General features: G+C 37.4%; 1 protein-coding gene across 1 annotated transcript; it reads right to left on the reverse strand.

Annotated features, from left to right (window-relative positions):
• Nucleotides 1-20664: 20664 nt before the first annotated feature.
• Nucleotides 20665-32345, reverse strand: LOC147380437 (putative sugar phosphate/phosphate translocator At3g11320). The gene is made up of 4 exons (XM_086431710.1): nt 31810-32345; nt 31122-31214; nt 30764-30992; nt 20665-21245 (listed from the first exon to the last, which is right to left on the reverse strand). The coding sequence occupies exons 1-4, from the start codon at nt 32259-32261 to the stop codon at nt 21096-21098; spliced, it is 924 nt and encodes a 307-aa protein (XP_086287836.1). The 5' UTR covers nt 32262-32345; the 3' UTR covers nt 20665-21095.
• Nucleotides 32346-72089: the final 39744 nt, after the last annotated feature.

Here is a 72089-nt window from a genome sequence, read left to right on the forward strand (position 1 = left end):
GATGAATGAGGTGAGTTTGTTAATCTTTGGTTCTTCACTTCTTCCTTCGTCTTTGGCTCCTTGCCTACCTCGATGTTAGTGTGTAATTGCTAGAAAGATGAAGTTAGTGAAACTTGATCAACTCAGATGAAGTAGCATGATGTGCATGGTTTCGACTTCACCCGAAGATTCTTCTTCCTTTGTTAAGCCTTCTTGAAGTCTACTTATTTGCTTGGGCTTAATTAAGAAGTTGTTGATCCGAAGGACCAATGAAGCCTAGAGCTTCTAATTTATAGAAACTACACTCAACGACTTCCTGTCGGTGGGACCTGCATCCCGTCGATGGCACCGACCAAACTTAACGGTCGAAAATGTTACTGTTGGACACTATCGGTAGCTCTGTCGATGGAACTTCCAATAGTCATCGGTGGGACCGATGAGCATTCTGTCAATGGAACCGGCAGAACTATACTTCTGCCACCGATAACTATTTTCTCATTTTGTTCTGTCGGTGGATGTCGGTGGGACCGATAAGTTGTCCATCGATGGGATCGATGACCATTCTGTCGGAGGGACCGATATGGTTAAGCTTCTTCCACCGATACCTTGAGTTCCACTCTATTCTGTTGGTGGCTGACGGTGGATCCTCTACTCCTATCGACAACCTCTTTTTCCTTGAAATCGAACTAGTTTTTTTAGATGAACTTTGACCACTCAAGAGATGCTTCGATAATGACTTGTTTTAATGATCCATGGGTGATGATGTCCCTTGTCCTTGATTGGTTTTGGTACATTACGGATTTGTCGTTGGTGTAATGCATGATGATGTCTCTTCATTCATTTTGAACAATATCCTCCAGTAGTTACAACATGACAACATACGACTAACTTGAAATTGACAAAATATGGTACTAACAAACGCACCTTAGGGTATCTAGTCGGACCAACAAAATTCAAAAAGCCAGTTGTTAGAGGCCAAAAGGATCAAGCCTGATAGCAATCCTGATGACCATCGAGACAAAACCAAGCATCCATGTAAAAAATAGTTTAAGTCAAATTTGTTGAAAGATGTTTTAATGAGAAAGTTTCTTTATCAATCATTTTCAATAAAGCTATTTTTCTTTTTAAACATTTATTTCCCTTTAGAATGATCATTGTGTGAATGGATTATTTAATGGATTGGTGTACAAACTTCAATAAAATGACTCATTAAAATGTTATCAATGGGGTAACACTGAAATTGATTAAATTTACCTTTGATGGGGTGTATAGGATTATCATTGCATCCAAACTCAAGCGTCCACCTCCTAATTGGAGTCGTAAGTCTAGTCGGTTAGAAAGAAAGACAGCACAAGACAACAGGTAGAAATAGCTTCCGAGTCTAAGCTTACAGAGATCTATAAGATTTTGGCAGCCTTTGCCAATGATATCAACAGTATAAAAGGTAAAGTGGAAGTTTTAAAACAGATTTCAGAATCAACGGACAATCCCCTTAACGATCTGAAAGGAAAAAGAGTAGATGAAAATGCAACGAGACGGCACATGAAATTTTTGAACTTGACGGAGATGAAGATCATTTCAATGAAAACCCGGTATTAGCCAATAGGATGTCTCAATTGAAGTCAGCTTTGAAAAGTATAAAGGGGATCGATGAAATTACAACAGGCATTGAAACTCTGAATCGTATCCCTAGAATTCATTTGTTAAAGAAGTTTGCAATGCCTGAAATGGATAAGTTCAGTGGGGTAGGTTGTGCAAAAACGCAACTTAAAGTGTATGTTACTAACATGCATACTATGGGGCTCAGTGATAAACAGATGACGTTGTTATTTCAGCGGACTCTATCCGGATCAGCTCTACGATGGTTGATGTCTCAAGACCCAACTACAGTAGGTACATGGGAAAAAATGTCAAAAGTTTTTTAGCATCAGTATAAGTACAGTACCGAGATTGAAACTTCAAGAAAGGATTTGGAGTCAACTAAACAGAAGAACGGGGAGACGTTTACTGATTTCATTGGCCGTTGGAGAGCCAAGGCTGCCCAAATATGGGATAGACCTTCAGAAAAGAAACAAGTGGCAATTATCCTGAAAAACTTTACACAAGGATATGCTCAGTACTTGGTTGCTCAATATCTTCCTGCCTTTGAATTCCTATTACAAGCCGGAAGCCAACTCGAGAATGCGTTTGCCTCTAGGGTTCTTTCTAACCCCTCGGATAACAAGTCCAAGAAACCTTATGTTCCCAAACCCAATATCAACCATGCTTACATAGCCAACACCTCAGTTACCCCAGTTCAACCACCAACCCGGACCAATAATCAAGCTCATCCAAGTCAACCCCAAACTCCGTGCCAATTTACCAATTTAGGGATGACCCTTACCGTAACTTTGCAAAAATTGTTGAAAAAATGACTGCTTACTCCGATTCAACCCCGACCTTTACCAAATCCCCTACCAGTCGGACACAACCCTAACTTGCTCTATAAATTTCATCTAAACCCTGGCCATCACACTGATCGATGTATCACTCTTCGTCATACCATTCAAAATCTTTTTGACAACAAAAAGGTCACAATTCCCAGCCCAACATCGTCAAATGTCACCATTAATCCACTACCCACCTATCAACCTCCACCATGAACATGATTTCCCACACCCCATTACTATTCGATCCCGTCTCTCTCATCCATCCAACCCAAGTCAAACTGCCTAGTTACCCCCTTACAGGGATAACTTTCACTGATGAGGTTTTCATCACAAACTATGAACCATTTGATCTAACATCGGATGATACAGATTGTCTATCCCCACCTCATTACAGTAGCCCCACATTCACTAGTTATCTTTTGGCTCAAATGAACCCAAAAAGTCTTGTCTCCTTGACAGATGAAGATCCATACTTGTTAACTGAAGAAGATGAGTCTTTCTCCCTCTCGTGCAATGAAGTTAGACATATGACTCCATGGAGAAGATTCTTTAAGCCACCAAAACTCCGTGTTGACAATCCTGCAATCTTGGTAAGAAAATAAATAGATCCCATTAAAGAGAATATTGAAGAAGATGACTCCATGATCAAGCAATTGAAGAAATCAAGGGCCAATATCTCAGTTTGGGGTTTCCTCATGGCTTTCACTGCCCATAGGGAAGCTGTTCTCAAAGCGTTGAGTACAGCTCAAGTTTCACTCGATACTTTTCCAGATCAGCTGGCCAATATAGTAGGGGCAACTTATGTAGAGAATATCCTATCCTTCTCGAACTCAGATATCCCAAAAGAAAGAGCAAGCCACACTATGCCGTTGCACATCACAGTTGATTGTAACAGGATGAGGGTACCTCTAGTTTTGATTGATAATGGGAGTGCACTGAATGTTTGCCCTTTAAAGACTGCTACCTGCCTTGGGTTTAAGGCTGAAGATCTCAAGTCCACTAATCAAGGTGTTAGGGCCTATGATAACACCAAAAGGGATGTACTGAGAATTTTGCACCTTCGATTATCCACAGGCATAGTTGAATTTCCTGTGGAATTTTAGGTTATTGATATCCAGTACTCTTTTAATTTACTATTAGGGAGACCATGGCTACACTAGATCAAAGCCATACCTTCCATGCTACACCAGAAAGTTAAATTTATCAAAGATGGACTAGTAATTACCCTTCATGGAGATGCTAAGATTGTGGGGATTGTAAACAGTACCGAAGCCAAGAATGAATCATTACTTGAAATTCAACTAGAACAACAAGAGGTAAAGCTCAGCAGGTTTGAATTTGAAAAGATATGCCTAATCCAATGGGATCACTCAGTGAAAGAATATTTTCCTATTGAGAATACTTCTAACTGCTGCATGGTCGATATGTTCAAAAAAATGAGATTTTTTCCTGATATGGGCCTAGGTCGCAAGCAACAAGGTATTAAAGAGGCACCAATGATTAAAGAAGTCATCGGCACATTCGGACTAGGATATAAGCCTACTAAGGAAGATTGGACCCAATACTGGAAGACAAAGCGGGAAAAGGCAACAGCGCACCATGGATCTGATTAAAATGAAGCCTTATCGTAAAATCCTTAATGGCTATTTCATGAAAGAAGGAGAATATTTTCGTTATTGTGGGTTCCCAGAGCCGTTCATTGATCACATCACAGGCACTCATCTGCCAGGGTTTGAAATCTTCTTTGGCATGGAATGGCCTGAAAAGGAAACAAGCACAAAAGCTAAAGAAAAGGAAGCTGAAGACTAGCAACTCAACCTAGACTCCCTCAATATTGATCAGTTATTTATTGAAGATCACAGTGTCCTAGTGTTGTCAATTAAGAAGGGGATCCCAAATCCTTAGTCTATAATCAAACCCGTTGTTCGGTGTCTCTCGAATTATCACGTAATTAGTCTTGTGCTACACATCAAAACTGGGTCTGTCAGTCCTATTAGTCATGTTCAGTCTGATGTGTCTAATGAGTCCTTTATTTCTGTTGAGTCAAGTAAGTTAGTTGTTTCTACTGAATCAAGCGAGTCTGTTACTTCTAGTGAGTCTATTTTTCCTGCTGAATCAAGTAAGTCTATTAAGTCTGCAATAAGTCCTGTTACCCCATCTCTTTTTTATGAAATTTAAGAAATTTTTTATTACCCTGAGCGTAATAATAATTTAATTAATAATCTGACTTTGGAGAGAGAGTCTTCTAACGAAAAACCTCCCCATGAAATAATCAAATTACTTGAATTAGAAAATGAACGTCGAGCTCAACCTCTAATAGAGGAAGTAGAGGTTATCAACCTCAGAATAAAAGAAAGTCCTCAAGAGATTCGGATTGGGATCACCTTATCTCCTGATGAACGCAAGGGGATAGTAGACTTGCTCAGAAAGTTCAAAGATGTGTTCGCGTGGTCTTACGAGGATATGCTGGGAGTAAGCACAAATATTGCTCAACATCGGATTTCATTATATCCTGATGCTAGGCCAATCAAGCAGAAACTTTGACGCATGAAGCCGGAATGGACTCTAAAGATTAAAGAAGAAGTTACAAAGAAGATTAACGCTGGATTTTTGAAAGTAGTAGAATACCTTGAGTGGATTGCTAATGTCGTCCCAATGCCTAAAAAGGATGGCAAAGTCAGAATATATGTGGACTTTACAGACCTAAATAAAACGAGTTCAAAAGACAATTTTCCTTTACCACACATAGATATTCTAGTAGATAGTACGACAGGGCACGCTTTGTTATCCTTCATGGATGGTTTTTCAAGGTACAATCAGATAAAAATGGATCCTCGGGATATGCAAAAAATGTCATTCATCACACAGTAGGGAACCTTTTGTTACAAGGTTATGCCTTTTGATTTGAAGAATGCTGGAGCCACCTATAAAAGAGAAACCACGACTTTACTGCATAACATGATACATAAGGAAGTTGAAGTCTATGTAGATGATATTATAGTCAAATTTAAAGAACGATTAGGGTACGTTGCTACGTTAGAAAAGTTTCTCACAATGATTCAAAAGTACCAACTCCGACTCAACCCGCAGAAATGTGTATTCGGAGTAACTTCTAGAAAATTATTCGGATTTGTGGTCAGTCAAAGAGAGATCGAAGTAGACCCTGTGAAGATTAAAGCCATCCACAAGAAATGCCACCACCTGAAATTAAAAAGCAGATTCGAGATTTTTTAGGCAGAATCTAGTATATCAACAGATTCATCGCTCAACTCACCAATGTCTGCGAACCTATTTTCAAACTTCTCAAGAAGAATGAACCAATAGTTTGGAATGAACAATGTCAAAAGGCTTTCGATCAAGTCAAGGAATATCTCTTGAACCCATCTATTTTGGTTCCACCTACACCAGTGAACCACTTCTTCTTTATCTATCAGTCACAGAAGAAGCTATGGGATGTATGCTTGCACAGTATGACAAAGGTAATCGCAAAGAAAGGGTTATCTACTATATCAATAAAAGGATGTTAGAGTATGAACGAAAGTATTCGGCCCTCGAAAAAACTTATTTAGCACTAGTATGGGTTACTCAAAGACTCCGACACTATATGTTATCTCATTCAGTTATCTTGTTATCTTGGATAGATCCTTTCAAATATCTCTTCGAGAAACTGGCACTGACAGGGAGAACCGCACGATGGTTGTTGTTGTTATCAGAATTTGACATCACACATGTTATGCAAAAATCTATCAAGAGAAGAGTTGTGGCAAAATACTTGGCAGATCACCCGGTAGTAGAAGGAACACGGCCTTTTGATCAGTTCCCAGATGAGAATATCTTGCATGTTGAAGAAGAACCGCAGAATCAAACATGGCAGTTATACTTTGATGGGACCACTAATCAGAATGGGTATGGAATAGGAGCAGTTCTATTTTCTCCTGAAGGATGCCACATTCCTATCGCTATTAAATTAGCCTTTTTCTAACACCAATAACACAACCGAATATGAGGCATGCATCGCTGGACTTGAAGCTGCTTTGAATCTGGGCATTACAGAAATTGAAGTATTCGGGGATTCAGCTTTGATTATACATCAGTCATTGGAAGAATGAAAGACTAGGGATGAAAAGTTGAAGCCTTATCATGAGTATCTGTTAAATTTAGTGAGTAAGTTTAAAGCTATCCTATTCCAACATCTGTCAAGGAAAGATACTAGATTTGCTGACGCGTTAGCCACTCTCTCTTCTATGATCCATTTGTTCCCTAGCATGGAATTGAGGCCGATTACCATCGAAGTCAAAGACAAACCTGCATATTACCATCAGATCAACATTACTACTTGACTACCTGATGGAAAGTCGTGGTATACATATGTCAAAAGAGTATTGAAAAAATAAGAATTCCTGGAATAAGCATCGAGGAAGGAACGACAAATCCTACTAAGATTGGTATCTCAATTCATCTTGTGCGCAGGAAGTTTATACAAAAGGTCTTAAGTTGGGATTCATTTGTCATGTGTTGATGAAGATCAAGCTAAACAAATAATGGTTGAACTACATTCAGGAGACTGTGGTCCTCACATGAGTGGGAAAATGTTGGCCAGGAAAATTATGAGACAAGGGTATTACTGGCCCACAATGGAAACAGATTGTCATCACATGGTCAAGACCTACCACAAATGCCAAATACATGCAAATCTAATACATGTGCCGCCTTCTCAATTAGTTGGTCTGACTTCACCGAGGCCATTCTCAATTTGGGGAATTGTCATTATTGGTAAAATATCGCCTAAGGCATCAAACAGGAATGAATACATTTTAGTTGCTATCGATTATTTTACTAAGTGGGTCAAAGCTACCTCTTATGTTGTCCTCACTGCATCTCGAGTTGCAAAGTTTATCCAAACGAACATCATCAATCGATACGGGGTACCTTCGGAACTGATTTCTGATAATAGGTCACACTTCAAAGCTGAGGTTATTATACTATGTTCAAAGTTTAAAATTACGCATCACAAATCATCTCTTTACCGTCCTCAAACCAATGGAGCAGTCGAATCAGCTAATAAGAATCTTAAGACCATCATCAGGAAAATGTGTTAATCACATCGAGATTGGTCAGAAAAACTGTCATTTGCACTATGGGCATATGGAACTTCAATTCGATCCTCTACGGGAGCTACTCCTTACTCCTTAATATATGGCATGGAAGCAGTCTTACTAATCGAAATAGAAATTCCATCTCTCAGGGTCTTGTTGGAAAGTCAGTTACCAGAAGCAGATTGGGTTCGTCAACGGTATGAATAATGAAATTTGATCGAAGAAAAATGACTAAGAGCTATGTACCACGTGCAGACTTATCAGAGAAGAGTTGTCCATGCATTTGACAAAAAGAACAACGCCCGTCACTTACAAGTCGGGGATTTAGTACTCAAAGAGAATTGGGCACCTATCTTTGACCCTAGAGGAAAGTTCAAACCAAATTGGGGAGGTCCGTTCATCATCAAGGAAATATTACCAAGAAAAGATGTCAGACTTCAAGATCATAATGGAATTGAATTACCAAACCCAATCAACCTTGACCAAATCAAACGGTACTACATCTAAGGAGGCCATCTTTGGCTGAATCAATTCTCCTATTACCCAGTTCAATATTTCATTTCTCAACCCCTTTGCAGCTTTTTCTAAAGGAAAATACATTTTTCGTTCTCTACCTGATCACCCAACCTAAGGGAGGGAAAAATTCGAACTACGTTTTGGTCTGATCCCAAAATTCTGGGGTATGTAGGCAACTTGAGAAATTACTTCAGGCCCGACCACATCAAAATAAAAAATTTAAATATAAAAAAAAATTGTCAAAGTGAAAAAAAATTCAAAGAAAAATAGAAAAATGCCACACAAGGGGCATTCGGATTTTTGAGCCTTAGAATTCCTTTTCTTTTTATACCCAGTCCTAAGCCTACCTATAAAAGTCCTCCTAAGTACCGTGTGAAAAAGCCAACGAAGGTAGCAAAGTATGACCAGATAGTAACTCTAGAAGTTCAGAAGAAAAAGAAACAAAAAAAAAGAATAAAACTTACTAGGTTGAAAACCCCAAAAGGGCGATTTAGGCAAAAATTAGGCAAGCTCGCAAGGTTGAAAATCAGAAAGGACGGTCTTGGCAACAATCAGAGCAAAGAAAAAAAAGAAAAAAGCTCGTTAGTTTGAAAATCTGAAAGGGCAATCTAGGCAAAAGTTAGAGTAACAAAGAAAAATAAAAAAAAAATCTCCGAGGAGTTTAAAAGCTAAGAGCGATCCGAGCTGAAACATCAGAAGTCCGAATAATCAAGTTCAATACTTAACTTAAACCAGGCACAGACTTAGAAGTCACAAGTATCTTGTCTATGATCGATCTAAAAATTTTTACTTCCCCAAGTGAACCAAGGGAGAGAATGGTGAATTCTATGATGAGTCTCAAAAGAAAATATTTTGTTCTCTTAAGCCTGACTCAAAATCTTCAATAAAATTAATCAAAATTAAAAGTTGGATCTTTATTGTGCTTATGGTAATCAAATATTTCAAATCTTCAGACAAGGGGCACCTTCTTTCTTCTTTGATATGTAGTTTCCCCCTTATACTAGGGGCATTTTTTTTTGCATGATGTGTTCAATTATCTCCAATGCCATGTTTCTTGTCAAACTAGCAGCATTTTACTTTTAAGGTTGAGCAATGTTAATCCTAAAAGATAAAAGGAATCCCAAACTTAAGGTTACCCTCTTGATAATAATTTTTCGAAAACCCTTGAGGTTCAAAAGAAATAAAAATCAGGTTTTAAATTCATAAAACTTTTGGATAAAATCTTAAAGTTCAAACAAAAGCGTTTCTGATATCATATTTTGCTTTAAATATATATATATATATATATAAAATTCAGTACTCTTTCGCCCCGAGTAGGTAAAGTAAAATTCCTAGATCCATTCATTCTTTTCTAGAATTGTCCACTCTTTCTCAAATTATGTTGCCACCAAGGGTTAACTTGGATTTTGCCCAGTTGCCACCAAGGGTTAACTTGGATTTTGATCAGTTGCCGCCAAGGGTTATCTTGGATATTGCTCAGTTGCCGCTAAGGGTTAGCTTGAATTTTGCCCAGTTGCTGCCAAGGGTTAGCTTGGATTTTGCCCAGTTACCGCCAAGGGTTAACTTGGATTTTGCTCAGTTACCGCCAATGGTTAGCTTGGATTTTACTCAGTTGCAGCCAAAAGTTAGCTTGGATTTTGCTCAGTTGCCGCCAAAGGTTAGCTTGGATTTTGCTCAGTTGCCACCAAGAGTTATCTTGGATTTTGCTCAGATGCCGCCGAGGATTTTCTCAGAATTTTGTTCAAATTCCGCCAAGGGCTTTCTCAGAATTATGCTCAGATGCCGCTAAGGGCTTTCTCGGAATTATGCTCAGATACAGCCGAGGGTTTTCTCAGAATTATGCTCAATTTTATGCTTAGTTTTATGTTCAGATTTTACTTAATTTATGCTCAGATCTAGCTCAGACCATCTATGAGATTTATCTCAGATCATCTATGAGATTTATCTCAAATTTCGAGTACACAATTGCACACATTATTCAAGGAGAATTTTCTAAAATTCAAGGATCTGACACAGTTAGTGAGAGGTCGCGCTCAAGGACCTAACAACTTTCTAGTTCTAGGAGAGTTTTATCTTCAAGGATCCGAATATTTTGACGAATTGCTAAATCAGGCTACAAAATGAACTGTCACTAGCTTTGGCATTCGAATTTCGCACTATCTACCAAAATAGATTTGCTATCTATTTTGCTTCAACCCTCTGTCAAAGAGGAGCATCTGTAGACACCCCATTTTTTCACTTGCCTGATTAATCAACTCGTCAATCTGATTGCAACGGTTCCCAATGAAGGATGATTATTTCATTGCTATATTTTGTTGCTAGATAAGTATTAGAAATTCGGATTAAGTATCTCAAACTAACAAAATTGTAGAAATCACACTATGCTAGGAAAATATAACACCAAAAACATAGAAATCATCATTTTTCAGACAAAAAGAAACTTCACGATAAAAATCACTAAAAATGATCAAATAACCAAAATACCCCTAACCTCAAAACATCCCTAGAGCATACATTATGCTTAGGAAAACCCTTTCAAACACATAAAACAACAAATCGAAACCAAATAAATCATTTCGTCAATTTTCGCAGAATTCGATAAAATTATGAAAATGTCCCTCATAAAGTTTACGACCATTTCGCACAAAAAATTTCATAAATGACAAAACCAATATTCCCATTGAATTCCTTACGAAAAATCGATTCCAAAACATCCTGAAACATTAAAAAACGACTTAAAATGCAAAAAATCCTTTTCGAGGGTAAAATGATAATTTTACAATTTTAGTAATTAAAAATTCTGAAATTAATAATTAAAACATTAATTAATGTAAAGTGAAATCCTAATTAAAATTCAAGTCAATCAAGTAAGACTTAAGTCCAAATCCTAAAGTCAAGTCAATCAAGAAAGATTTAAGTCAAAATCCTAAAGTCAAGTTAATCAAGTAAGACTTAAGTCAAAATCCTAAAGTCAAGTCAATCAAGTGAGACTTAAGTCAAAGCCCTAAATTCTAGTCAATCAAGTAATACTTAAGTCAAAACCCTAAATTATAGTCAATCAAGTGAGACTTAAGTCAAAACCCTAATAGAATTCTAATTAAACTCTAAAACTATCTAATAGAATTATAATTAAACTATAAAACTATTTAATGTAATTATAATTAACCACTAACTCTATTTAAAAATTATTCTAATTAAACACTAACTCAATCTTAAATAATTATAATTAAATACTAACTCTGTCTAAAAAATACTTTAAAAAATCTATAAATAAGAATCTCTACAACTTATTTTCGTATCAAAAAATAAACCCTAAGAAAAGTAGGTCAAAAAGCTTCCCTACCCTCCCATAAACCCTAATTTTGAAGCCCCAACTCCTTACCTAACATCCATACCTTAACTTTAGCTCAAAAAACACCTAGAAATTCTTCAAAAACACCTAGAAATCCACAAACAAATCAGAAATATTCAGATATAAAAAGGAGGTACTTCGTCTTGGAGGTCTGAAGCGAATCCGGTAACAAAACGAAGCGAGGAGTACTATAGGAGGAACTGTTCTATCAGATCTGAGGGAACAAAATCGTTGCGTTGCAAAGGTAAATATTTATATTTATTATTATTATTATTATTTAGGTTTTTTTAGCAATGTAATCGTTTTTGGAAATTACTAGAGACTGGCGTTTGCCAGGCGGGGTTGGTGCCTCACACCCTCCAACCCCGTAATGTGATCCCCGGACTCAATATTTTTTAGTAGATTAGTTGTTTGTTTATCTTTTTCGAGTCAGTGTTCGATTCCTAGACCGTAATAACTAGGTGGCGACTCCCAAACCTTAAAGTCAAAAGTAGATCCGTACACCCCCGCGGATCGAGAGCGCTTTCAAATACATTTTTGCATTAACTTCAGAGAAGTTTCGAGGCTATCTGGTCATGAAGAGAGGGATAAAGACTAACCTAGATCAGATCATAGCACTATTAGAAATGCCCTTACCAAGAATGCAGAAGCTAGTTCAGAATTTGGCAGGAAGGATAATACCTCTTAACAGATTCATATCCAAGTCTTTAGATAAATGTTGGCCTCTGTACCAGTTAATGCGGAAGAACTCCAAATTTGAATGGATAGATGAATGTGAACGTGCATTCACAGAACTGAAGAAATACTTGGGACGACTACCTATATTCTCTAAACCAGAACCTAGGGAAGAACTTGGACTGTACTTGGCAATTTCTAAGTACATACTTAGCTCAATCTTGGTCAGAGCAGGAACAACACCGACAAAGAAATGTGGTACTCTAGAATCAAGAAGATGGGACTAACTTTGGCTTACACAGCTTCACAATTGAGGCTATACTTCCAAGCGCACTAAGTACAAGTCATCACAGAATACCCTTTGAAGTTTGTCCATATGAAGACGGAGGGATCAGCCATAATAGAAAAATGGGTTGTATAGTTTAACATATTTGAGCTTGAATACAAGCCTAAGGTTTTGCTAAAAGGTAAAGCAATATTTTATTTCTTGGCAGATTTTCCAGTAGAAGAAAAAGAGGATCTACTAGTTAAAGAGCTGGAAAATGTGAAAAATGGGCAAGGGATGAGATCATCTAAGATGGGATGTCTACGTAGATGGATCATCAAATCTAGAAGGATCTGGAATAGGGGTAGGGCTAATAACTCCTGATGGATCTAAGATAGAAAAGACAACCAGGCTTGGATTCAAAGCATCAAACAACGAAGCAGGGTATGAAGCAATGATGTTCGGCCTTAATTCATTGGCAGGGCTGAGGATAGTAGAAGTTACAGTATACAGTGACTCGCAACTAGTAGTTAACCATGTAAACGAAACATTTAAGGCACGAGATCCTAGAATCTAGCTCTATTTAGAGAAAATTATATCTTCCATGCATCAAGCTGGAGAAGTGAAAGTTGAGCACATACCAACAATAGACAATAGACATGTAGATGCATTAGCCTTCATAGCCTCAATGCTGGCAGGGCAAGATAAGAGAGAACTACCACTTGGCTACCAAGAAAAGCTTGCAATAGACGAACTAGAGCCGGTCAATATAGTAGCAACAGATAGAAATCTAGGGTAGATGAGTCCAATCTTAGTTTTCCTACAATTAGGATTATTGTCTGATGATCCAAAAGAGGCAAGACGTGTGAAGAGTATGGCAGATAGGTACACAATCCTATATGGGAAGTTGTACAGAAAGTTTATAGGGGGACCACTCCTGCGCTTCCTAATGTCAGAAGAAGTAGAGAAAGTGTTGAGCGAGATCCACGAAGGAGATTGCGGGAATTACTTAGGGGCAAGATCCTTGGCTCATAAAGTATTGCGCAATCCATAGCTAAGATGGAAGTTCAGTTGGGGCAGTTAGCTCTCTCCTTGAGTGGAAGAGAGAAAAGTCAATTTTCTAGTCAGACTATCCTAAATCCTACAGGTCAACTTTTGATTCCAAACGGATCGAAATGTCAATACGAAGTAGGAAGCCATTCTGGAGCTTCACAAGACTCAGTCTAGGCTATCTACACCTTGCATTCGAGAAAGAAAGTGGACAATAAGGTCCAACCTATTGATAAGGGAGAAAAAGTCCTAGAGAAAGATAAAGTTCAAAAAGAAGTCATAGAGTCTCCAAAAGATAAGGAGACGTAACTCTGCATGTACATTGTGAAAATTACCACAGCCATGAAGGATTATCCGACAGCCAGTAAAATAACTCAATTCCTTAATCAACCCATAATCGTTCGCACAATGGGGGATTGATCTGGTAGGTCTCTGCCCAGGGCACCAAGTAACCTAACTTTCTTATTAGTGGCAATAGATTATTTCACAAAGTGGGCAGGGGCACTCCCTCTAACCAGAATTCGCCAATAAGAAGTGTAAAAGTTCATATGGGAGAATATAATATGTCGATTTGGTTTGCTACATACAATAGTCTCAAATAATAGGAGGCAATTCGTAGAAGAGCAGATAAAATTTTTTTGTAAAGAACATGGGATAACATAGTTATTCTCCACACCACAGTATTCGCGGGACAATGGGCCAGCTAAAGTCACGAACAAAGTGTTGACAAAAATGCTCAAAAAGTGGTTAGGAGAAGCGAAGAATAGATGGACAGTGGTCCTGCACGGAGTATTATAGGTCTACAAGACAACGGATAAGACTTCTATATGGACCTCTCCATTCACTATGGCCTATGAAATAGAGGTAGTGATACCAACAGAGAACAACTTCCTGACAGTAAGATCAAAAGTAATGCAAACTGACCAGAATAACCAGCAAATAATCGTAGAGTTAGATTTACTGGAACAAAAATAAGAAGCAACACTAATAAGGCTAAAAAGTTATCATCAGAAGTTGTAGAATTACTTCAGTAAAAGAGTCCATCATAGGTAATTCAAATAAGGGAACTTAGTGTAGTGCAAAGTGTTCTAGAATAGTGAAAAACTAGGTCCAAATTGAAAAAGGCCATACAGAGTGGCAAAAGTGGGTCAGAAATGAATATACTACTTAGTAACAATGACCAGTCAAGAGCTGCCAAGATCATGGAATACTTGTAATCTCAAAAGATACTATCAATAAAAGAAAACTCATTTGATTGCTAATAACCTGCGCGCGGAAATAGTCGAATTGGATCCCACTTGGGTCCAGGCTTACGTGGTTTTGTTCTATCTTAATTGACAAGGTATGGATCTAGTCGGTTCCTTACTCTATCAGGAGTAATATAGCACTGAAGATGGATCCCACTTGGATTCAGACCTACATGGGTCTTCTCTACAGTAATTGGCAGGGTAAGAAGTTAATTGGGGTCCTACTCTAGCACGAGTACAATAGCACTAAAGATGGATCCTACCTGAATCCGAGCCTACGTGGGTCTTCTCTGCTATAATTGGAAGGGTATGAAGCTGGTCGAGGCCTTACTTTGTTATGAATACAATAACACTAAAGATGGATCCTACCTGGACTTGGGCTTACGTGGGTCTTCTCTATCGTAATTGGCAGGGTAAAAAACTAGTCGGGGCCCTACTTTGCCATGAGTATATAGCACTAAAATGGACCCTACTTAGGTTTTGGTCTATATAGTTCTGTTCTGCCTTAATTAGTAGGGTATTGAGCTAGTCGGGACCCTGTTCTGGCACGAGTAACATAGTACTGAGTTGGACTCTTTTGAGAATCAGGTCCTTGCAGCTTTTCTCTACCTTAATCAGTGGAGTAAAGAGTTGGACGGCCATGCCCTATCCAGAGTGACGGAGCACAGAGATTGATTCATTGGAGAGACAGATCCTCACAGTCATCCTCGACCAATAGAGGAAAATAAAATAGTTGGACGATTACAGTTTACTCTAGAATAACAAAACATTATAGTGGATCCCTTTTGAGAACAAGGGTATGCATGATATAACTATGCCTTGAAAGCACTAAACGATATCCTGCACTACCTTAATGGTCCTAATACTGAGTTAAAGCTTTATTATAGGACAGTAACTCACAATAACCACCCCAAAACAGAAGTTCATATTACTTAAAATCCTAAGTGATATCTTATTAGGCGCCTAATTTCGAAAAAGTTTCTGATTAAGTAAGCGAAACATAAAGTAGAACCTAGGGGGAAGAGAAAGTAGATATATACTGTGCAAATGCAAATAATGCCAGCAATGCAAGGTGATAAAGTGAAAGAAGTTCAAGCAGTGCAAGAAAGTAGATCAGATTTTTGTTAAAATGCTTAAGTAAAGCAAAGTCTAGAGCACAAACAATGCAAAAAAAGTAAAGGCTGTGTTAAGTTAAGAGCAGAGTAGCAATTGAGTGTATAGCGCAAACAATGCGAAAAGGTAAAATTTATGCTAATGACATAAAAATAAAGTTTCTTTTTTCATTTAGAACAGAAGAAGTACAAGAGAAATCCCAAAAATGGGAGAATACAAAGAAAAGCAGCAAGAACAAAGCGATAATTAAGTACAACAAAAATCAAGAGACAGGTCTTCATTCGACAATAAATGGCTGGTTGGTAGGAGATGAGACCTCAACAGGATTGGGAGGATTAGTTGCCTCATCCTGATCGACGTCGATAATAGGGACAGGAGGCAAATCACTGGTAGGAGTAAGTGAACTGGTCAGTCTAGCTTGATTCAAATCTATGATCCTCCCAACCTCCATAAGCTCACCAAGAACTTGATCTAGGATGGCAACAGGGTTCCCCTCCTCATCCAGTTAGAAGGGTCGAACTTGCCTGTAATCACAAGACTATCTAAGAATCTCCCTAAGGGGAGGACCAACAGGACCATTATAGTCCTCATTGTCTTCTTCATTCTCCTTTTCCTCATATTGAAGTCGAGCAACTTCAAAGCCTTCATGGTAGGCCTTAGTAGAAGCTTCCTTAGCCAGCCGAGGGTATTGGGCTTGTAGTTAACCCCGCAATTTTTTGGTCTCAGCTTCATCTTCATTGGCCTATGCTACCCTAGCTGACTCAAGACCAACTCTAAGAGAGCTTAGCTCAAGCTCTTGGAGGTCTGCCAGCTCTACGTCTTTCCTTTGCACTCTCTCCTTGTAGTTGACCAATTCCAGTTGAAGAGTACCCTAGAAGTCTATCAGCTTTTTATTGTTGGCCTCCAAAACTATGTTTGCCTTGGAAAACTGGGCCAAGTTCGCCTCCATCTCCTCCTTGGCCTCTTGAGAAAATTGGTTAGAAGAGACCAACTTAGCTTAAAGTAAAGTGATTTTTTCCTTATACTCTCTAGTCAGAGTAGTTGTCTAGTTCTCAGTCTCATATCACTTCAAGAAGGCCAATGTACCATAAGAGTTGGCTTGCAAAAGAAATAAAGCTGCAAAGTGAGTAAAGCATGAAAAATAAAGAACAAGGTTGGAAGAGTAGATAATTACCTGGTAAAGGCCATAAATGAACCGACCAAAGCATAGATCAGCATTAGCCCGATCCACAACATCCCAATCCTTAGGGGAAATGGAGTGGGAGAGCAGGGAGGCAGTGACAACATGGTTCCTCACCCTACAACTCATGTTGAAGACATGGTTGAAACAAGGCTGAAAATCATTGTTCTCATTTCCATCCTAAAAGAAGACCCCACGACTCCTTTAAGAGAATGATGTTTCCTCTAGGGGAGTCATGAGGTCATTAAAACCCTATTGCTCAGACTCCCTTGGAGGAGAAGGGCTCCTCAAGCTTTTCCTTACCAACTTACACATCTTGCATGACTAAAGTTCAGGGACAGGGCTATGCTCCCTGATGGTGTCCGAAGGGGGAGTAGCCTTGATAGTAAAGGTGAGGGAGAGGGAACTCCGAGAAATCAATATTCATGACATCAAAGTACTTTAAAGGAGATGGATGAGATGAAAAGATAGGCACAGAGGCAAAAGGAAAAGAAAAATCTCTCGAGATCAGTTCGGCATGATCAAAAGGGGCCCATCATGTAAATGCCCGAGGCAAAGCAGAAGGGGAAGGATAGGTCTGATCTCTTTCAATCACCCCGTTAGTCACCCTGGTTTGGAGACCCACCGCCACTAGCCCTCTATCTTTGGATGCTTTGCATTGCTCTTTCCTAGCCTCAAAACCAGAAAGGGTAGAAGAATCTGCAAAACAAAAAGTAAGAAAAGACAAGGTTAGATTAAATTTTGTACAAGGCTGAAAAGTTAGATGCAACAAGGTACCTAAAAGTTAGACTTACCCTGGAAGGTCTGAGGGACCCTGAATCCCTCACGAGAAGTGCCAGGAAAACTCCTAGTTCCCGAAGACAATCAGGGGTTCCTTGTACCACCCTTTGTCAATACTAGGGAAAGACGGAACCAGTGCAACTGCTGCACTCTCGGAAAACAATGAGTAGTACCCAAGGCGCTGGGGGATAGCTTTCAAGTTGTATTTAGAGAGGAAGTCATTAGGGGTTATATCCATTTTCTCCACTATTTCCACCATGTGATAAAAGTTACCAGACATTTAGCCTAGGACTCGATTTATTTTACTCAACACCTCCCTGAGAAAGGGAAAGAAAGGAAAACTAAGGCCAACCTTGATATGGCCGGCATAAACCATGATATCCCCTTGATGACCTTCGTCAGGGTTCTTTGCAAACCCGTATAGACACAAAAGCAGGGATATAAAGTCCCTTCCGAAGTTGAGTCATGTCGGCAGCCATTCAGAAATTAAGTTTGCAGAAAAGATAATTCAAGAAGAGATGATTACCTCAGCTTGAAAGAGGCAAAAATGGCAGTGAATCAGAAAGAAAAAGAGAAAGAATATTTTGCGAACACAAAGAGACAAGATCGTAAAAAGCAATAGCACAGTAGGAGAAAAAGTTGGCATAAGTCTCTATTTATAAGAGAATGTAAAGGAGTATGTACTCCTAAGTGGATAGCCAGATCCAACCTAACCGTCGCAACCTGGGGCGTAGTGAAGACGTTAGTAGGGCACCTGGACAATCACAAATAAAGGACGATTCGTCTCAGCCGTCGAAAAAGATTTGAAACGACAGTGCATTGAATGCGTCGATTTATTAAGAACCGAAATAATGATAGAGAGTCATGGCAACCAGTCAGAAAAAGATACGTGTCTCAAGAAAATGGTGAGATTTCGCATCTCCTCAAGAGAAGGTAATTTTAGAGAGTAATAACCACACAGTCCTCTATACTATACACGTGTCCAAGCAGGTTAAGTGGTACCATGCGCAAATCAGCATACGAGGCGCTACCCAACAGAACTATAAGTTAAGGTAGTAATCGCATGGTCTGACTAGGAGGACAGCATAGCAATGAACAAGACCTGGTCTGCTAAGTAGGGCAGACCTGATCAAGGAATACCCATAATCTTGATATGCATATGTCAAGCCCAGATATCTCGGAGGAGATCTCCTCAGTATAGTATATTCAATCCAAAAAATCCTCAGGCCATTTAGGATCCTAGGAATCAAGGGATTTTTCGAGATCACCTCCCGCGAGAAGGGTTAACCCTGATTCAGAGGAATGACTTATAAATAGCACAATATGCACAAACTTAGAGATCTTTTGGCCGATTGAGAGTCTAACTAGTTTTATTTAGTATTCCTCTACTACTCTAATTTGAGCGTCGAAGAATTTTTAGCAGGTACCACGTTTTGCTAGCAAGGTGGTGGAAGGAGTGACTTCGGATCCGTGAGGCAGAGTCCATCAACATCATTTACCAGAATCTGACCCCACAATTTCAAATCCAAAATTCTAGGAATTTGGTATCAATAATTTTGATTAGGCAAAGAATCCAAATGATGGACTTTGGAGAAACCAACAAAAATCATGCATTAGCTTCTGCTTAAGGTTCACTTAATTATACCTAACTTTTAGGATTAATATTAAATATATTATTTAATATTATTCTCTTATAATACGATTACATATCTTAGATATACCACATAACTATTTGCCCATTCCATAACTATTATGAAATGACTATAACGTCCTTCATGGTGACCATGATATCATGTAATTTATTATAAAATTCTTGTATAGTATTTAGCCGATTGATCCACCTATAATAATCACGTACTTGGATAAGGAAAAGTAATATATTAAGAGTGATTACTAGGTTTCTTTGGGGTAATTAATTCCAAACTATCCCTTTATAAATCGATATATACCCATGATCAATTTATATTTGAGAACTATAAGCGACAAGGGATATCTATGTTACAATTGAACTCTCAGAATTAAATATTTAATACTAAGATCTCTTTTCACAAATAAATATTAATCAATGTGCTCCTTCCTTATTAATCAATATCTGATATAAAGACCCTTGAGATTTGTTCCACTATCTAACTCAGTCTTTAAGAACTTCATTGAAGCTCTGGAGTGATTAGTAGTAAGCCTAAGAAACTCTTTCTCTTGAGAACTCTTTTAAAAAATATAAGCATATAAAGAATAAACTTTATACTTAACATATTCTCTGTCGATGGATCTTTCGATAAAATATTACCTTCAGGTTTTTTTATATCTAAAGATTACGTTTCCTCGATCGTGTATATTCCCACAAATTAATGGGTATAGATCTCTTGTTGGATATCATCATCACTCAAATAATTCACTAACTACCCAATGTACATCGTTTCGTAAACCTACAAAATTTCAGTCTACTAAATGTAATCAAAGTAATTAGATAGTTATCTAAAAATAAATGAATTCTTTAAGTATAAGGGATCGTTGAACTTACTTGTGATATAAAAGATATCCACTTGATAGTGGATTTCAACATGATTCACTTCTTAAACGCAATCAGTTAGTACAATTAGGCACCCACATGTACAATCAGTTAGTGTACAATTAGGCATCCACATGATTCACTTCTTACACGCAATCTCCATTATGTTGACTAAATATTTAGTCAATACTCATCTAATATTCTGACAGCCAGTAAGATGAAATGTCCAGCTTCATTTATGATTGTGACACTTTCAGGTATAAGGAATTGAATTGCCAAATCTCCCGTATTGACCCTCAATCAATCATTTGACTATTATCTCATACTTCTTTAATCATCTCATGATTAATGAAAATCTGTCATATACCCATTATTTATAATAAAGAGAACAAACACATGATACAATCATTAGAATATCAATCGATAGCTGAGATATTTATTATGAATTAAAAACATTGAGCAAAAAACTCAAATTTGGGCAAATTTTTTTCAAATAATGGTAAAATGCAAAATTTTCACTGAATGAATTCCATTCATACTATTCAACAAATACAACTCAAATTTGAGCAAAAAACGTCAAATAATGGGGAAATTACCAGAGAGCCTATATCATTAACTAACTAAGAGATGACCAAAAAAAGACAGCTCAGTACAGACCCAATTCTCCCCCGCAAGTTTCTATCAGATAGTCCATTTACTGCCAGATAAGAAAGAGAAGAGAGACCAATCAATCGTTCCAATTTCCTGTTGAGTTGGTTGTCATTGTTAATAAGGAAAGGGGAAAACCATCTTCCTGGTTTCCGACAAAAATTTTAGAGGTTGCAATCTATGGCGTAACTGCAAGCATAAGTTGAGTCACTCTAAGAAGGAAAACATGCTAGCACCATATTCCTCGAGAGACATCTCATTTGCTGCTCCGTTTCTTGGCTTCACTGTAGAGTACGACACCAATGACTGTGAGACCGTAACCAAGCATCCCAGTCGCTGATACAGGATTTCTAAAGATTAAAATTGAGACCACCACAGCCACTGCCCCTTTCGCATTCCCCAATACCTAGAAAAATGTTAAAAATATTAATCTTACAAAAGATCCAAAGTCTCCCAAAATTTATATTCGGAACATTGCTGTCATATAAAGGTATATGAAGCCATTATTTCCATATCCAACGTCTTACTTTGACAAGGTTATATATATATATATTATATTTTTTTTTTGAAAGTATAATATATTGATCAAAGGGGGCAAACACAAAAACAAGGAGGCCTAGAAAGCCTCTCGAGAAGCAACAAAGAAAGAAAAATACAGCATGCATCAGTGTCCATATACAAACATCCAACGCCTTACTTTGAGAAGGTTACATATTAACTTATCATCGAGCTTATGCATCAGTGTCCATACACAAACATGTACTGCTGTAAAAGAAACAATGGACTTGCAGTAAACATTCTCGATAACTTCAATGTAATAAGACTACCGTAATTGAAATTTAAGTATCAAATTTATAATGAAATTAAGTACTTGGGTTATCAGCTTATGGTGTTTGTCATCTCTGTTCTTCATCATCAGGAGAGATTTCTTTCTTATCTACCCAGAAAGAGAGGAATGATTTTTTTGAGTTTATCAATGTCAATGCGTGGAAGTTTGTTAGAATTTTTGTTGGCATATGCGAACAGGCCTGCTCATCAAAGCTTTCTATGGATTACTCACACCACAAATTAAATGGTGCTCAGTAAATATTACTAGCTTCATTCTTTGTCCAAGGTACTTCCGGTCCTTCAGAAAAATTAAATCAGTGCACAGCAATTTGTAAAATCTGTAAATAAACAATCCTAGTTTACTGTGTAAATATGCTTGTATTGTTCAGGGATTTCATTACAGTACAAGTTCTGGACCCCCTGAGTAAGTGCATTACACCTTTGTACCATATATTCTATGATATGCCAAGAGTGGGAGAGAGTCCCATGTGAGCAAAGTGTAAGACATGTCTCCATCAAAACAAATGCAGGTGAGTCAAATCCAAAGACTGGTTCATGCCAACTACCCATCCAAAAGTAATTTGTTCTGCTTTGTGAACTTTGGTGAGATCCCATCTGAAAATCCCAATGTTTGATATAACCTTCTCAAGTATGCCCTGTAGCAAATTCCTTTGAGCCCACTGAATTGTGAACGTCTGGAAAATCTCTTGGTGGACTGGCACACCAAAGATCAGCTTCATTGTGATTCCTAACCTTACATTCAGGCACCCCCCAACATATATAAACCCAATGGACAGATATCACCCATGTAAAATGCTCAAATCTAACGGCTATCAATAACAATCAAGAGAGATTTTCGGTGAATAGGTCCAATGGGCGGTAAGCCAATTGTTAATGAGTCAGTGGGCCCCATAAATAAATAAAAAAGCGCTACAAGGCATTTTGTTGAAGTGACACAAACCTTTTGTCATAAAAAAGTGCTACAAGGCATATTCTCTGGTTTACCTCTCTGCACATCATAGACATTATCGTCTCCGCTTCCACCACTCTCATCTCTCTGTTTGTGTTCTTTCCACACAACATGCATGACTTGCAGAATTTTCACCGACAACAAGAGAAGACCTCTACTTTGATCTCATAAGCTATAACCAAGGATTAAAGTCTAAGTTCAAGTGTAGATCAATACCAAAGTCAATGCGACTTTGTGCAGATGGTGAAAAGACCTCTAGTTCAGGATCACAAGATGAAACAAGGATTAAAATTTTAGTTTCAGTTTTTGACACAAGCCATTAGCAAAACCAATGTGACTTACTACAGCATGCCATACTTTATATGGTTTTTTACTATGACCAGTGAGTCCCCTTCAAAAGCTACAGTACCAGTACTCTCTCTACAGTCTTCACTAAATAGGGCCAAGTTTCACTTGACACGACCCAAATTTTAATCCATTGCTTAGATTTGATATGGTTGGCGCCGGCTTCAACTCCAGTCAGTAAATAGAGAAAGAGCCAACCATTTTTTTGCTAGGTTGGATTTTCTAGTGTAGCTATATACCAAGCAATTGCAAACATTTAAGACTAAAGTTTGCGTTCATTAGGTGATTTGCAGCATACCAAGTAGAGCCCTAGCCTTGGATTGACCATAATTCATTGGCTAGATTGTACAACACATTTCCTTCATCAATTCCCCCACCATGCTCAGCAATCGCAGGAAACATCATACAATCACCATCTACAACATTGTGTCAAAAGCCACTCCAAACTCATGATAAGGGCCCCACCATCCCAATCTCGTATTTGCTTGTATACATTTTAAACACAAATATCTACAAGCAACCAATTTCCTTACCAATACTCGAATGAATCAGCGAGTCCAACAGTTCCTTGGGACAACAAGTAACCCCCCAAAACAATAGTATTAATTCCATACAATTTAGATATACATAGTTCCATAGTGCTAGGTCAAGAGTTGTTCGTTTCAATTCTTGGAATTTTATTTTTTGGTGTAAAATCTTTAAAGAGTTCAAAGGTGTATTCTTTGAGGACTTCCTAGTCCGGTGGGAGCAGGTTTGAACTATTTCTGTTTTGTAGCTCCTTGTATCCAGGTTGGTCAACTCGACCTCCCTTTTTCTTATTTAATAAATCTTTTAATGCAGAACGCAAATCAAGTCAACGGTTAAGGGTTTCGAGGAAAAATTTGTAATTATTTAGGTTTTCACTTATTTAAGTCTAGATTTATCGTTTTATCGTTTGAGATTATTTTAGATTAGTTATTTATTTAATTTTTTTTAGGACTTTAAGTTTATGTTTTGGGGGCTTATTTTCATATTTTATTGGCCTATGGTCTTAATATAATATTTAGGGACAGTTTAATAACTTTACTTTGTCTTTTACTTAAGTTTATTAGGATTTGAAAATTAGGAAAGCGAAAGTTACAAAAATTAGATTTATTTATTTGGTATTTTAGTTAGACTAGGATTCTTAAATTTATTTTATTTATATAGACTGTATTAGGATTTTTTTTTATATTAATGAATGATCAATGAAGATTTGATGAATAAAGAATGAATTTCTTTAATGGAGTTAAATGAGTTCTCCATCATTCTTGGTGTGATTCTAAGGTTCTATCTTTCTATCACTTTTTTTTCTAATCTTTATTTTTTTCTATTTATTATTTTCTCTTAACTTTCTTGATTCTTGATTCTTGATCCTTGATTTTTGATTCTTGATACTCATTTTATTTTAACCCTTAATCATTACCCAATAAACCTTAACCTTTAACCACTTTCATTGAGATTGTGGTCATAATTGCCCAAAATCCAAAATCAAATTATCCTATCCTACCCAAATCCTTACCCATTCCCCAACCAGATTTCCCTAAATCCCCTATTTTTCCTAAATCAAATTTCATTTTCTTATCTCCCCTCATCATCCTGCATCAAATTTGGTATCAGAGCTAAACCTAGAATAGATAGATATGGTATTGGAAGTCAAAACCAGATTTATTTTACCTTCTGAGAAGTCATTTAAGGCATTGTGCAGTTATAAATACGAGAAAAACTTGATTTCCACAAGTTTTTTTGAGAAGATTTTGCAAAATGTTGAAGATAAAACTTAATGTGGTTATCGTGATTACAACTATGTCGTTCAATTCCATTAGGGATGTTTTATCTATGGTGCTAAGTGCAAGGTGATTCCTCTAAAAGATTGTCATATTGTGTTGGGTCGAGGTTGAATCTCATATGTACAAGCTGCGTTTGATGTGGAGCAAAATATTTTACGTGTTACTTCAAGTAGACAATATCTACTCAAGGTATGTCCCATAGATATCAACTCCTGTGGTACCATCAGTCCAAGAGCAGATTGAAGAAAAAACAGATCAAACATCAACTTTAGAAGATGATGTGCCTACAACTCCAGTATCAACGTGGGAACAAGATCATGAAGTGGAAAATACGTCAAAAGAGCCTAAGAAAGATTTTTTAGAGACATCTACAGTTTGTATTCATGATGCAGTTATTCCATCACTATCTTAAACCGACCTAATCATCTCAGACGGATACGATAGAGACTTTGCCAAGACAGAAGATCGTAAGTTGAAGTTAATGGTTCAACACAACATCAAGACACGAGGACTACACTTCATTAAAAGTGATGAACCACAAATTGTCATGATCATTCTAAAGCACTTTAAAACTTGAGGACGAATTTTCTCCAACCAAAAGAGAATAATGCGGAATGCAAATCAAGTCAACGGTTAAGAGTTCCAAGGAAAATTTTGTAATTATTTAAGTTCACTTATTTGGGTCTAGATTTATCATTTTACTGTTTGGAATTATTTTAGATTAGTTATTGTAGAGGGAAATAAATAAACAATTATCTGAGCCATACACGTGTCGTCCAATCCGGTTAAGTGGTACCATGCGTAGATCAGCATACGGGCGCTACCCTTCAGCAAGGTAGGTAAAAGCAGAGATCTCCCTAGTCTGGCTAGAAGGGCAGTATAGCACTGAATGAGACATGGTCATAGAATAATCGTAATCTTGATATGCGCACGTCAATCCCAGAGATCTCTGCAGTATAGTACAACCAATCCAGAAGATCCTTTTTCTATTTGTGGATCCACAAAATCAAGGGATTCCCCACGATCACCGCTTATGAGAGGGAAACCCTGATAAGCAGCAAGGATCCATAAATAACACAGTAAACACAGAAGGGATCTTTTGACGGATTAAAGGTCTAACCAGTTCTTTAGACTATTTCTCTGCTTCTCTAACTTGAGCGTTGAAGTGATTTTGGCAGATACCACGCTGGCATGAGAAGGGAGGTGACAAGAGCGACTTCGGATCAGTGAGGCAGAATCCATCAGTACCGTCCACCGGATTCTAACCGCACAGTTATTTATTTAGTTTTCTATTTTAAGACTTTAATTTTATGTTTTTGGGACTTATTTTCATGTTTTATTGGCCCATGGTATTAGTATAATATTTAGGGATAGTTTAGTAATTTTACTTTGTCTTTATTTAAATTTATTAGGGTTTGAAAATTATGAGTAAAAATTAAGAAAATTAGATTTATTTATTTGGTATTTTAGTTTGACTAGGATTCTTAAATTTATTTTCTTTATACTTACTGTATTAGGATTTTTTTTATATTAATGAATGAACAATGAAGATTTTGATGAAATGGAGTGAAGTTCACCATTCTTAGTGTATTTCAAGAAACCCTTAGTGTGATTCCAAGGTTCTAACTTTCTATCCCTTTATTTTTTTTTTCTAATCTTTATTTGTATCTTTTTATTATTTTCTCTTAACTTTCTTGATTCTTGATTCTTGATTCTTGATTCTTGAAATCTTGATTCTTGATCCTTGATTTTTTATTCTTGAAATTCATTTTATTTTAACCCTTAATCATTACCCAATAAACCTTAACGTTTAATCATTTTCCATTTTCATTGAGGTTGTGATCATACTTGCCCAAAATCCAACATTGAGATTGTGGTCATACTTGCCCAAAATCCAAAATCAAATTATCCTATCCGACCCAAATCCTTACCCAATCCCAACCAGATTTTCCTAAATCCCCTATTTTGCTTAAATCAAATTCCATTTTCTTATCTCCCCTCATCGCCCCGCATCATTTTTCTTTACTTATCAAAGAAAAAAAAAGGATCTTAATCTATGGTCCAGTTTTATTGTGACTCAAAGCCTCACAAGAAACCATCTCCTCTACTTGTAATGTTACAGTCCAGTTTCCTAAACATCCTTGCTTCAAGTGATGGTTGAAAGGAAATAATCTACTCCTTGTACTACAATTTGATTACTCACTAAATAAGTTAAAATGGCACTTCTATTGGACATATGACTAATTCATATTATTTTCCACAAAATTAATTAAAATGGGGATCAGTACATAAATGCGGAAGCGTAAAATATGCATGCATCCTTTAGATCCTTGACCATATACGCAACCTACCCTAAAGAAACTTACCACATTTGATTGCGAAAAACATACATAAATACTTTAGAACACATCTTGTGGTTACAATATGTTAAGCTATTCCAATCTGCTATAGTAGGTCTGACCACTAAGACCAAGTTAAACATCTAAAGGTTTTACACGCATAGTCACCAAGTCGGGGTTTGGGAATAAGCCAGCAAAGGAAAAATTCGGTAAAATCGGGAAACATAAAAAAAAAATCAACAAAAAATCGAGCTAGGTTAGGGCTACGTAATTGTTCCTACCAGTGGGCGTTCCAATATTATATCATTAAGTTCCATATTAAACTTAAATGATAAATTACCAATCCTCGTATTGATATCGTTTATGCATCCACAACAAGTAACCGTGGATTCACAACATATTCAAGGTTTATACTATTCAAATCAATGTCATTCTCATTTGATCCTCATTATTTTCACATTATTCGTGAAGTTTGTAAAAGTCACATATTATTAAAAAAGTCGTGATTAAATAAGTGACGGAAAAAGTCATAATGTAATCATGATTTTTTCAATAAGTCGAAGACTTTTGTGACTATGCTTACACATGGCACCTCATGGTCATAGATAAGCACGTATAATTTCGTTGACAAATAGATAATCAGCACAACCCCAGATCGCTGACTTGGATAACCAGAGCTTATGACTAGTCCAATCTTTTAAGGTTAAGCATCCCTAAGAAACCTAGTCTCGGCCAACCCTACTCTTGGCCTACCAACGTGACCAACTTTGATGCAAGTACTAGATCATACCTATACCAACTCCGAATGTAGTAAGTATGAATACCCCTCCTTGGGGTGGGATAAGGGATTTTCAGCACTTTGATCATTGATCTCTAACACTCTAGTGTATTTTCTTCGTTGAGAGCAACCACCACTTCAGGACACTTACTTGAGCATTGGAGTGCCCTTCAAGTACTCCCAATGGGAGACCTTCTGAAGACCTAGAAAAATTGCAACCATACATACTTTGAGAAGTGTACGGCAAAGATCACTATGTGATGATTTATTAGAGGACTCCGGGCCGACCCCATGTGTCTAAACTTGGACTGTATTACTGGCCTAGTTGAGATGGACCTATTCAAAATATATAAATACATACTTAGGCCAGGACCATTGATACCACTATGAATTATGCCTAGAATAATTATCTAGAAAGCCTACTCGAAGACACATGCCATTTTAATGAGTTTCCATGGCTACAAAAATATCATGGCTTAGGCAACGGTTAACCCCTATGCTAAGGATATAAATGTGCTTAATGTGGCACATCAGTGGAGTTACATGGAAGCACATTGTACAAGCCAATCAACATGACTTGTCCATACCATGCTAACCATCATCACCAAAAATGAGCCATTCTCGACATTAGTAACTGTTATCAGTGATAATTTTCCTTTTATTTAGTTCCTCTAATTTATGTTTATTTATGTTCATGTTTTTTTCTGTCTTTTCCTATTTATTATGTAACTTATACCATAATAAGCTTGGGTGTCCAACTCAACCAATTGACAATGAGTGGAGAGGCCCAGGAGCTTATAAGCAAAGAGACAAGGCAATGAGTGTCTGATGTGGGACTAAACTCAACACGCCCCTGCACGTGTGGGCCAGACTGGGCCAAAACACGTAGAGATATGAATTGGGTGACACAGAGAAAAAGGACCCGCTCTGATACCGTGTACAAAATCTGACCTAGGGTTTAGAGAAGATAAAGAGAGAAATATGAGAAAAGAAATTCTAGAAAATTGATTTTTTATTTCTCCTTGTAACTTGTTTATATAAATTGCATAATAAAGAGGAAAAGACAGAAAAGGACATGAACATAAATAAACATAAATCAGATGAACTAAATAAAAGGAAAACTATCACTCTGATAACAGTAACCATATGGAAATTTAACTCAAAAGTAAGTGTTTAGTTGCATGTTTTGGATTTCTCAATTTCAAGTCATCTTTTAATGAGATTATAAATGCCATAATGGACTGATTTTTATGAAGTTAGTCTCTAGGTATGAAAAATTCATCGTGCGGTTGGACAGTCCAACTTATTCCCACTCTAGTTCTATTTATATTTTCAATGTGATTAAAATCATAAAGTTTACGATTTGAATCGTAATATTCAACTCAAATACTAACATAAATACCTCATATTTAATGTTTTAATCCGTTGAGATGAAAGTCCTACAGTTTTGTGAGAATCTTACAATTCAACTATGACTCACGACTCAAAGCCTATGTGATGTAGATGGGCTTGCCAACACTTATTTAAATGTCTATGATCGAGTTAAGAAGATTCAAAGAAAGAAATCAGCAACATTGACTGGGCAACTCAAGTTGACCGAGTCAACTCAATCCAATCTTTGATCAGTCTGCAAGACCTAGTCCAACTTCTCTTAGGACTCTTTCTTTTATTGTGTTTATAGTTTTTAAGTTGATTAAGTAATCTTACTTAATTTCTATTTCAATTTTAGAAAATTTCTTTTCTAATTAGTTTCTGCTTTGTTTTATGTTTAAAATTCGTTTTTATTCTTTAGGTCATGATTAAAAGTTCTTTTAGATGTCCAAATTGAGTTTTACTAGGATTAGAAGGTCAATAATATGTTATAGATAGATTAGAAAGTTATTTTTTAGTATTTTAAAAGGTTTCCAAGTTGTTATGAAGGAGTTATCTATTTAAGGAGCTCCAATAAACAAATTCAGTGAGTTAGTTTTTTTTAAGATTGATTAATAAAAGAAAAAACCCTTTCTTTGTTTATTTTGAGCATAAGAGCCCGATATTGGTTCTTAATTTTAGTGTTTGCATCAATCGCAAACCTAGATTGAAGTTTCTATTTTGTTTTGCTCAACATAGAGATTCTTCATTACTCCTAGTTCTTGGGATTTCACCCTAGAACCAGATTTTTAAAATAAACTCTGGGTTTGTGTGTTCTACCCCACATCACTACGACTCAAAACTCACAATTTGAATACAAATATGGCAAATTTTCAAGTGAAAAATACTAACTCCTATATTTGTAAGTACTATTTCATGTTTTTAACTCGAATAAAAATTATTTATGAATCTTATGATCTAGCATTTTGAATCCTACTCCTTCAATTTTTGTTATATGATTCAATCTTAAGAACTACTTTCAAAAAAGTATATAAAGTTGGTACATTTTAGGTTCCTCACATTGCAATATTTTTTTATTTATTACTCGCCACCCAAAGAAACACACACGCACACACACCCCTAAGCATCCTCCAATGCTCAACCACCTATATAATGAATGTTTTCTCCCACCAACCACCACCAGGTTTGATCTAAGACAAGAATATCTGGAACCTAAAAATTTATTGATACTATACATCTTTCAAATTAAAAAAGTTCAATAAATAGAAAAGCGCATTTAACATTGATTTTCTATGTCTAGTAAAAAAAAATGCTTAAATGTCTAGTGCTTAGGAGTACACAGGCAATCATTTTGTACCAGAGCTTACTAGACCTATTTTAGGCGACAAGGGTCCCAATTAAGCAAAGCCAATGTATTCACAAGAGAACTATCACTGCCAACTAAGCATGAGCAAAATGAAATTCAAATTTGAACGGGGTGCATACCTGGAGAGTTAAAGCACTGGTATTTTTAGTGACCAAGAAATTGGTCAAGTTCACAAAATATGCCAATGTAGAATTGAAGAGCAGATACCAAATGATCTTGAAATCATCTCTTGCAAGTGCCAACGTTATCCCAACCACATTTTCCTCCATTAAAATTGTTGCAGGAAGAAGAAATACAACGGCTATTGGTGCCATGTATAGAAGGAGGTTCATAGAGTTCAGTTTTTCCCTATTAAAAATTATAATAAATTCAGTATAGCATTTTAGTTTCAGAATAAATTCATATCCAAATAAATAAACAAAAACCCAAACTTCAATCAGTGATAAATTTATTAGAAAAATAAAATGCATTCATCACCCATCTGAGGTAAGCAAAATCCCCTGAAGCACTGACTTGAGTGCCCTCGCAGCAGTAGCACCAACACACATCACAAAACCGAAAAGATGGAAACTTGGTTCACCCTGTAGTTACATCATTTGAAAGAAATCAGAATAATTGAATAAGTTATTTTTTTGTTATCCAACGAATTATCATTCTTATCAAGTTCCGAATACATTTAATAGAATCATAACTGTGCAAGGATCCACTAATTGCAAGAATACAAGTCCTCCCAGCTATACATCCACTTAAAAAATGATAAACAAACCAGTTGTTATAAGGGGTTGGATACAGGTCAATTGAGAACCAACCCGAACCAAATCACTTCTAAAGGTTGGCACAGACCCCAAATGTTACAGAAAACTTGCTTATGATATTCAGGTCTTACCCAATTATTAATTGGGTCATTGGATACACATATTTTTAGTGTCCTGATCGAGAGAAAATATGAGTAAGCAAACAAGTTGAACAATTACAGTTAGAAAAATTATGGAACAAGTTTGCAAGAAAAATTATGAAGCAGAATTCACCTAAATAAACTAATGGAATAAATTACAACACTAACGTCGTTATCGTTTAGTTTCATTGGGATCAATCTAATCATACAAAATTTAACTAAAACATAAGAATTTAATTACATAATACTACAAGCAAAGCAAATTAAAACTGATTCTCACCCCCACTAGCAATAATAACACCAGTGACGACAGGGATTAAGGTGACATAAGTAAGCCAAGCCTCCCTCTTCACAGTTATGACATAAGCAAACACGGCGGTGAAGAACGGCGTGGTTGCCCCAACTGCCTGATTAAACGAAACAGGAAGGAATCGAAGCGAGACATTTCCACTAACAACTGAACCACAGAAAACAAGACCAAGTGCTGCGATCTTCATAAACTGGACTCGGGATCGGATGGTCTGCATGGGCACCATTTTCATCCATGCAATGGCAACGTAGCTGAGCAATGAACATGCAGTCATGTGGCACATTGTGAGGAAAATTGGGTACTTAAAGCAATAGTTGCTGAGGAGATACTTATTCAATAATAGAACCCCAATGTTCGAACAGTACCACGAGGTTACGACCCCAATCCTGAAGAAACGACTCGATCCCTTCATCGAATTCGATTGAATTTTGGGGTTTTCTCTCGAATTTGAAGAAGAGATGAGGGTGGGAACGAGAGAAAATATGGTTTTTTCTGTCTACTTGAACGACATGGATGTGTTACGATTAGCGTTAGGGTTTTCGAGATAAATTGAAGGAGGGCGAGAGGAGAAGGCGAAGAGAGATCTGAAATTGGAGAGAAGATTTGATGATTCTAAGGAGAAAATTTGATCATCGGGTGAGTTGTAATAGTTGGCCATGGATCTGAGGGAATTTCATCAGAGATTGTCTGAAATTTGATGATGCAGAAGACGAGGAAGCTGAGAGCCAGAGAGAGAGAGAGAGAGAGGATGGTCAGCATCCCAACTTTGTCTTATTAGTTATTACACCCCCAACTAAAAGTTTTCATAAGGAACCGACTAGTTGCACACCATCCATGGCCAATTGCACTCTATTACTTAAAATTTCCCTTTGCACTCTATTTGTATTATTGCACTCCAGAAAAAAGTAGGCATTTCTTTTTTTCCTTCTTCAATCAGGCCTAGAAAAATTATTGTTTATTCATAAATTTGTGCAAAAGAGACTTGATCGATTTTCTTTTATCAATTTCCTCAATAGATCAAGACACATTTTGAAAATCATTTTAACTCAATCAATTAATCAATAAACAATTAAATATCTTTAAAAAAAAAAGGACACATGTAGAATAAGGAAGATAAACAAGTATGTTATTATAATGATTTGCAACTTGTCGGTTAGGAGAGATTATAAAAAATTAAAAATTAAAAGAGAAATATTTTAAGCTTGGGGTGCAACCAACAACTATTGGTGTGCAACTAGTCAGTTCGTTATCATAATAATAAGTTGAATGAGAATAAGGACAAGTTGGGGTGCCAATAGAAACTCTTCTTTTCCAATGTGTTACAACACTTTTTAACGATAAAAAAAGAACTTGAACCAAACTTTTGTGATGATTGAATGGTGTGTTTTAATCTTTAATTAAAGTGCAATAAATAATTTAAAAAATTGAGATGTAAGAAGTAAAAAAATTGGGGTTCCAATAGCAGCTATTTTTTTTTTTTTCCTTACTTTTCTTCCATTCAAGCATCTAGTTGATGTTGTCGGTCATTGTCATCGTAAGTTGCAGCAATATACCTCGGAATAATGATTTACTCACCAAACGAAAAATTGTTCCTAGGGTGAATCTCCATTTGGTGCGTTTAATATGACGAAATTCCAAATTTGGTACACTATCCATTTTAATTCCCAAAACATGTGTAAGGTCTTAGATATCAATTACATATCTCGAAGAATTTTTTTTTTTTTTTTTAATTTGAAGACACCATTAAGGTCGTATAAAAAAAATTCAAAAATGGACTATAAGTTTATAAAAGTTGAAGCCCGAGTCATAGACTTTTTAAACAAAAAATAAATAAATTCAAAATTGACATTTACGTCCTTAAGTCACTATATATATTTTCACCTCCCAAATTTTGAGTATTTCTTCGAAATAATATCCTATATTTTAGAAAATATCTTATAAATATTAGAACTTCCATTTCTAGGTGTTTGTTTTCCATTTTGAGAAAACTTCAAAAATGATGATTTTGACACTTAATCAAATTTTCACGGCTTTAACTATTTTTGGTTTTATCGCATTTTTTTTAGGTTTTTCTACTCAACCAAGTCCATCTTGTGGAATAGATTGATACCTTAGGATCACTAAATAATTTCAAAAATGATGTATTGTGATTGATACCTAGGAAAATAGATGTTTTATCGATGGATAGAAAGAACATATGTTCTCGACTGATTGATGGGACAGTGACTCTAACTTTTGATAGATTGATGGATAGATGAATTTATAGATATATGTAACTAGAGGGCACTGCCATAGCTTGTTTGTATTTTTTATAAAAAGAAATTATATATATATATATAACAAAAACTATTTTTAGCTACTAGAAAATGTCGTAGAAAACTTATAAAAAGTGATGTGTTGCTATATTTTCGGAAGCAGTAGGTTGATCTAGGATAGCACTTAATGTTCTATTCACTTTTGTAGTATGGTATATCTTATAGAGTAGTAGAGTTCGTGAAATCCGAGAATTTCTCATCTTCTTTCATGGGGAACATTTGTGTGTAAATGCAGTTTTTATATAATGTAGAGATAGTCAAAGTTCATATTGCATTGTTTAATAGACTTAGATAAGAGGAATCTCTCCTGGACTAGTTGGTGATTTTAAGAGTCTGTACCCATCAAACGGTTGACATTACCATTAGTAGAACTCAATATTGGGTTATTGGCAACGGCTATTCTTAGTTGGTGTTATAGGTCAAAATGGGCCCACGTCAAAATCATAATCAAACTTTTCTTATTTGAAAATCAAACACAATTATGGATGTTTAGAGGTTATAGACAGTGAAGGAATAGTGTTGATTGTTAGAAAATGCTTTGAGAAACACTATGTTCCAAAATCGCTATGAGAACATCATGTCAATATTTCTACTACAATTAGAAAACGCTATATCGTTATACTATTAGAATGGTATTTGATTCCTCAACTTAAGTAAGCAATTCTCCATGTGTTGTTATTGAGCTTGGTGTAATATCTTTACATACGTGTTAAGACTCTGTAATTTTCCAGGTGTCCTTTGTAAATATGTCTATTTTTAGACATTGTGCATTTATTACATTTTGACATTTTTAAAAATAATGGAATCTATCAGTTTTCTCCCCCTATATTTTTCTATAAATAGATAGGAGAGACTACTATTTAAAGGGGAGAAACATTTTAGATCAGACATTAGGGATCTAACAGAATCAACTCTGAGATTTTCTCCATTTTTTTAGGAAACTTTAGATTTTGAGAAAGAATGAGCAATATCTTCCCATTTTATCGCGAAGGTCTATTGTAAATCAAATTCACAGAAATTCATCTAATTCAAAGGAAAGGTGAGATCAAATTCATGTGGTAATCCTTATCATTTTCATTTTTCATCATAAATTTTAAGTTATTCTCTAATAATCTGAGAATTTCACCAATTAAAATTTAAGTTTATCCAGGAATTTCGTCAGATTTGATTATAAAATTATTTTTATTGGTAAAATGATCTTTAAATCAATAAATCTAATTGTCTTTCTGTCAAATTATTATATATGGGTTTCTTTTTCAAGAAATAAACTTTATTTTGGAAATTTGGATAAATTCTGAAATGTGAATTGGAGCTAATCACATGTCATATTGAGAGATTGGATCACAGATCCTCTCTTTAAGTAGGGACGAGATCAACCAAGAACTCATCACTGTCCCCCAAACATATTAGATATGAGAAACACCACAAACAAGTGCATTATCTAATATTTTAGATTCGAAAATCTAAATCAAACGAGTTTTGAGAGCGAACCTTTATCAGAAGAAATAAAATAATGTTTTCATTGAGAGGATCTTGGTTGTGATTAGTTTGTAGTACACAAGCTAGGTGATTCTTTAGTCCATATTCCTCCAAAGTCAACGGCTTTCGATACAGAGATTGACTTTTCTTTCTGGCAACTGCTGAAGTTTAGAGAACCTGCAATGTATCTTGAAATTCTTTTCTAACTGAACTCATGCTACTGCATATTGTGTAAATTGTGGATATTCCTTTTCATTCATTGGTGTCCTCAGTTCTTGGGAAAATGCAGTGAAAAACCACGGGTACCGCTTTGCAACCTTTTTCATTGGACTATCATCAATGTATATTGTGGGTTCTCGTCCAGCAGTTGCAAATTTGCCTAAATTGAAAATCAATAGATCATCAAACAAGTCATTGCTAATCAAATCCTTGAAATCCTGGGCAGTAGTCCTTAGAGTCTCATGTTCTGATCTAGAAAAAAGTGGCGAATAGATGAAAAATTCTAAGTTGGGCAGTATATCATCAGGTTTTGATTCTTCATATAGAAGACATGGGAACATGTTATTTCTTAGGCAAAAAACAAAATTTCATTGTTCACTTTACTTTGCGTAAGGGGATCCTATTTATAGCGAAAGTTGCTGGCATTTCTTGAGTAATTATTACTGCAGGCAAATATGTTATAATGGTTGTCTCCTAGTCCACAAAAATCAAAATAGTGCGAGTCAGTCAGGTTAGGTTATAGGAATCATCTTGCGAGTATGTTATTTTCTTGGTCATGCATCTTTTTAGTTTATTTACCTCATTAACGTTATGTGTTTCTATTTCCACCAACTCATATTGACCCGTTGCCTGTTGCGTTGTTATTTCTCTTTGCTTGTATTCCTTGTCCTTTTCTGTTTGAGATTTTTCAAATAAAATCATCAAACTAAACGGATATTTGCCTTCAAAGCTTTCTACTCTTGATGTGCCAACATTGGATAAGTCTTGTATGCTTATTGGTTCTTTTTTCTATACAGTGTTAGCATTAGTATTATTCATTAACCAGTCATGATAATATTGCATGCATAATTCATGAGATTTGCATTTTACTTACCAACATCTTATTCCTCTTCGAACATCATTTTTGTCCTTGATTCTGTCTTTTTCATCTTCTTCTTCTTTTTCTTCTTTTGATTTCTTCTCACTTCCTTCTGATGTCATTTCATCATTTTTTCAGTTTGCTCTTCATCTATCATCATTTCTTCACCAACCCATACCCCCTACATCCTAATGCATCACATTTCTTTAACACATCCACCAACCCACATCACAACCTCTACCCCCTATATCCTAATCCATCACTTTTCTCTAATACAACTATCAACCCACATCACAACCCACACCTCCCTTCGTCATTCACCCTCATTCTCACAAGCAAACACCACATCCCTTCCTTCCAAACAATACTTCATCTCCATACGTTTTTTTGACACATGTCATCATCCCATTAACCCTCTCCAAACACTAAACACTTAACTCCTTACACAACTCATTTTTCTAATCAAACACCTCACCTCCTTATCCAACTAACACTTAATCCCATTCTTTCAACCAACCCTCAACATCTCATCTCACCAAACACTCAACCCTAATGGGTAGAGGAGGATCCAAACCATTTACGTAAACAACTATCCATTTTCACCCCATTCCACAAATACCCTCACCCTAACTTCAAATTTCACACCTCTCACTCTCAAACCCCATGTCATTCTCTACTCTTCTAACTTTTCACCCCATTATACCTGTAAAAGCAATCCTCAACACCTATAAATCCCCTCATCTCTTTCCAAAATGGGCACCAAACACTAAGTCTAGCACACAAAAAATCTCTCCTTAACTCTCTTCTACTCTACTCTCATGCTCTCACATAATTCTTAAAAAATATTCTCCTAATTCTACTAAGAACCTAAAGAATAAGAAAAAGAAATAAAGAAGGGAAGAAGACATCAAGGCTTCAAGGTAGAGTTGAAGATAGCATTTCATACCCCCTCTCTCTCCCCTCTCCATATCCATCTTCTACCATTCCTTCACCTTTTATTTCATTTATGTTTGCATTCAAAATGACCAAGTTATGTTGAAGTTACCACCACTTTGTGGAGAGAAAGGGGTGCCTAACACCTTCCCCTTTCTCTAACCGAGTCACTTACCCCAACCTTAGGTTGATTGGTGTTCTATCCGTACGATAGTCACTAAATGCCAAAAATAACACTTTTATTCTAAAAATGTATATCAGGTGACCATTTACTCATTTTTACAAATATGGATGGTGGCGACTCCAAATCTTTATAATAGTGATATTTAGAAATAAAAAATCACGCATCTACAACTAACGACTCCACTAGGGAGACTAGCTTCATCCCTCGTGTCAACTCGGTCATTTTGAAATTTTTTTTTTTTTTTTATTTGCTAGCTAATATTATTTGTTATTTGTTGTTTGTGTTTTCTTTATTTTTTATTTACATGTTCATGTTGTAATATTTATTTACATTTTTCCTTCATTACATACTTGTAAGGGGGTCGATGATGAAAAAAATGCACGAGCACATACGAGCATAGCCTATTACACAAACCACCCCACCCTAAAAAATATCTAGCCCCGATGCCTAATAGTTCTACGGCTTGAGATCGTTATTTCAAATGTCGGGAATGAACACATCAAGTCCAATCGCCAACTTACGATGTGTATACTCCGGTATGCATCGAGGTTTGAAGATCTTGTAACCGTAAATCCTCCTTTTATCGCATGTATATGCCCGACTAGATGTGCTAGGACACATGTTCTAAACGGACACATCGACTCCCAATTGCGAGTTATAATTATTTTTGAGGCCTCAAAGCCCAAATTGTAAGCCCACGAAGGCAAGTTGTATAGTTTTAGGTGTGTTTTTTTCCTTTACTTATTCCCCTATGTAAGAAGGGGAAATCCTTTTTTTAAGTCATACATATCATCAAAAAGAAAAACAAAAAAATGTATTTTCTTCTTGGCTCAAGCCTGTAGACACCTAGATTTGACCGGGCCCTCGACGTAAAATGTCCAAATCTATCAAAAATCGGATTAGGCCCTCAAAGCGCAAACCTCCAAAAATCATCTTTCTCTTTCAATAAATGGCCCAAGGCCCTACTCACGTGGCCCACGGACCAAAAACTCCTCACTACTCCTCACCACTTCTTAACCCATTACTATACCTAAGCCCATTCAACTCAACTCATAATACACCCCTACCCAATCTATTACCTAAGCCCAATTTTATTCAACCCATCACCTAAATCATTCTACCCAAATCCAAGCCTACTACCATTACTATTCAACCCACTACCCAATTACCTACCCAAGCCCAACATCACAACCAATCACCATAATCATCAAGGTGGGACACATGTCACCACCTTAACTCACCTCCCTCATCCAATAACCTACCCCCATCACCTTTTCTCTAAAAAATCATCTACTCTCATCACATTTTCTTTAAAAAATTACATCAATTCATTACCCTCTTCTAACCTACCATCATCATTTCCTACAAACCTACCATCATCATTCCCTACAAACTCATATAACACTTCAAACCCACACCCCTCCTTTCAAATCAAACACTCAATTCTCTCCCATTAACTCATCCAAACATCTAATCTCCACACATTTTGATACATGTCATCATCTCCCTCACCCTCCTAAAAACCTAATTAATTATCCTCTTACACGATCCATTATCTTAAACCAAACACCACTCCCCTTTTACCTCACCAATTAATTACCCTCTCACACAATCTCATTCTCACACTATTCTCATTCATTTCATTCCACCTAATACTCTATCCAAATGGGTTGAAAGATCCAACCCATTTGGGTTATAAATAACCCATTTAACCCCCCATTCCCTAAATACCCCTTAATCTCCTTCAAATTACACACACCCATCTCTTAAACCCCATACTATTCTACCATTTCTCATCATTTCACACAACTCTACCCCTAAAAATAACTCTCAAACTCTATAAAACCCCCTTCATTATCAACTTGCACTACCTAATGAAAATTTGAAAAAATAACCTTCTAAAAAATTATAACTCTCCCTACTTTCATCACTCTACCCTCAACTCTTAACTCTCTCAAGCAAATCAAGAAAAGTCAAATAAGATTCATCCTTTGAAGAAGAAAAAAAAAAGTCAAGATCAAGGTGGGTTTTGAACAAAACAATCCCCATTCTCTCCCCTCCAACTACCCTCTTCTACTCATCCCATTTCTCTATACTTTTGCACATACCACAATGGTTTGAGTCATGGAAGGGACCATTTTTCAATAAGGGTGCCTTCAATGGTTTGAGCCAATATCAAAGTCTCTCATACTTGAGGACACATATCAGGTTTTTCCGACTCTTTTTATTTTATTTTTATTTTCAAAACCGATCGAATCTGAAGTTACCACCAAAGATGGAGGGAGTAGGGTGCCTAACACCTTCCCTACTCCCTAATATAGACCCCTTACCTATAATCCAAGGTTGGGCCAAATGAGCCGTATCCGTACGAGAATCACTAAACGTCAAAATAAATTATTTTTCAAAAGAATACATCACGAGTGACCATTCACACATTTTTGCAACATGAATGGTGGCGACTCCAAAATCCCCCAAAGTGGTTGATATATTAAAAAAATGAATAAATCACGTGTCCACAAAGCCAAAAAGCAGAGGCAATGTACCTTAAGTTTGAAATACAAACTTTAAAAAAAATTGCCAAAATGTCATATTGGTCCGTGTTTCAAGCACGAACAGATATAAAATACCCTAGTCCCTACTTGAAATACAGACTTAAAAAATGATAATAATAATAATTTTTTTGCTCATTTCATTCCTAATATCAGTCTTGACAACTTTTATTCTAGGACTTACTTTCATTTTTTGAATTTTGAGGTCTAAAAATGCTTAAATAGGTCATTTTTATAATTATGTTCAAGGACTACCACTCGTTACCATTTTAAATAGGATTTTGACTCTCATAAATGTCCATTTATGTTCCAAATTAAGTTCGCCTATTCTCTACCGATACCCAAATTGGCTTACTAGCTACTACGATCACAATCAAACTCACTATCATCCATTACTGAGGATTAACTCAAATTAGGTCCACGACCCGTATCCATTTCGAACCGGGTCTACGACCCGTATCTAATCCAAATCGGGTCCACGACCCATATACAATCCGGATCGGATCCTCGACCCACATCCATTTCAAATAGGGTCCACGACCCGTATGCAATCCGAATTGGGTCCAAGACCCGTATCCATTTCGAATTAGGTCCAGAACCCGTATCTGACCCATATCTATTACGAATCGGACCCACGACCCATATATGATCTGGATTGGGTCCCCGACTCACATCCATTACGAATCGGGTCCACGATCCATATCCATTTCAAATCAGGTCCATGATCCGTATCCATTTTGAATCGGATCCATGACTGATATCTATTTCAAACTAGGTCAACGACTCATATCCATGTCAAACTAGGTTTACTTCAGATCGGGTCAATGATCCAAAGTCGACCCAAACCGGGTCCACAATCCAATTTTGCCCCGAACTAAGTCCATCCTCTAATTTTGACCCGAATCGGATCCATCCTCCAATTTAGACCCGAACCAAATCCATGATCCATATGCAATCCAACAAAGTCAACAATCAATCGATCAACCCAAATAATTTCAACCAATTTTTAAATATAAAAAAAAAATAGATTTGAAAATAAAGAAAAAGATATTTAAAGGTGCCAATTGCATTTCTTAATCAAAGTCAGTGCCTAAGAATGATCTTGTCATGTTGATACGAAGGGAATAGACAATGTTTATTCAAGAAAATGAGATGATTTAAGAGTGTCTTTGCGAAAGTATTATGCGCCACCTCTTCCTTGGGTATCTGACTGGTCGCTATTGATTTTAGATAACTGAATTAGGTAAACAAAAAAATGTGTGTGTTTTTCCAATTCGATTTGTTCACAATGATCTATTGTACACAATATTTTCCAAACTTTCTATTGATGCCAGCAATATGCTGATGTAATCTATTATTTTCAAATAATACCAACTTCGTGTTGATGCCAACTTCGTGTTGATGTAACCAACCTCACAAAAATATACAGCATAGTTCCATACTGATGTGGCTCCGCACTGATGTCAACCCTACGTTGACATAACCCACTCATTCAAGAGTATGCAACCCAGCTCCATGCTGATGCCAACTCTGTGTTGATGCCAGCTCCGTGTTTATGTAATTATTTTCAAAAATACGCAACCAAGCTCTATGTTGATGCCAACTCCGTGTTGATGTAATTGTTTTCAAAAATACACAATCCAGCTCTGTGTTGATGCCAACTTCGTATTGATGCCAGCTTCATGGTAATGTAACCATCTTCAAAAAGAAAAAAAATTATAAAAATAGACATAAAATAAAAAATATGCCACTTAGATCCGTGTTGATGTAGCCATTTTCAAAAAGAAAATAATAATAATAATAATAATAATAATAAAATAAAAAATACACCATCCAGCTTCGTACTGATGCCGGCTCCATGTCGATGCCAATCTAGTGCCGATGTAATCCACTCTTTCAAGAGCACGCAATCTAGTTCTGTACTGATGCCAACTCTATGTTGATGCCAACTCCGTGTTGATATCAGCTTCGTACTGATGTAATTATTTTCAAAAATACGCAATCCAGCTCTGTGTTGATGCCAACTCTGTGTTCATGTCAGCTCTGTGTTGATGTAATTATTTTCAAAAATACACAATCCAGCTCCGTATTGATGCCAGTTTCGTGTTGATGTAAGCATCTTCAAAAATAAAAATGTAAAAAAAATAGAAATAAAATAAAAAATACGTCACCCAGCTCCGTACTGATGCCGACTCTGTATCGATGCCAACCCTGTGCCGATGTAATCCGCTCTCTCAAGAGCACGCAATCCAGTTTCATGCTGATGCCAACTCTATGTTGATGCCAACTCCGTATTGATGTCAGCTCCGTGCTGATGTAATTATTTCCAAAAATATGTAACCCAGCTCCACGTTGAGGTCAACTCCGTGCCGAAGAGCCCTTTTCTTTAAAAATCATAACTTAACCTGACATAATAAAACATCATGCATCTTATCTTTTGTAAATAGTATATTGCCACTTAGTTCTTTGTATTCATAGGTGGTCAAGCGAAAGAAGTACAAACATCCCAAGAAGCATCTGCATTTTCTTTGATCTTCATTGATAATGAGTACTCCTGAGGTATTGCAACTAGAAATAGTAGAGACAATAGACATCAACACAAGAATATCTGCATTATTAGAAATTACAGACAGACAAGAGAAGATGCTAAGAGCCGTGTTGGTCCACGACAGTTTCATACAAGCCCAGACAGTACAACACAAAGCATCAGGATCGAATCATGATCCCCTAGAGCAACCACCACAAGGGCAACAGACCACCCTACTACCACAATTTCGGGATATCAAGGACCTCCACTATACATTCCGCATAATCGACCACATCTTTTGATCATTCACGATGACGAGTGTGATTACTGGGTCACGGAAGATAAAAGCACAACAGACAAGAAGATGGCCCAACAGATTGAGTCTCTCCAAGAAGAGATGAGGAAAATTAAGGGCACCACTACCTTGAAGGGAACTAGGTTCAAGAACCTCTGTTTTTATCCCAATGTGCAGCTACCAAATAAATTTGAATGCCCAAAATTCGAGAAGTAAAATGAGGTAGGGTGTCCTCTGTCACATCTAAAACTATATTGCGGATCAATTTGCCTATACGAGGAAGATGATAGATTATTGGTGCAGTTGTTTCAAAGAAGCTTGACTGGGCCAGCCCTCAAATGGTTATCGAGACTGGATCATACACTCATCAAAGGCTGGCAAGACTTGGCCGAAATGTTCTAGCACAACTATAGGTTCAATACGGACGAGGGGTTGGATCGAAACGACATGGAAAAATGGTACGAAAACCTAGAGAGATAGTAAAAGATTATGCTCGAAGATGGCGAAAGTCAGCTTCACAAGTGAGGCCAGCAATGACTGAACAAGAGATGAACACCACGTTTATCTCGACATTAGAGAACGTATTTTACATTCATTTGGTGGGACACACTACGGGTACCTTTTCAAACTTAATGCAAGTGGCAGATTGCGTCGAGGATGGGATTCGAATTGACTTGATCTTTGATTTTACAAACTTTGAGGCATGAGAATACAGATCTACTTAGACAAAATCAGAAGGTAAAATAAAAAATAAAAATATTCAAAAAATTTCATAAGAATATGCATGTCCTTCCTGGGAATATTTATCGGACATTCATCTTTAGGAAGGATATTAATTTAGAATGTCCACCTTTCAAACAAAAAAATTCAAATTTTTTTTAAAAAATGCATGTCCTTCCTTGGAATATATATCGGATATTCATCCTCAAGAAGACTATTAATTTAGAATGTCCATCTTTTAAAAAAAAAATCATAATTTCAAAAAAAAAAAAATGCATTCACATTCCCTTCTTAGGAATATTTATCGGACCTTCGTCCTTAGAAAGGATAATCATTTAGAGGGTCCATTTAAAAAAATAACAAAGAATTATTATTACCTACCTAAAAAAATAAAAAAAAATGTATATATTTTCAAAAAAAAAAAAGTCAAAAACATCTTTCAATTATGAGCTTCATAACTACAAGGAATTTCGAATTAATGAATGACATGAGTGTCATGTCAAATTCTGAAGAGTCAGACTCGATTCAATTAGAGGACTTAAGACGACCCAAAAACCTAAAGATTATCATCATACTCTTTTCGACTCATTTTAATTACTCCTAGCCCGCATGAGTATAAACTATGAACGATAAAATAATAAAACGTTTTTATCTAAACTAGGGCACTGACCATATTTCTCAGCCTAAGTTGATCAAAATCACATTCATCCACCAAAAGCCTTCATTTTAAAAGCATCAAGTTCGATTTGACTAACCACTTCTACTTCAATGTTCAATTCTCAAATGGAATTCGCAACTTAGAAAGAAGTCCATGTCAACGATGTATTGATTTTTTTTCCTTTTGAGATTTACCTCACAAGACTTATTGAAAAAAAATGAAAAATATATGTGCTGATTCAGGTGTAAGCTTGAAAGAATGATCCTAAGGATCCTTGATAAGCATATTGAAGATGATCAGCAAATGAAGAAGAACGTCAAAAGAATATTGAAAAGAAGAACATATTAATGAAAGTCTAGCAAAATAGTTCGGCCCTTGTGAAAGGAAAAGATTCTAGTTCAATTATGAAGGACCGGCCACTATTAAGGATTCGAATCTGCAAAAATTATCTCTTGAGTTGACAAGCATTAAGTGACATCCAAATATGTTATTGAAAAATCAAATCTCGAAATGATGAGAGGCCTTCCTTCTACTATCCTAACATATCTACCGCTAGTCAACCTACTCGACCCTTCATTATCCTTCAATTACCTAGAACCAAGGAATGTCACCCCACACTGGGCAATTTTAAAAGAAAAAAAAAGAATATCATTGCAAAAAAAATGAACAAAAAATATCTCGGGTAAAGTGACTCGGAATCAAACTCAATGAAGTATGGTTAAAAGCATCAATCATCACAAAATCCATCAATCCCAAGATTTTAAACGAGCTACATGCCACGAAATCGAGGAATTAATAATGCAAACCCTGTCAGACCCTGTGTTTAGGTAGCCATTTTCTATTAATCATCCAATTTCATCAAATCCAAGATTTCAAATGAGTCTCGTGCCACGAAATCAAGACATTCAAGATGACTAAACACTGTCAGACCCCGTGCTTGGGCGATCATCTTCTGAATCTACCATCCCACTTGATGTTCTCAAACGTGCGTAAATGAGTTCTTTCTGGCTCACACAAAATGAGATGTAGTTTTATTCTCACAAAAAAAAAAAGATAAAACCCCGGTTCAACCTATCCATTATATTAAATTCCATATTCGTGCCTATACCATTTTTTTTTTATGAACCTCAACCCTATCCATGTTACATCCTAAAATCAAGTCATCTCTGATTGAGAAATGGTTTGAAAAAAATATTTCTACCATGAATGTTCATTGACGATAAAGGAATAACTATCTAAGTGAAGTTTACAAAAAGTGTATCGTGACTTGAAAGGGCACAGTGAAAACCTACAAAGGCATTGAAACAAAAAATAAAAATAAAAAATTCAAATTGTGGCAAGATCAAATACCATAGGCACGATGAAAACCTGAAAAGGCATCAATACACAAAAGTTATAGAGCCAGACTTCGTAAAAACCATAATTGGCATTAAGGGCATGAACGACAAAAAAGGGAGAAAAAAATATCATCTTTATCCACCAATCATCTCTGCCTCGAAAATATTTAAGTCTGAGTAATCATCGATTTATCAATATTTCTTATAGATTCTAAAGTATACTACTAACCATCAATCATTATACAATTTGTTATCTCATCATCAAACACCATCCAGTTATTCTCTATCCTTTTGTCGATATCCAATGGTGGGGATGACTCTAAAGGACCTTAAATTGAATTGAGGAAAACTACTACCTATTTGATAGACATACCCTGGTCAGTATTCAACAATACCGGATTCTTGGTCTAGTCATTTTGCTCATACTAAAAGGATGATTTAAAAAAAATAAAAAAAATAAAGAGTTTTTTGCATGCATCATGCCAAACTAGTATTTTGGGCATATGACGAAAAGTTCAATTTATTCCTTAAAAATAATGTATCGAATTACCCGAGGTCAATAATTATCAAAACTATTTTGCATAAACACTTTCTTAACATTTACTCCTAAACAAAAGCCTAAACTGCATATCACTCCTCAGTAAGAGCTTAAAATCGCTTGTTATTCCTAAGTAAGAGCCTAAACTACATATCGCTCTTCAGTAAGAGCTTAAAACTACTTGTCACTCCTCAATAAGAGTCTAAAATATATGATGCTCCCCAGTACAAGCTTAAACTACATATTGCTCCTTGTCACATAAGTATAAACAACACGATATTCTCAACCTTTTAAAAAAATAAAACAAAAAAATAAAAAATTGAGGAAAAAAAATCTTGATCTTCCTAAGATTTTACAGGTTCGTCATTCAAAGCAAAACATGTTAAATCATTTTTGTCGAAACATACTTAGATTGCAAATCTCATCTCCACTTTTCACAATTAGTTCAATTCCTTTCAGACTCCTAGCCTGAGAGACCGTCTTACTTATAGAAGATTACATCCCTGTCAGACTCAAAACTCGGGAGGATCATGTTTTCTTTTTTCCAACCACTACAATTAGAGAGTGTTACGACAAATTTGAAATACTTCTTCGTGTAAATCTGTTAAAGGATCATTACAACCACCTTAATTCCTCCAAAAAAGTTTTTATTATTTGAATGTATCTTGAAAAAAAAATAAAAAAAATCCTTCTTTAGTTACATTCAATCCCAATTTGTCGAAAAAAACACTAGAATTTCAAAATTCATTATCAAATGTTAGATCTCAAACGAGCCTTGTGCCATGAGATCGAGGAATTCCAATGCCAACCCTGTCAAACCTTGTGCTTGGGTAGCCATTTTCTACACACATAAAAAATCTTCAATCCACTCGATGGTTTGAAATTGTGTTTTTAAGAAAGCTTACTAGCCCAGACAAATAGGGGTTTAATCTATTCTTTAAAGTTCTTTCTATGCAGATCTTACAAAGAGTGGCAGTGTAGACACCCCAATTTTAATGCCCCCCCCCCCCCACTCAAAAAGACCTAAAAATCATATTTTTTAATAAAATTCACCAACGAGCCTAAAAAGTCCAAATCATCGAAACGTGGCATTTTAATCAATTCATAGGTTCCTAAGACCCTTGAAGGTCTAATGGACTCAAAATAAGACTTGGCATACCCCTACTGTCATCATCTTTTACCACTCCACTCTTGAAATCGAAAATACCCCAAGCCCGCTTAAGGCTCACCAACCTTCGATTCCCCAAAAATCATTTCTCATTTCACCCAACTTAGCCTAATCCTTACCTCACGCCACCTAAGTCCTAAAACTTACTCAAAATAAACCCTAATCAATCCCAACAACCTAAAATCATAAGCCCAACACATCAAAGCCCACACCCATATTCATAACCTTAACCCAAAATTCATTATCCACATCAATCAATCAACCTTTGATCATCAAATGGATACTTGTCCACTCCACAACTCACTTCCTAAAAAATCAGTCTATTCAACCTATTCCATTACATTTCTCTAACACAACCACCAACCAACATCACAACCCATATCCTATACATCCTAATCCGTCACCTTTCTCTAATACAACCACCAACCTACATCACAATCCATACCCCTTCCATCCTAATCCATCACTTTTCTCTAACACAACTACCAACCCACATCACAATCCACACCTCCCTTCAGCATTCACCCTCAACCCATTCTCACAAGCAAATACCACATCATTTTCCTCTAATCAATACTCCATCTCCATACCCCCTTTTAACACATGTCATCATCCCCTTAACCCTCCCAAAAAATTAAACACCTAACTCCTTACAGAACCCATTCTTCTAATCAAACACCTCACCTTCTCATCCTAACTAATACTCAATCCCGTTCTTTCAACCAAAGCCCATCATCTCACTTCACCAAACATTCAACCCAAATAGGTTGGGGAGGATCCAAATCATTTGGGTAAGCAACTATCCATTTTCATCCCATTCCACAAAGACCCTCATCCCAACTATAAATTTCACACCTCTCACCCTCAAATCCTATGTTATTATTTACTCTTCTAACTTTTCACCTTATTATACCCTCAAAAATAATCCTCAACACCTATAAATACCCGCATCCCTTTTCAAAATGGGTACCAAACACCAAGTCTTACACAAAAAAATATCTCCCCTCAACTTTCTTTTACTCTACTCTCATACTTTCACATAATTCTTAAAAAAATATTCTCCTAATTCTACTAAGGACCCAAAGAAGAAGAAGAAAGAAGGAAAGGAAGAACATATCAAGGCTTCAAGGTAGAGTTGAAGATAGCATTGCATACCCCTTCTCTCTCCTCTCTCCATATCCATTTTCTACTATCCCCTTCACCTCTTTAATTTTTATTTTTAGAAGACTTAAGTTATGTTGCTCCCCCTCCCCAATCTTCAATATATCGAACCTCGGTTCGATTGAAAGTATAAGGGTTGTAACTATAAGGGTCATCTCCTTCGATGAGATAATCCCTATAGTCTAAGCCGATAACAAATCCTTACTTAGGGTACAAGTCGTCAACACGTGGCACTTTTATTTTATTTATATTTGTATCCAAAATGATTGAGTTATGTTGAAGTTACCACCACTTAGTGGAGAAAAAGGGGTGCCTAACACCTTCCCCTTTATCTAATTGAGTCGCTTACCCTAACCTTAGGTTGATTGGTGTTCTATCCGTACGAGAGTTACTAAATGAAAAAAATGGCACTTTTATTCTAAAAATATACATTGGGTGACATTCATTCCCTTTTACAAATATGGATGGTAGCGACTCCAAATCTTTGTGGTAGTAATATTTGGAAATAAAAAATCATGCATCTACACAAAGTATCCTGCATTTGAGATTTTTGGACACCATAACAACATGCTCTATAGATATTTCTTGGTGTTATTGATGGTTGTTTCTTGGGAGCCAAGGATTTGAATCTTTGATCTGCCCATATCTGCAAAATCCATAACTAACCACCAAGGTTATTCAACTCTGCTTTCACTTTTGCTCCATTTATTCTTGCAATTTCTCGTGTTATTAGGTCATGATGATAGTTGTCTAGTCCTTGATATAATTGAGCAACTAAAAGACTTGCTAGACACATATCCTTCCCCACTATCACTTTCGCAACGACATTCGTGACGGTTGTACTTATGCATCTGTACGGCACTGTCAGAGCAACAAATATTGAAATATAGTATACCGAGAATGCACATAAATGTGTTTCTTCATACCCGTTATATTTCTCCTTCCATTGCCTTATACAGAGTTTTCCGTGGTTTGTAGTACTTCCGACCAATCTTCATGCATTTCATTCGCATCTATTTCCCCAACTCCACATAATCAAGTTCATCCTTGGGAACATATGTTACTTTTCCCCTACGGTTGTCTTGTTAGCCTTATTGCATCTTCAATTGTGAAAGTGCATTTGTTGCCGACAGATATGAATGTATGTGTATTAGGATTCCATAACTCCATCGATTTTGCCAACAGAGGCTCATTAGGGTAAACGTCATTCATGAATATTTATATTGTTGAGATGAGACCCAGTACTTCTAGCCTTTTCTTCATGCTTTCACGTTTGAAGACTTTTCTCACCCATGAGGCCCATGTTGTTGATTCCCAACAATGTGAATACTGGATTTCTAGTGATAAGTCTTTATCAACCTCATCTCTTCCTAGTATGAGTAGACACCCCATTTTTGCATCCGCCTGATTAATCAACTCGTCAACCCGATCGCAATGATTCCCAATGATGGATGTGTATTCCATTGCTTTATTTTGTTACCAGATGTGTTTCAAAAATCCGGATGAGGTATCTCGAATTGACAAAACCTTAGAAACCACGCTACACTACGAAAATACGACCCCAGAAACATAGAAATCATCATCTTGTAGACCAAAAAGAAGCTTCACGATAAAAATCACTAAAAAACTACCAAATTATCAAAAATACCCCTAACCTCAAAAAAACCTTAGAGCCTACGTTACGCTTAGGAAAACTCTCTCAAACACATAAAACAACAAATCGAAACCAAATAAATCATTTCACCAATTTTAACAGAATTCGACTAAATTACGAAAATGCCCCTCATAAAGTTCATAACCATTTCACACAAAAAATTTCATAAATGACACAAATTAATATTTTCATTGAATTCCTTACGAAAAATCGATTCTAAAACATCCTAGAACATTAAAAACTGACTTAAAACGTGAAAAGTCCTCTCCGGGGGTAAAACGGTAATTTCACAATTTTCATAATTAAAAATTTCGAAATTAATAAATAAAATATTAAATAATTAAAGTGAAACATTAATGAAATTAATTTAAAATTTTGAATTGAAGAAATCGATCAATCGGACTTTCAAGTAAAATTGTTGAGGGTTCGTGAGATATTTCTTTAAGGACCCCTCCATTTGGGGGTCCAAATAATTAAAGATATAATAGAGGGGGTTTCTCTAAAAATTAAAAGTCAATCAAACAAGACTGAGGTCAAGGTATTAAAGTCAATCAAGTGAGACTAAAGTCAAAATTAAAGTCAATTAAGCAAGACTAAAGTCAAGATATTAAAAGTCAATCAATTAAGACTAAAGTCAAAACATTAAAAGTCAATCAAATAAGACCAAAAGTCATAATAGAGTTCTAATTAAATAATAACTCAATCAAATAGAGTTTTAAGTTAAAAACAATTCTACTTAAAATAATTCTAATTAAAACACAATTCCACCTAAAACAATTCTAATTAAAACACAACTCTACCAAAACAATTTTAACTAAAACACAACTCTAATTAAAAGAACTCTAATTTAACACTAACTCTATCAAAATCAACCCCTAAAAAAATCTATAAATAGATGTGCTCACACCCTATTTTCGTATCAAATCATAAACCGTAAGAGAAGTAGGTCTAAAAGCCCCCCTAGCCTCTCATAAACCCTAGTTTTGGAGCCCAAACTCCTTACCTAACATCCCCCCTTCGATTTTAGCATAAGAAACGCCTAAAAGCCTTCTAAAAATACCTCCAAATCTGCAACAAACTTGAAGAGTTCAGATCCAAAAGCAAGGAGATACCTCGATCTTGGAGATCCAAAATCAAATCCGGAGACAGAACGAAGCAAGGGAGTACAGTACAAGGAGCTATTTTAGCCAGATCTGAGGGAACAAAATCCTTTCTATCGAAAAGGTATGTAATTTTTTATTTTTATTTTTATCTAGGTTTTTAGCAATGTGATATATTTGGGAAGTTAGTAAAGACCAGCTTTGGCCGGGCGGGGTTGGTGCCTAACACCTTCCAACCCCGTAACGTGATCCCCGGACTCTTTTTCTCTTTCGTAGATTAGTTTGTCTTTTTTTAGAGTCAGTTTGGTTCCTAAACCTTAACAACTAGGTGGCGACTCCCAAACCTCAAGGGTCAAAAGCGGATCCGGTGGCGACTCCACTGGGGACATTGAGGATCAAACTTGAAAAACCCCGAGTATGGGAACATTGCCAATGACCTAGTTTTTATTTTTCGTTGATTCTATTTAATTTTTAGTTAGTTTGTTTTTATTGCTCGTTTATCATTTTTTTATATTGGTGGGTTTAATCATTAATTTCGGTTCAACTTTGAATACGTTATTCTAGCATAGTTTAATCGAGAGTCATTTAGGGTGACTTTAAATAATGATATCAAATGTCAACGGATAATTGTGTTGAGGGTGGAATGATGATCATTAAGGATAGAATAATGAAATGAAAAGGATGTTTTCTTTATGTTCTTCCTTTTGGGGGGATGTCGATCCGTTTTTGGATAACAAAAGATTTTTTTTTTAAGGAAACGTGTTTGATGTGTTATTTGATAACGTTTTTTTTTTTTTAAAAGAAATTTTGTTTTGATTAGTTGGTTATTTTTTATTTATTCCATAGATGTTCAATTTTCTTTAGTGAGCAAGACATGTTGTCCATTGACAGCATATAAGATTTCAAATATATATATATATATATATATATATATTTTGGGATTTCTTGCCGGCAGTAACTCTTGGTGGTGTGTGATTAGTAAATCCACTAATGATTTTGGGGTGCTGTTAGTAGAAAAACCTTTTGCTTATTTATTTTTCACCATTTTTTTAATAGTTTTTTAAAAAAAAACCCATCTTCTTCTCCAAAGCGCTGTCGAAACTTACGAATTTCAATCCTCAAGGTTCCAAACCCATATTTTCGTTTTGCGAAGCTTAAACCCATATTTTCGTTTGCGAAGCTTAAACGATCTAAAGCTTGGACGGTTGATCTTGCTCTCGACCTCGCGCCCTCTTCTTAATCGGTTTCCAATTGTGTTCTTCGCTGTCTCAACAGAGGCCGATCGGCTTAGCTCAGTCGAACCTTCCATTCTAAACGATTTTCAGCTGTGTTCATTGTGTCTTCAACAGAACCCGATCGGCCTGTTCTTTCAAGCCAGTACAACCTTCCTTCTAATCGGTTTTAAAGCCATTAATGTTTGGAGAAAATTTCTGATCTCATCTGATTTGGAGATGCGAGATTTGGAATCGTCGAACCTAACCAATCTTGAAGTTTTCCTCGTGAAATCGATGTATTTTTTGGCTGTTACAGAAGTACAGAGTTTTGTCGATCGGTAAGGAGTCTTAAGGAACGGCCAGGTCTTGCAATTTCAAAACATAAAAAGAACCTGCCACTACTTTAAACTAGTGGATATGTTGTTCTCTTCGATATCTTCTTCATGAGGAAACTCACCACAAGAGAGAGACCGCTCTGCTCTACCTTACTCTAGTGCTTAAAGCTTCTGTCTATTCCTTCTTTCTTTTTAATTCAAAGGGGAACAATTGTACATTTTTGGATAAATTACACTTTCACCCCTATGGTTTACTGCAATTCCATATCATTCCCCTGACGATTTGACAATCGCACTTACCTCCCCCTGTAGTTATCTAATGCCTTCACCTACCCCTCCTTCCATCTGTTTGCCATTAGCCAAATATTTAAGAAATAAATTTACTTTACCTTTTAATATAAATTTCCTTGACTTTTTAAGAACGATATGACTTCTTAAGACTAGTTGTCATAATCGGACTCCCCCCCATGCAGTATACTCAAAATACACTCCTGATGTGGCATGGACTGCGGCATACCTTTATTTACCCGGGATAGAGATCTACAAATCCCCTTAGATATGTGTAGTTGTTATATCTTGAGGGGAAAAGATCTATGATCTAGCACATGCCAGATCTTGACATGGCAATATTGGTGTTTTGTTTAAATTTTTCTTTTTTTTTTAAAGGGGGAAAAATTGTGTTCTTTTAAGTTTTAAAAAAAAAATTATAAAAAAATGATTTTATTGCTTGATGAAAGTCAATTTGTTTTCTAAAAGTTCCATTGTTTTTTTTTTCTTTCAATTTGTTTAAAGATTATCGTAACCTCTCATCCTAACGATTCTCACTTCATTCTTAATTCAATGTCCTCAGAAATATTAATTTGGTTAGGGTCACCCCAAAATACCCTTGATTGGACTATAAAAATTATCAAATTGTACCTATTGCAATGATCGGGTCTAATTGATTGCCACATACCATATTTATTAATTTACCATGATTGATATATGAAGGTGAGGTGCATGTTTGGATCTTAAATCAGACCATATTATTAGTTTATGTTAATCACCCTTCTAACATGCCATGATCTTGCTTGAAATACACGTTTGATATTGATCATAATGTTGATCGTAATTAAATATTCATGTGATTGGAATGGTGTCGATCTTGATTAAATGTTCACGTAATCCGATGTATGATGGTATGATCAGGCCCATGGGCCCATTTGTTTAAAAAATCCCAGGCACACCCCACCCTGTTTTGCACACACCACATGCACGTTTACTGTTTTACTCACTTACACGTCCCAGATAGCCAACGTGGCACTAGTGCGTGGCCCGGTCTCTTCGGAGATGCGACGTCATTCATAAAAACCACAACTCCAGTCACGTACCTTAGGGTATATCAAACTGGGGGCATCGATACCATCTAATCAGGTGATTCTGAGAAGTATATTGATGCACCCAGGCTGGAGCGACCTGAGCCTTTGACCTATTGTAAGCCACACAGTCATATGTCCCGATTGCCAACGTAATACTAGTACGTGGTTGGTCCCCTCGTGGGACGTCAAACCATTTATGAAAGCTACAACTCTTGACTCGTACCCGTAGGTATAAAAGATAGTCTAAGTATATCAACTGCACTTATTGGTCAAAATCGATGCCTAAGCAAGATCTTGCCCCGCTGTACCCTACTGTACGAGGGGGATAGACTACGTCTATTATAGACGAGAGGTATTTAAGTGGGTCCTTGCTCAGCATTGTCCGCCACCTCTCAACTGGAGATCGAACTGGCTGTTTTTTGCTTCAGAGAAGTGAATTGAGGTTTTAGATTATCACCTATACGGTATATCAAACCAAGTCACCACGTATCGAAAGGTATATAGGTATGCTTGGGCAAGGGTGGCTAGATAAAAATGCATTGCACGTAGTAAGTTTAGAGTCTAGAAACCTTCCCAGTAGGTCACGACTCGAACTTATCGTGGGTGTTCCCGGGTTGTTATTGAATGAATGCATGTGATTGATGAATGTATGTGAGTGATGTGAATGATGAGATCAAAGTGTATGATTGTCCTCAAGGATCAAAGAAATTTTATTTATTTTTAAATGGGTGCACCAACCCAGTAAAGAATCCATTCTTTTACAATAATGACCCAGTCCATCCCTATCCAACAACCATGATAGACCGGGCCAGTTAAATCAAAATGAAAATCGAATTTTCAAAGAAGAAAAAGAAATATTTTTCAAAAAGATTATTTCCAAAAGAAGTGTTCTTTAGAAGAAAACATTTTCCAGAAAATATATTTTCCAGAAAATATTTTTCATAAGGAAAAATTTTCCAAAAGAAAATAAATTGATCTTTTACATGGACCATTGGAAGAGTACTAAAATGCCCTTTTGTGTCAAACCAGGATGTTAGCCGCCGGCGATAACCCAATCGATCAGTTAGTCAAAACAACCGTCATAGGAATGCACCCTGTAGAGAAGATCAATTTTGGGAGATTCATGTTGAGGAGTGCTCTTTCTTCCATGAGTTTGAGATCGACTGGAACCTCTTACATGCTATGGCTAAGCGATGGAACCCCTATCTTCACATATTCCATATGGGGGTACATGCATTTATGCCCTACTCACGAGGATTATTGCGGCATCATGAGGATATCGCTTCAGGCCCCCTAGTCAGGCCCTCATTGAAGACCGGATATTCTGGTGAACTCACCACAGGGCTAAACATTTCCAAGGAAGAAGCCAAAGTCTTAGTCAATGACGGGAGATTGAACTTAGTACCGTTACTGGGCCCGTATCGTTCCCGCAGTCACCCTATCAATGTAAAACCCGAAGCTTGGCGAGCCACTAAGAGACTATCGATTGTGCTAGGAATCCTAGCTCAATACATACTGACCTCCAATAGTGATGGCCAAACTATCCCTGAGTCCTTCATAGATATAGCCTCTCAGCTCTCAAGGAAAGCCAACCCAGTACCTCATCCTAGCTGAAACCTTCTCAGGTTTAGATGCCATAAAAAATGGTGGTCGCGGAAAGCTTCAAGGGAAGCCCCTACCTACTCTATATGTGGCTTTGTGATCGTCTCAAAATCGTAGAGGTTCCCTCAAACCTCGAATATGGCCCAGAATATTTTTCCAAGAGAAACCTGTTAGTGCGTCACAATTCAGTCAAAGCTTGGAGCAAATGGTTAGACTCTCGCCTCGCCTGTCATATCGATTTTAGGTGCCCTTGGTGGATGACTGATCCCCCTGTTCTAGGAACCAAAGGATCATACTATGTCCGTCTGATTGATTTAGAAGAAACATCTTTTTACCATCCTAATCTAATCCTAGAACAATACGATGTACCTACAGAGTTATCCTTACCTCAGCACAAAGCTTTCTTTTCTCCCGAGCCTTTAACTGAAAAGTTAGTACACCTCATTGAGAAAGCTTGGAACAAGTGCATCTTAGGGTATCCAGACGGACCAGCAGAATTCAGAGAGCCAGTTGTTAGAGCTAAGAGGGTCAAGCCTGACAGCAACCCTGATGATCATCAAGACAAAGCCACGCGTCCATGTAAAAATAGTTCAAAACAAATTTGTTGAAAGATGTTTTAATAAGAACATATTATTTATCATTTTCAATAAAACTATCTTTCTTTTCGAATGAATATTTATTTTCTTTTCAAATACTCATTGTGTGAATGGATTAATTAATGGATTGATGCACAAACCTAAATAAAATGATTCTTAAAAATGTTATCAAGGGGGTAATACTGAAATTGACTAAATCTACCTTTGATGGGTCATATAGGATTATCATTGCGCCCAAACTCAAGCGTCCACCTCCTAGTTGGAGTCGTAAGTCCAGTCGGTTAGAAAGAACCACAGTACCAAGTCAACAAGCAGAGATGGCTTCAGAATCTGAGCTCACAGAGATCCGTAAGATCTTGGCAGCCTTTGCCAATGATATCAACAATATAAAAGGTAAAGTGGAAAAGTTGGAACAGACCTCAGAATTGACGGAAATTCCTTTAGATGACCCAAAAGGGAAAAAAGTTGAAGAGAAACGTCCACGTGAAGTTTTCGAGCTCGACGGAGACGAAGAGTATGTTGATGAAAATCTGGCATTATCTAATAGAATGTCTCAATTGGAGTCAACAATGAAGAGTATAAAGGGTATTGATGAAATTGCAGCAGGCATTGAAGCTTTGAATCACATCCCTAGAATCCATTTGCCAGAAAAGTTTGTGATGCCTGAAATAAACAAGTTCAGTGGGACAGGGTGTGCGAAAACACATCTTAAGGTGTATGTTACCAACATGCGCACTATGGGGCTCAGCGACGAACAGATGACATTGTTGTTCCAAAGAACTTTATCAGGATCAGCACTACGTTGGCTAATGTCTCAAGATCCAGTTACTGTGGGTACATGGGAAAACATGTCAAAGGCCTTCTGGCATCAGTATAAGTACAGTACCGAGATTGAGACTTCAGAAGGGATTTGGAAGCAACTAAACAGAAAAATGGGGAGACATTCACTGATTTCATTGGTCGTTGGAGGGCCAAGGCTTCTCAAATGTGGGATAGACCTTCGGAGAAGGAACAAGTAACAATTATCCTAAAGAACCTCTCTCAAGGATATGCTCAACACCTAGTGGCCCAATACCTCCCTACCTTTGAATCCTTGTTGCAAGCCGGGAGCCAACTTGAGGATGCATTTGCCTCTGGGATCCTTTCTAACCCCTCAGATAACAAGCCTAAGAAACCATATGTTCCCAAACCCAACATCAACCATACTTACATCGCCAATACCTTAGTTACCCCAGCTCAACCCCCAGCCCGGACTAATAACCAGGCTCACCCAAGTCAACCTCGGACTCCGCGTCAGTTCACCAATCTAGGGATGAGTCTCACTGTAGCGCTTCACAAATTAATGAAAAAAGGGCTTCTTACCCCTATCCAACCCCGACCTTTACCTAATCCCTTGCCAACTGGACACAATGCTAACGTGTTCTGCGAATTCCATCAAAATCCTGGCCATCACACGGATCGTTGTATCACCTTGCGCCATGCCATTCAAAACCTTATTGACAACAAAAAGGTCACCATCCCTAGCCCACCAAATGTCACCACTAATCCACTACCTGCTTATCAACCTCCACCAACCTTGAACATGGTTTCTCACACCCCATTACCATTCGACCCTGTTTCTCTCATCCATCCAATCCAAGTTAAACCGCCCAGTTACCCCCTTGCCGGGATAGCCTTCACTGATGAGGTTTTCACCACAAACTATGAACCATTCGATTTAACCTCGGATGATACCTATTGTTTATCCCCGCCTCGTTACGATAGTCCCGCGTTCACTAGTTACCTGTTGGCCCAAATGAATCTGAAAAACCCTGTACCTTTAACAGACGAAGATCCATACGTGTTGACTGAAGAAGATGAGCCCTTCTCCCTTTTCTGTGATGAAGTTAGATATATGACTCAAGGTGGAAGAATTTTTAAGCCACAAGAACTCTGTGTTGATAATCCTGCAGCCCTGGCAAAAAAAGAGGGAGAAGATCCCACTAAGGAAAGCATCGAAGAAGATAACTCTGTGATCAAACAGTTGAAAAAATCAGGGGCCAATATCTCAGTATGGGGTTTACTCATGGCTTCCACTGCTCATAGGGAGGCTGTTCTCAAAGCACTAAACACAGCCCAAGTCTCCCTTGATACTTCTCCAGATCAGCTGGCCAATATAGTGGGGGCAACTTACGTGGAGAATATCCTATCCTTCTCGGACTCAGATCTCCCAAAAGAAGGGGCGAGCCACACTAAGCCATTGCACATTACAGTTGACTGTAACGGGATGAGGGTACCTCTGGTTTTAATTGAAAACGGGAGTGCACTGAACGTTTGCCCGCTAAAAATGGCTACCTGTCTCGGATTTAAGGCTGAAGATCTCAAACCTACTAATCAAGGTATTAGAGCTTATGATAACACCAAGAGAGATGTACTGGGAATTTTGCACATCCGGCTGTCCACAGGCATAGCTGAATTTCTTGTGGAATTTCAGGTTATTGATATCCAGTCCTCTTTCAATCTACTGTTAGGGAGACCATGGTTACACCAGGTCAAAGCTATCCCTTCTACGCTACACCAGAAGGTCAAATTTATCAAGGATGGGCTGGTAATTACTCTTCATGGAGATACTGAAATTGTAGGGATCATAAATAATATTGATGTTAAGGATAAGTCGTTGCTTGAGATTCAACCAGAACAACATGGAGTAGAGCTCAGTGGGTTCGAATTTGAAAAGATATGCTCAGTCCAATGGGATCAAGCCATGAAAGAGTATTTTCCAATGGAAAATACCTATAATTGTTGCATGGCCAATATATTCAAGAAAATGAGATTCTTCCCTGGTATGGGCTTAGGTCGCAAGCAGCAAGGTATTAAAGAGGCACCAATGATTAAAGAGGCCATCGACACATTCGGACTAGGATATAAGCCTACTAAAGAAGATTGGGCCCAATACTGGAAGACAAAACGGGATAAGGCTATTGCTAAAAGGCAAAGGCGTACCACAGATCTCATTAAAATGAAGTCTTATCGAAAGACCCTCAATGGTTATTTTGTGAAAGAAGGAGAAGACTTCCGCTACTGTGGGTTTCCAGAGCCGTTCATTGATCACATCACAGGTACTCGTCTGCTAGGGTTTGAAATCTTCTTTGGCATGGAATGGCCCGAAAAGGAAGCATGCATAGAGGTTAAGGAGAAGAAAATTGAAGACTGGCAGCTCGATCTAGACTCCCTCAACATCGATAGGCTATTCATTGAAGACCATAGTATTTTAGTGTTGTCAGTTGGGAAAGGAATCCCAAATCCTCAGTCTGTAATCAAACCCGCTATTGGGTCTCTATCAAATTATCATGTAATCAATCATGTGTTGCATGTCAAGGCTGGGTCTGTCAGTCCCATTAGTCCTGTTCAGTCTGACATGCCAGTTGAGTCATTTATTTCTGTTGAGTCGAGTAAATTAGTTATTTCTGCTGAGTCTGTTATTTCTAGGGAGTCTGTTTTTCCTGCTGAGTCGAGTGAGTCTGTCAAGTCTGCAATGAGTCCTGTTACCCCATCTCTTTTTAATGAAATGAAAGAAATTTTTGATTACCCCGAGCGCAATGATAATTCAACTAATAATCTGACTTCGGAGGGAGAGTTTTCTGATGAAGAACCTCCCCCTAAAATAATCAAATTACTTAAACAAGAAGAGGAACGTCAAGCTTAACCTCTAATAGAGGAAGTAGAGGTTATCAACCTCGGAACAAAAGAAAGTCCTCAAGAAATTCGTATAGGGGTCACTTTATCTCCTGATGAACGCAAAGGGATAGTAGATTTACTCAGAAAGTTCAAAGACATATTCGCGTGGTCTTACGAGGATATGCCGGGAGTAAGCACAGATATTGTCCAACATCGGATTTCGTTATATCCTGATGCTCGACCAATCAAACAGAAACTTCGACGTATGAAGCCGGAATAGACTTTGAAAATCAAAGAAGAAGTTACGAAGCAGATTAACGCTGGATTTTTAGAAGTAGTAGAATACCCTGAGTGGATTGCTAATGTCGTTCCGGTACCGAAAAATGATGGAAAAGTTAGAATGTGTGTGGATTTTAGAGATTTAAACAAAGCAAGCCCAAAGGATAGTTTCCCTTTACCACACATAGATGTTCTAGTAGACAGTACAGCAGGACACGCGTTGTTGTCCTTCATGGATGAATTTTCAAGGTACAATCAGATAAAGATGGATCCTCGAGATATGCAAAAGACGTCGTTCATCACACAGTGGGGGACCTTCTGTTACAAGGTCATGCCTTTTGATTTGAAGAACGCTGGAGCTACCTATCAAAGAGCAGCCACGACTTTACTACATGACATGATACACAAAGAGGTCGAAGTCTATGTAGATGATATGATAGTCAAATCCAAAGAACGGCTAGGGCATGTTACTGCGTTAGAAAAATTTCTCACAAGGATTCAGAAGTACCAACTCCGCCTCAACCCACAGAAATGTGTATTTGGAGTAACTTCTGGAAAGTTATTGGGGTTTGTAGTAAGTCAGAGAGGGATCGAAGTAGACCCTGTAAAGATTAAAGCTATCCAAGAGTTGCCACCGCCCGAGACTGAAAAGCAGATTCGAGGTTTTCTGGGCAGAATCCAGTATGTTAGCAGGTTTATCGCTTAACTCACCAATGTCTGCGAACCTATTGTCAAGCTTCTCAAGAAGAATGAGCCAATAGTTTGGAATGAGCAATGTCAAAAGGCTTTCGACCAAGTCAAGGAGTATCTTTCAGACCCACCTATTTTGGTCCCACCTATACCGGGTGAACCACTTCTTCTTTATCTGTCAGTCACAAAAGACGCTATGGGATGCATGCTTGCACAGTATGACAAAGATACTCACAAAGAGAGGGCTATCTACTACATCAGCAAGAAGATGTTAGAATATGAACGAAAATATTCTTCCTTGGAGAAAACTTGCTTAGCACTGGTATGGGCTACTCAGAGACTCCGGCATTATATGCTGTCTCATTCAATTATCCTATTATCTCGGATGGATCCTCTCAAGTATCTTTTTGAGAAGTCGGCGTTAACAGGGAGAACCGCGCGATGGTTATTGTTGCTATCAGAATTTGACATCACGCATGTTACACAGAAATCCATCAAGGGGAGAGCTATAGCAGAATACTTGGCCGATCACCCTGTAGTAGAAGGAATAAGGCCTGTCGATCAATTCCTAGATGAGAACATCTTGCACGTTAAAGAAGAACCGCAGAACTAAACATGGCAGTTATACTTTGATGGAGCGGCCAATCAAAATGGGTATGGAATAGGGGCAGTCTTGTTATCTCCAGAAGGGTGCCATATTCCTATCGCTATTAAGTTAGCCTTTTCGAACACTAATAACACGGCTGAATATGAGGCGTGCATCGCGGGGCTCGAAGCTGCTTTGAACTTAGGTATTACAGAAATTGAAGTTTTCGGGGATTCAACCTTGGTCATACATCAGTCATTGGAAGAATGGAAGACTAGGGATGAAAAGTTGAAACCCTATCATGAGTATTTGCTAAACTTAGTCAGTAAGTTTAAAGCTATCCTATTCCAGCACTTGTCAAGGGAGGATAACAGATTTGCTGACTCCTTAGCAACTTTATCTTCAATGATCCATTTGCCCCCTGGCATGGAATTGAGACCGATCACTATTGAAGTCAAAGACAAACCCGCGTACTGCCATCAGATCAACATTGCTACTCGACTACCCGATGGAAAGCCATGGTACACCGACATAAAGAAAGTGTTGGAAAAACAAGAATTCCCGGAAGAAGCATCGAGGAAAGAACGACAGACCCTACTAAGATTAGCATCTCAATTTATCCTGTGCGTAGGAAGCTTATACAAAAGGTCTTATGATGGGATTCACTTGTCGTGTGTTGATGAAGATCAAGCTGAACAGATAATGATTGAACTACATTCAGAAGAATGTGGCCCTCACATGAGTGGGAAAATGTTAGCTAAGAAGATTAAGAGACAAGGATACTATTGGCCCACGATGGAAACAGATTGTCATCACATGGTCAAAACCTGTCATAAATGCCAAATACATGCGAACTTGATACATGTGCCGCCATCTCAATTAGTGGGTCTGACTTCACCATGGCCATTCTCAGTCTGGGGAATTGACATTATTGGTAAAATATCGCCTAAGGCATCAAACGGGCACGAATACATCCTGGTTGCCATCGATTATTTTATCAAATGGGTCGAAGCTGCCTCTTATGCTGTCCTCACTACGTCTCGAGTTGCAAAGTTTATTCAAACGAACATCATCAGTCAATATGAGGTACCTTCAGAGTTGATCTCTGATAACGGATCGCACTTTACAGCTGAGGTCATCAAATTGTGTTCGAAGTTCAAAATCTCACACCATAAATCATCTCCTTACCGACCTCAGACTAACGGAGCAGTCGAAGCAGCTAATAAGAATATTAAGACTATCCTTAGGAAAATGTGTCAATCACATCGAGATTGGTCGGAAAAACTGCCATTTACATTATGGGCATATCGAACCTCAATTCGATCCTCCACTGGAGCTACTCCCTACTACTTAGTGTATGGCATGGAAGCGGTCTTGCCAATTGAAATGGAGATTCCGTCTCTCAGGGTTCTGTTAGAAGGTCAGTTGTCAGAAGCAAACTGGGTTCGCCAACGGTATGAAGAGTTGAATTTGATCGAGGAAAAACGACTGAGAGCGTTGTATCACGTGCAAGCTTATCAAAGAAGAGTCGCCCATGCGTTTGACAAGAAAATCAAGGCCTGTCATTTACAAGTCGGGGATTTAGTACTCAAAGAGAACAGGGCACTTATTTTTGATCCCAGGGGAAAGTTCAAACCAAATTGGGGAGGTCCGTTCATTGTCAAAGAAATATTACCAGGAAAAGCTGTCAGACTTCAAGATCATGATGGAATCGAATTACCAGAACCAACCAACCTTGACCAAATCAAACGGTACTACATTTAAGGAGGCCATCTTTGGCCGAATCAATCCTCATATTCTCCCAGTTACCTAGTTCAACATATCCTTTCTCAACCCCTTTGCAACATTTCAAAAATAAAAATTATGCCTTTTTATTTCTTAGCCTGATCACCTAACCTAGGGGAGGGAATTCTAAACTACGTTTTGGTCTAATCCCAAAATGTTGGGGTACGTAGGCAACCTGAGAAGTTACTTCAGGCCCGACCACATTAATAAAAAAAATCTTCATTTCCCCACACAATAAGAAATGAAAAAAATTCAAAAGAAAAAGAAATTCAAAATGGGGAAGAAAATTTAAAGGAAAAGAAATAATTTAAAAGGAAATGCCACACAAGGGGCATTTGGGTTTTTGAGCCTCAAAATCCATTTCTTTTTTATACCCAGTCCTAAGCCTACCTATAAAAGTCCTCCTAAGTACCGTATGAAAAGTCAAGGAAGATAACAAAGCATGATCAGACAGTAACTCCAGAAGTTCAGAGGAGAAGGAAAAGATAAAAATATGATGAAGCCTGCTAAGTTGAAAACCCGAAAAGGGCGACTTAGGCAAAAATTAAGGCAAGCTCGCAAGGTTGAAAATCTGAAAGGACAACTTTGGGAACAATCAGAGCCAAGAGAAAAAAAGAAGAGCTCGCTAGATCGAAAACCTGAAAAGACGATCTAGGCAAAAGTTAGAGCAAGCTCGCTAGATTGAAAACCTGAAAAGGCGATCTAGGCAAAAGTTAGAGCAACAAAGAAAAAACAGAAGAAAATCCAAAGCTGAGAGCGGTCCAAACTGAAACATCAGAAGTCCGAATAATCAAGTTCAATACTTAGTTTAAACCAGGCATAGACTCCGAAGCCACAAGTATCTTGTCTATGATCGATCTGAAAATTCTTACTTCCCCAAGTGAACCAAAGGAGAGAAGGATGAATTCTATGATGAGTCTCAAAAGAAAATATTTTGTTCTCTTAAGCCTGACTCAAAATCTTTAATAAAATTAATCAAAATTAAAAGTTGAATCTTTACTGCGCTTGTGGTAATCAATTATTTTAAACCTTCATACAAGGGGCAATTTTTTTTTTCTTCTTTAATGTAACTTTCCCCCTTATACTAGGGGCATTCTTTTTAATTTTTGCATGATGTGTTCAATTATCTTCAATGCCATGTTCATTGTCAAACTAGGGGCATTTTGTTTTTGAGCAATGTCAATCCTAAGAGACAATGAGAACCCCAAATTTAATGTTACCCTCTTGATAAAAGTTTTTCGAAAAAAAACTCTTGAGGTTCAAAAGAAATAAAAACTCAGGTTTTAAATTCATAAAACTTTTTGATAAATCCTTGAGGTTCAAACAAAAGCATTTTGGATCTCACATAGGAGATATGGCATTCTTTCGTTCTCCAAGTTCTTCTTCAGATCCAATCATTCTTGGAATCGATCATTTCTCTTCCAGATTCATTATCTTCCAGATTTATTCGTTCTCCGGTTCGTTCTAATCAGTTTTCTCCAAAATTCATTCATTCCTCTACCAGTTTTGCTCAGTTTCTGCCAAGGGTTATCTTGGATTTTACTCAGTTGCCGCCAAGGGTTATCTTGGATTTTGCTCAGATGCCGTCGACGGTTTTCTCGGAACTATGCTCAGTTACCGCCGAGGGTTTTCTCGGAATTATGCTCAGATACCGCCGAGGGTTTTCTCGGAACTATGCTCAGATGCCGCCAAGGGTTTTCTCGGAATTATGCTCAAATACCGCCGAGGGTTTTCTCGGAACTATGCTCAGGTACCGCCGAGGGTTTTCTCGGAACTATGCTCAGATTCCGCCGAGGGTTTTCTGGGAACTATGCTCAGATGCCGCCGAGGGTTTTCTCGGAATTATGCTCAGATACCGCCCAAGGTTTTCTCGGAACTATGCTCAGGTACCGCCGAGGGTTTTCTCGGAACTATGCTCAGATGCCGCCGAGGGTTTTCTCGGAATTATGCTCAGATACCGCCGAGGGTTTTCTCGGAACCATGCTCAGTTACCACCGAGGGTTTTCTCGGAACCATGCTCAGTTACCGCCGAGGGTTTTCTCGGAACTATGCTCAGATACCGCCGAGGGTTTTCTCGGAACTATGCTCAGATGCCGCCGAGGGTTTTCTCGAAATTATGCTCAGTTTATGCTCAGATTATATTCAAATTATGCTCAATTTATATTCAAATTATGCTCAATTTATACTCAAATTATGCTCAGATTTTAAGCCACACACTTGCACAGTTGCTACATCAGTCAAGGAGAATTTTCTAAAATTCAAGGATCTGACACCGTCAGTGAGAGTTTGCGTTCAAGGACCTGACAACCTTTTGATTCGGGGAGAGCTTTACCCTCAAGGATCCGAACACCCTGACGAATTGCTAAATCAGGCTGCAAAATGAACTGTCACTAGCTTTGGCATTCAGATATCGCACTATCTACCAAAATAGATTTGCTATCTAGTTTGCTTCAACCCTCTGCCAAAGAGGGGCATCTGTAGACACCCCATTTTTGCACTCGCCTAATTAATCAACTCGTCAATCCTATTGCAATGATTCCCAATGATGGATGTGTATTCCATTATTTTATTTTGTTACCAGATATGTTTCAGAAATCTGGATGAGGTATCTCGAACTGACAAAACCTTAGAAACCACGCTACGCTAGGAAAATACGACCCCAGAAACATAGAAATCATCATCTTGCAGACCAAAAAGAAATTTCACGATAAAATCACTAAAAAATTATCAAAATGACCAAAATACCCCTAACCTCAAAACAACCCTAGAGCCTACGTTATGCTTAGGAAAACTCTCTCAAACACATAAAACAACAAATTGAAACCAAATAAATCATTTCGCCAATTTTAACAGAATTTGACAAAATTATGAAAATGCCCCTCATAAAGTTCACAATCATTTCACACAAAAAATTTCATAAATGATACAAACTAATATTTCCATTGAATTCCTTACGAAAAATCGATTCTAAAACCTCCTAGAACATTAAAAACCGACTTAAAACATGAAAATGCCTCTCCGAGGGCAAAATGATAATTTCATAATTTTCATAATTAAAAAATTCAAAATTAATAAATAAAACAGTAAATAATTAAAGTGAAACATTAATGAAATTAATTTAAAATTTTGAACTAAAGAAATCGATCAATCGGATTTTCAAGTAAAATTGTTTAGGGTTCGTGAGATATTTCTTTAAGGACCCCTCCATTTGGGGGTCCAAAGAATTAAAGAAATAATGGAGGAGGGTTCTCCAAAAATTAAAAGTAAATCAAGCAAGACTAAGGTCAAGGTATTAAAGTCAATCAAGTGAAACTGAAGTCAAAATTAAAGTCAATTAAGCAAGACTGAAGTCAAGATATTAAAAGTCAATCAATTAAGACTAAAGTCAAAACATTAAAAGTCAATCAAATAAGACCAAAAGTCATAATAGAACTCTAATTAAATAATAAGTCTATCTAATAGAGTTCTAACTTAAAAACAATTCTACCTAAAGTAATTCTAATTAAAACATAATTCTACCTAAAACAATTTTAACTAAAACACAACTCTAATTAAAAGAACTCTAATTAAACACTAACTCTATCCAAATCAACCCCTAAAAACATCTATAAATAGAGGTGCTCACACCCTATTTTCGTATCAAATCATAAACCCTAAGAGAAGTAGGTCTAAAAGCCCCCTTAGCCTCTCATAAACCCTAGTTTTGGAGCCCCAACTCCTTACCTAACATCCCCCCTTCGATTTTAGCATAAGAAACGCCTAAAAGCCTTCTAAAAATACCTCCAAATCCGCAACAAACTTGAAGAGTTCATATCCAAAAGTAAGGAGATACCTCGATCTTGGAGATCCGAAATCAAATCCGGAGACAGAACGAAGCAAGGGAGTACAGTACAAGGAGCTATTTTTGCCAGGTCTGAGGGAACAAAATCATTGCTATCAGAAAGGTATGTAATTTTTTATTTTTATTTTTATCTCGGTTTTTAGCAATGTGATATATTTGGGAAGTTAGTAAAGACCGACTTTGACCGGGCGGGGTTGGTGCCTAACACCTTCCAACCCCGTAACGTGATCCCCGGACTCTTTTTCTCTTTCGTAGATTAGTTTGTCTTTTTTTAGAGTCAGTTTGGTTCCTAGACCTTAACAACTAGGTGGCGACTCCCAAACCTCAAGGGTCAAAAGCGGATCCGCGCACCCCGCGGATCGAGGGCGCTTTCAGTATGGTTGGTTTCTTGGTGATCAGATCTGATGTTGCTCATTTTATAAGTATGGGGGGTTGCAAAGTGAGCAGTTTACTGTCTTTGTCATGTACCACGGTTGTTACCTTATTTATGTTTATTTTCATTGCCTAATAGTATTGAGCTCTGTCTACTTCCCAATATGTTTGCTTTGGCACTCTTGGTATTGATGCAATTGTTTGGCTACTAAGTTGTTTATATTTTGTTGGAGGATTTTTTGCTTTTGAGCAGCTTTCTTGGATTTTGGTGCCATTATCTCACTTGTAGCATATTCTCAATATATTAACAAGTCATCGTACATATATGGGATGATTATAATTTTGCATGCCAACAAGGAGACTACTTCTCCTCTTACATATTGGTTTTCATTGAGACTTCTCCGATACCTTCTTCAGAATTTCTATCAAAAGGCCTCAATATCGCTTTCACTCATCTCACATTTTTTTTCGGGCAATACCTCATCTAGTTTTATAGTGTTTTCTTAACCAATAACGTTTTGTGTTCATTCACAAAATTCGTCATGGTTGGGGTGTTCCTCATTATCTTCTTCATTTATTTTATCACGAAACCTCTAATCCTCAATTTCATTTTCCCACATTACTTATTTCTTACCTAAACATCGCTTTTGTTTGCTGGTTGTCATGTCCCAACATCGCTTCATTCATAAATATCATTTTGTCCCAATATTGCTTCCTTCAGGAACATCGCTTTATTACACCTCGTTTTATCATAGCACTTTCCTCCAACATCATTTTCACTCAAACCTCGTTCTATAGCGATATTTCGATAGTGCAATTTCAATAAGCGATTTTTATATACCAAATTTTCTTCACAAAGCAATGTTAACCTATCGATTTTTTTTATTCGAATCATTTTTAGCGTACCTCAAAAAGGAGTTGAAGCACCAGTCTCTACCAGAGAACGTGGAATTCATTATATGTAAAAAGTTGAGGCAACTCCACCAAACAGGTACAGTTCATGATTACATCAATCAGTTTTCCGCCTTAAGTTTTCCGACATGTCAGAGAAAGATAAGTTGTTCTCATTCCAAGAAGGGCTCAAGCATTGAGTTCAGACAGAGTTCCAAAGGCAACGTGTGTAAGATCTCGTGTCTGCAATTGTAGCAGTCGAACGGTTGACTAGTTATACTCCCGCGAGAGGGAGCCAATAGGATGTACACCCTCAGTCGAAGGGGTACTCACAGCAACAAGAACACACAAAAAAGTCTTCGCATGACAAGAATGGAGGGCACAGCCATAGTTCTAGTCAGGGATCCTCATGGAATTCCTCCCCTTCACCAAATAGAAGTACCCCGCCAGTCAAGCATCGTCACAAACATGTATGCATTTTGTGTGGTGGGCCCAACAAGACATTTAAGTACCCACAACAAGTCAAACTGACTGCACTACTAGCTTCCCTAAGTGATCCTTGTCACAAGAGTACGAGTGGGTGAGATCATGAAGATTCTCCTCACATGGAAACTTTGCATCTATTGATTACAATGAAACAGACATCTGAAACTCAGAATAGCCGTCAAAGAAAGGGTCTTATGTATGTCGATATTGAAGTTGGTGGCAAGACAACCTAGGCAATGGTTAATACAAGAGCAACGCACAACTTCATTACCCTTATAGAGGCAAAGCGTCTCAACATCCGTCTAGATAAGGGTTCAAGCCGCATGAAAGTTGTAAACTCCCAAGCCACTCCTATCCAAAGTTGGGCTAAGTCAGTGTCCGTCAAGATAGGTACATGGAAGGGTAAGCATGATTTACTCTCAGTTCCTCTCGATGAGTTCAGAGTTGTCATTGGGATGGATTTCTTGCAATAGAACAGGTTGTACCGATGCCATTCGCCAACACTTTGGGCATGCTAGGTGAATGTCCAAGCTTCATTCCCATCTCCACAAGCAAGGAAGAAGGAAAGTCGATTGCAGCCCTTCAGCTGAAGAAAAGTTTGAAGAAATGTGGGCAACCGTACATTGCTACCTTCAGAGTTGAACCTGAAAAATAAGAACATAGTTCAACTCCCACTCAGGTTACACAGGTATTAGCAGAAGTTGATGACGTGATGCCGAATGAGCTTCCGAAGACACTACAATCACATAGGTCGATAGATAATCAGAATGAACTGCTACTTGGTACGACGCCTCTTGCACAGAGGTCTTTCAAGATGAATCCTCCAAGACTAGCTGAATTGAGCAAGTAACAGGAGAAGTATGGGTCTTTGCGATGTTGTGTCGATTATCGAGCATCGAAGAAAATCACTATCAAGAATAGGTTTCCTATCCAATCGGTTGTCGACTTGTTTGATAAACTTGAGATAACCAAATACTCTTCAAAGTTGAGTTTGAGATCAGGTTACTATCAGACTCAAATTGCAGATGAAGTCCGTCAGTTACTTCGTCAGAGTGTCAATAAGAAATGGGATGTGCCCAAAAGTACTATCAACGACAGAGATTCAAGAGTCATAGAGAAGTTATGGGACAGATCGTGCAAATTACTTGGGTTTCAGCTTGACTTTTCAATCAGTGGACATCTTCAAGCAGATTGGCCAACGGAGAGATTCAATTCCGTGTTGGAGTATTTTAGGCATCTTACCAATGCCGACCATGAGAATTAGGCGAATTTGTTTTATTCCAACTTTCAAAAGAACTCTTTTTCCAACAAAAGTCCTTTTAAACTTATCACAGGCCAATAGGATTTAACTTGTCACATTATTGTTTCAGGCTACAAGAGACATAATCCAAGGATGTACAGGTTTGCTAAACTCTGGTTACCGTACAAGTTACTCAACATTTACTCTGTCATCCATGTAAGAAGTCTCAAGCCATACCATGCAGATCCAGGAGAACCCACGTCTAGTAATCCAATACGTACATCTTCTCATTCAGTTATTCAGTTAGAACGTGTTGTCAACAAAGTTCTTGAAGACGTCAATTCAGCAGCAGTTCAATCCAACAACAACAGCAGCAGCACGTGGAATATTTCATCATACAGAAGAACATGCCAGAATGTGAAGTGGCACAAGAGAGTGCAGAAAACCTACAACCTTTCAAGCAGAAGATTGAAGAGTTTGTCAGGACAATACGACAAAGACGTTTGTAGAAAATGTGAAGGAGTTTGTCACGGCCATAACTTATGTCACCTAGAATTAGACGTAAGCTTGCCCTGGAGTCACTTGGGAGCACCTTTGTAATACTATGTAAGTTTCAATATGAAGCCATGTCAACCCTGTGCTAGGGCATATTTGTTAGCTTAGTGGCATTTTTGTAATAAAGGGAGTATGATCGGCCTCCACTTTTGATGTTTCCTTAAACCTAAGAAAGGAATATCAACATCTTTGTAGGAAGAGTGTCTAGTGCTTCCAAATTCCTAGTCTACACCCACGTAGACTGAAGCCCTCGAGCCAAGCTGCGTGGAAATCCCGCGTGTCATAGGATCATCTATTACTTGTAACACACCTATTGCTTTTGTTACGTGTTACACCGTGTAATCTCAATACTACATCAATAAAGTTGCCTCTGAGTTTTGCCTCGTTTACTTGTTTGCTAGCTACGTTTGTGGTGTACGATCATTTTTACAGGCTTGCTTGTGGATTAGCATCCCTTGCGACGTACGACCTCACTTTGAAAGAATACGTTCATGACAGTTGGTATCAGAGCTATAGTTGTTAGAGCACAGTTGGTATTTCAACCACGTGGGTTCAGGTTTACATTGGTTTCAAGCCCAAGCTCTTCCCCCAATTTTCAATTAGTTCACGTGAACAATGGCAAGAAGAGATAAAAGTATCGCGAACCAACCCACTCTTAACACACCACCATCACGTATAAACAAGGAACGTATTCAGGTATTAGAAGAAAAGATGGCCATGCTATCTGGTCTCGTTGATGGTATTGCCCAATTAGATGGTCGCCAGAACACACTGGAAGAAGGATTCGTAACCCTCAAAGCTAGAGTAGTTGACCTCGAGGAAGATACCCTAGGAACCGTAGCCAACTCACAGGAACAGATTACGAAGCTCACTTCGAAGGTAGGTCTCCTGGTCAAAGCTGTCAGTAATGAACGACCTATTAGTAATGATGTTTCTCCGTCGCGCCTGCGAGTCTTGGAGCCACGCACCTTCGATAGTATTCACGATGCAAAAGAGCTCAAAAATTTCCTATTCGACATGGAGCAGTACTTTTATGCAGCTCGTCAGGATTCAAAAG

The sequence above is a fragment of the Akebia trifoliata genome, unplaced genomic scaffold (assembly GCF_017979445.1).
Source record: "Akebia trifoliata isolate Shusen 1 unplaced genomic scaffold, ASM1797944v1 Contig01401_ERROPOS500000, whole genome shotgun sequence".
NCBI classification, from domain to species: domain Eukaryota; kingdom Viridiplantae; phylum Streptophyta; class Magnoliopsida; order Ranunculales; family Lardizabalaceae; genus Akebia; species Akebia trifoliata.

Bases quoted from the DNA above. Each gene is read 5' to 3' on its own strand.
- LOC147380437 (XM_086431710.1), bottom strand. From the start codon at position 32,261: ATGAAGGGATCGAGTCGTTTCTTCAGGATTGGGGTCGTAACCTCGTGG. The intron at 30,993-31,121 runs GTGATGAATGCA...AATTTTTAATAG, and splicing joins ATTTTGCTTACCTCAGATGG to GGAAAAACTGAACTCTATGA. The intron at 21,246-30,763 runs GTATGCACCCCG...ACATTTTTCTAG, and splicing joins CCAGTGCTTTAACTCTCCAG to GTATTGGGGAATGCGAAAGG.